Source organism: Oncorhynchus masou, chromosome 16 (genome assembly GCF_036934945.1).
Source record: "Oncorhynchus masou masou isolate Uvic2021 chromosome 16, UVic_Omas_1.1, whole genome shotgun sequence".
Classification (NCBI taxonomy): Eukaryota; Metazoa; Chordata; class Actinopteri; order Salmoniformes; family Salmonidae; genus Oncorhynchus; species Oncorhynchus masou.
Genome location: NC_088227.1, coordinates 47,630,462 through 47,702,550, shown reverse-complemented (window position 1 = coordinate 47,702,550; position 72,089 = coordinate 47,630,462). Strand labels below are relative to the sequence as shown.

At 40.8% G+C, this 72,089-nt stretch overlaps 1 protein-coding gene across 1 annotated transcript; it reads left to right on the top strand.

Moving 5' to 3' along the window:
* The first annotated feature begins 23,078 nt into the window (after positions 1–23,078).
* LOC135557331 (T-box transcription factor TBX18-like) lies at positions 23,079–68,281 on the top strand. Its single transcript, XM_064990513.1, has 8 exons — positions 23,079–23,582; positions 27,674–27,833; positions 28,464–28,565; positions 29,075–29,246; positions 32,769–32,936; positions 40,689–40,753; positions 68,130–68,221; positions 68,274–68,281. The coding sequence occupies exons 1-8, from the start codon at positions 23,354–23,356 to the stop codon at positions 68,279–68,281; spliced, it is 996 nt and encodes a 331-aa protein (XP_064846585.1). The 5' UTR covers positions 23,079–23,353.
* The last annotated feature ends 3,808 nt before the right edge of the window (positions 68,282–72,089 follow it).

Below are 72,089 nucleotides of genomic sequence, written 5' to 3'. Positions count from 1 at the left end.
CTGGGCCGTTCACACCACCGCCTGGTATAGAGGTCCTGGATGGCAGGAAGCTTGGCCCCAGTGATGTACTGGGCCGTACACACCACCACCTGGTATAGAGGTCCTGGATGGCAGGAAGCTTGGCCCCAGTGATGTACTGGGCCGTACACACCACCACCTGGTATAGAGGTCCTGGATGGCAGGCAGCTTAGCCCCAGTGATGTACTGGGCCATACGCATTACCATCTGTAGTGCCTTCCTCTGACACCACCTGGTGTAGAGGTCCTGGATGACAGGCAGCTTAGCTGATGTACTGGGACGTACGTACTACCCTTTGTAGGGCCTTCCTCTGACACCGCCTGGTGTAGAGGTCCTGGATGGCAGGCAGCTTAGCCCCAGTGATGTACTGGGCTGTACACACCATGACCTGGTATAGAGGTCCTGGATGGCAGGCAGCTTGGCCCCAGGGATGTACTGGGCCATGCGCATTACCGTCTGTAGTGCCTTCCTCTGACACCGCCTGGTGTAGAGGTCCTGGATGGCAGGCAGCTTGGCCCCAGTGATGTACTGGGCCGTACACACCACCACCTGGTATAGAGGTCCTGGATGGCAGGCAGCTTAGCCCCAGTGATGTACTGGGCCGTGCACACCACCACCTGGTATAGAGGTCCTGGATGACAGGCAGCTTGGCCTCAGGGATGTACTGGGCCGTACGTACTACCCTCTGTAGTGCCTTGTGGTCAGAGGTCGAGCAATTGCCTTACCAGGCAGTGATGCAACCAGTACTCTCGATGTCGCTCTCAAAGTTAAACTAAATATTAGCACTTTACATAGTCGAGGGTAATAACCTTCAATCTGGACAGAAAAAATCTTGAGGCTAGAAAAATGAATTGACAAATATTACGAAAACAAGCCACACCCAAACATGACGGAGAGTAAACAAAGAGAACCAATCTCAAAAAGAAAACAGGACTCCTCGACGGACACAGACGACTTATGCTTTTAACCACCGGGAATGGTAAGGGTGGAAACCAATCTGTTAAAATCAGTAAATTACAAAATGGTCTTTAATTAGTGTGGAAAGACCACCAGAGGGCAGGCTGGGCTCACGGATAGTAGCCCAACAAGGCATGGGAGACAAGGTAACCAGAGGCAATTAAGCACAGCTGACGGTATTAATGACATATTCTCCTTCCCCTATAAGAGAGAGAATGGAACCAGCAGAGAGGGGACACTATCTCTGGAAGATGGCCACTGAGAGAGAGGAGCTATCCATGAAGAACCACTAAGACGGTGACAATCTTGTGACTTTTGTTGTAGTTTAAAGATAATCCTCTTGTGTTCCTGTTTCATCTGGAGAAGATGTATGTTTTTTTCTTGGAAGATTTTCATTGATTTTGTTGGAGTGTTTGTGTTGACCAAATGCCCTCAATAGAGAACTGTGTTCAATCAAGAAAACCTACTCCTGACTCGTTTATTCCACCTTCCCGCTTTAGAGTGACGCCCAATTACTTGGTCCGCTCACAGCAGTAAATACACAAGTTCAGGGGCCTTGCTTTAACAAACTTAACCATTTTCACTGGAGTGTACAAAACGTCTTTCAAGCTGTCAGGCATTCCCTTGGCAGCAAGAGCCTCTCGGTGGATGCTGCAGTGGACCCAAGTGGCGTCGGGAGCAACTGCTTGCACACGCGTTACCACTCCACTATGTCTCCCTGTCATGACTTTTGTGCCATCAGTTCAGATACCAACACATCTTGACCACCAAAGTTCATTTGCTGTCACAAAGCTGTCCAGTACTTTAAAAATATCCTCTCATGTTGTCCTGGTTTGCAGAAGAGGATGTCTTCCTTAACTGACCCCCAATAAATGTAACGGACATATTTTTGACTCATCCAGCTGTAATGCATAGAATTCACTGGCTTATATGCGAAGTAGTAATTGTTTCAAAACATCTCCTGCCATGTCACTGATGCATTGTGAAACAGTGTTTTTTGATGACGAATTGTCTGTATAGTTTTTTGTGGCCTTTTCCCCCAGAACTGTCCCAGCCAGAACTGTCCCAGCAAGAACTGTCCCAGCCAGAACAGTCCCAGCCAGAACTGTCCCAGAATATTGTCCTTACTGGAAGATGAGGAAAAATGGGACCTTTCTAGTGAATAAGCTGATACTGGAGGAGCTTGGAGTGGATGTGTGTCCGCTGGATCAGGAGCGATGACATCAGATCGACGTGAAGCGGGAGAACACTAAATACCCTCCCGTGGTAATCTTCAAGCTGTAGACCAAAGTCAACATTCTGAAGGCACAAGAGGGAATGGAGATCAAGGTCCAGATTATTGATTAGTCCAGGATCTGTCTGATACATGGACACTGGTGTTCCCACTGAGATACATGGACACTAGTGTTCCCACTGAGATACACGGACACTGGTGTTCCCACTGAGATACACGGACACTGGTGTTCCCACTGAGATACACGGACACTGGTGTTCCCACTGAGATACACGGACACTGGTGTTCCCACTGAGATACACGGACACTGGTGTTCCCACTGAGATACACGGACACTGGTGTTCCCACTGAGATACACGGACACTGGTGTTCCCACTGAGATACACGGACACTGGTGTTCCCACTGAGATACACGGACACTGGTGTTCCCACTGAGATACACGGACACTGGTGTTCCCACTGAGATACACGGACACTGGTGTTCCCACTGAGATACACGGACACTGGTGTTCCCACTGAGATACACGGACAAAGAAAATACAAATGCATTAAACATGTGTCTAATGCCGTCCCATTTGTTCTATTCTGGACATTATAAGGAGCCGTTCTCAGCAGCCTCCACTGATGTGTGTGTATCTGAATGAGAAAGGAGGGTCAATATGAATGTGTAAGAGTGTGGGAGAGAAGCGGTGTGTGGAGCCAAGGGGTACATGTTGTGTTTGAATGAAGAAGAATGGATGAGGAAGTAAATGTATAGATGTGTCTGAGAAGAAGGGAGAAAGATAGAGGTGGGGATAAACTTGGCCTGGTGTTGTAATAGAGGGCAGGGGGGGAGGTGGGGATAAACTTGGCCTGGTGGTGTAATAGAGGGCAGGGGGGGAGGTGGGGATAAACTTGGCCTGGGGGTGTAATAGAGGGCAGGGGGGAGGTGGTGATAAGCTTGGCCTGGGGGTGTAATAGAGGGCAGGGGGGAGGTGGTGATAAGCTTGTCCTGGGGGTGTAATAGAGGGCAGGGGGGAGGTGGTGATAAGCTTGGCCTGGGGGTGTAATAGAGGGCAGGGGGGAGGTGGTGATAAGCTTGGCCTGAGGGTGTAATAGAGGGCAGGGGGGGAGGTGGTGATAAACTTGGCCTGGGGGTGTAATAGAGGGCAGGGGGGGAGGTGGGGATAAACTTGGCCTGGGGGTGTAATAGAGGGCAGGGGGAGGTGGTGATAAGCTTGTCTTTGGGGGGGGGGGGTATGCTGGTATGCTGAGTGAGGTATACTGTGATATGCTGAGTGAGGTATGCTGAGTGAGCTTTGCTGTGATATGCTGAGTGAGCTATGCTGAGTGAGGTATGCTGAGTGAGCTATGCTGAGTGAGCTATGCTGAGTGAGCTATGCTGAGTGAGCTATGCTGAGTGAGCTATGCTGAGTGAGCTATGCTGAGTGAGCTATGGTGAGTGAGCTGTGCTGAGTGAAGTATGCTGTGGTATGCTGAGTGAAGTATGCTGAGCTATGCTGAGTGAGCTGTGCTGTGATATGCTGAGTGAGGTATGCTGTGGTATGCCGAGTGAGGTATGCTGTGGTATGCTGAGTGAAGTATGCTGAGCTATGCTGAGTGAGCTATGCCCTAATATGCTGAGTGAGCTATGCTGTGATATGCTGAGTGAGGTATGCTGTGGTATGCTGGTGTGAGGTATGCTGAGTGAAGTATGCTTTGGTATGCTGAGTGAGGTATGCTGAGTGAAGTATGCTTTGGTATGCTGAGTGAGGTTTGCTGAGTGAAGTATGCTGTGGTATGCTGAGTGAGGTATGCTGAGTGAAGTATGCTGTGGTATGCTGAGTGAAGTATGCTGTGGTATGCTGAGTGAAGTATGCTGAGTGAAGTATGCTGTGGTATGCTGAGTGAGGTATGCTGAGTGAAGTATGCTGTGGTATGCTGAGTGAGGTATGCTGAGTGAAGTATGCTGTGGTATGCTGAGTGAAGTATGCTTTGGTATGCTGAGTGAGGTATGCTGAGTGAAGTATGCTGTGGTATGCTGAGTGAGGTATGCTGAGTGAAGTATGCTGTGGTATGCTGAGTGAGGTATGCTGAGTGAAGTATGCTGTGGTATGCTGAGTGAAGTATGCTGTGGTATGCTGAGTGAAGTATGCTTTGGTATGCTGAGTGAGGTATGCTGAGTGAAGTATGCTGTGGTATGCTGAGTGAGGTATGCTGAGTGAAGTATGCTGTGGTATGCTGAGTGAAGTATGCTGTGGTATGCTGAGTGAGGTATGCTGAGTGACAGTTCCCAGTTCAAAACTGCAGATAACATTAGGCCAGCTACTGTGAAAAAAAATACTACTCTTCGCCTGGTAATTACAGTGCATTCGGAAAGTATTCAGACCTCTTGACCTTTTCCACATTTTGTTACATTTCAGTCTTAATCTATAATAGATTAAATTGTTTTTTTCCCATCATCAATCTACACACAATACCCCATAATGACATCACAATACCCCATAATGACATCACAATACCCCATAATGACAAAAGCAAAAACGGATAAATATTTTCTAACTAAAACTAAACTAAAAAACATTTACAGAAGTTTTCATACCGTTTACTCAGTACTAAATTCCAAACATTTGTAAGGGATGAGACAGCCAAGCCAATGGGTTCGTAACTTCAACCCTGCAGCACACACACACATACTAACTGATTAATGGGCTGGTGAATGTATGTTGCTTTGTTTGCTCTTTTCCATATTATGTCCCTGATAAGCCACCCAGGAAAGCGCTGAAAACAGCCCATAAGTGGCTCTAACAGTCAACATTACACTACCAAAAGTTTCAAAAGAATAAGACTTTTAAAATGTGACATTGTGTACAGTGTTGTAATGATGTGCAAAGAGTTAAAGTACAAAGGAGAAATAAATAAACATAAATATGGGTCATATTTACAATGGTGTTTGTTCTTCACTGGTTGACCTTTTCTCGTGGCAACAGGTCACAAATCTTGCTGCTGTGATGGAACACTGTTGAATTTCACCCAGTAGATATGGGAGTTTATCAAAATTGGATTTGTTTTCAAATTCTTTGTGGATCTGTGTAATCTGAGGGAAATATGTGTCATTAATATGGTCATACATTGGAAAGGAGGTTAGGAAGGAGCAGCTCAGTTTCCACCTCATTTTGTGGGCAGTGAGCACATAGCCTGTCTTCTCTTGAGAGCCAGGTCTGCATATATATGGCCCACCGGCCATATCACTAAGAGCATGCCTGGGACCGATGGTCGTGTTAGATCAGTGGAGATCCAGGTGAAGAACCGGACATATATCAGGCCAGTTGCCTGACTAATTCCTCTCCCTGAGATGACAGAGGACGGGGAGCAATGAGCCTTTTGAGGAGTGTGAAATTTAACACATTTCTGGGGTGGCTGTAGAAAAGGCCCATGGAGTTGGTGGAATAATCCTTTAATTCATTGCCATTTACTCAGGGGCGCTTTAATTAGGTCAGGTGGAAATGTCCGACAGATCTCAACTCCATAAAAGGAGGAAATTGCCATCGCCTGATCTCACTGCTTTCTCTTCCTTAACTCCATCTGATCCAGAAGTTCTGAGTCCATGAATCCACCACAGACTACTCAGTAAATATACCACTTTATGGTTAAAGGAATTCCTGCCTCAGTCTCATCCATTCCTCTGTCACCTGACACGTGACCACCTGTTCACCTTCACTGTCAGCCATCCTACCTGTCCAGCTACTCACACAGATTCCACTAATCTTTCAGAATAATGTGGACTATATGGAATAATATGGATTAATGTAGACTATATGGAATAATATGGAATAATGTGGACTATATGGAATAATATGGAATAATGTGGACTAAATGGAATAATATGGAATAATGTAGACTAAATGGAATAATATGGAATAATTTAGACTATATGGAATAATATGTAATAATGTGGACTAATGTGGCCTATATGGAATAATATGGCATAATGTAGACTATATGGAATAATGTAGACTATATGGAATAATATGGAATAATGTAGATTATATGGAATAATTTGGAATAATGTAGACTATATGGAATAATGTAGACTATATGGAATAATATGACGTAATGTAGACTATATGGAATAATATGGAATAATGTGGACTAAATGGAATAATATGGAATAATGTAGACTAAATGGAATAATATGGAATAATGTGGACTATATGGAATAATATGGAATAATGTGGACTATATGGAATAATATGGAATAATGTGGACTATACAGAATAATGTGGCCTATATGGAATAATATGGAATAATGTAGACTGTGTGGGTCCTGTGTGGCTCAGTCGGTAGAGCATGGCGCTTGCAACGCCAAGCGTCGTGGGTTCGATTCCCGGTAGGGCCACCCATATGTAAAAGTAGTGGCCCCAGCCGACTTGTAAGTCGCTTTGGACAAAAGCGTCTGCTAAATGGGATATATTATTATTATATTAGACTAAAAGGAATAATATGGAATAATTTAGACTATATGGAATAATGTAGACTATATGGAATAATATGAAATAATTTGGAATAATGTAGACATATGGAATAATGTGGAATAATGTGGACTATATGAAATGAAGTAGACTATATGGAATAATATGGAATAATGTAGACTATATGGAATAATGTAGACTATATGGAATAATGTAGACTATATAGAATAATGTAGACTATATGGAATAATGTAGACGATATGGAATAATATGGCATAATGTAGACTATATGGAATAATATGGAATAATGTGGACTATATGGAATAATATGGAATAATGTGGACTATATGGAATAATATGGAATATATGGAATAATTTGGAATAATGTCGACATATGGAATAATGTAGAATAATGTGGACTATATGAAATGATGTAGACTATATGGAATAATATGGAATAATGTAGACTATATGGAATAATGTAGACTATATGGAATAATGTAGACAATATGGAATAATGTAGACTATATGGAATAATATGGAATAATGTGGACTATATGGAATAATATGGCATAATGTAGACTATATGGAATAATGTAGACTATATGGAATAATATGGAATAATGTGGACTATATGGAATAATATGGAATAATGTGGACTATATGGAATAATATGGAATAATGTAGACTAAATTGAATACTGTGGAATAATGTAGACTATATGGAATAATATAGACTATATGGAATAATGTAGACTATATGGAATAATGTGGACTATATTGAATAATGTGGACTATATGGAATAATATGGAATAATGTGGACTATGTGGAATAATGTGGACTATATGGAATAATGTAGACTATATTGAATAATATTAGAGGTAACATTAAACCACCGGTTAGAGGAACCACCGGTTAGAGGTAACATTAAACCACCGGTGAGAGGTAATATTAAAACACCGGTTAGAGGAACCACCGGTTAGAGGTAACATTAAACCACCGGTTAGAGGAACCACCGGTTAGAGGTAACATTAAACCACCGGTTAGAGGAACCACCGGTTAGAAGTAACATTAAACCACCGGTTAGAGGTAACATTAAACCACCGGTTAGCGGTAACATTATACCACCGCTTAGAGGTAACATTAAACCACCGGTTAGAGGTACCACCGGTTAGAGGTAACATTAAACCACCGGTTAGAGGAACCACCGCTTAGAGGTAACATTAGACCACCGGTTAGATTTAACATTAAACCACCGGTTAGAGGTAACATTAGACCACCGGTTAGAGGTAACATTAAACCACCGGTTAGAGGAACCACCGGTTAGAGGTAACATTAAACCACCGGTTAGAGGTAACATTAAACCACCGGTTAGAGGTCCCACCGGTTAGAGGTAACATTAGACCACCGGTTAGAGGTAACATTAAACCACCGGTTAGAGGAACCACCGGTTAGAGGTAACATTAAACCACCGGTTAGAGGTAACATGAAACCACCGGTTAGAGGTCCCACCGGTTAGAGGTAACATTAAACCACCGGTTAGAGGAACCACCGGTTAGAGGTAACATTAAACCGCCGGTTAGAGGTAACATTAAACCACCGGTTAGAGGTAACATTAAACCACCGGTTAGAGGAACCACCGGTTAGAGGTCCCACCGGTTAGAGGTAACATTAAACCACCGGTTAGAGGTCCCACCGGTTAGAGGTAACATTAAACCACCGGTTAGAGGTAACATTAGACCACCGGTTAGAGGTAACATTAACCCACCGGTTAGAGGTAACATTAAACCACCGGTTAGAGGAACCACCGGTTAGAGGTAACATTAAACCACCGGTTAGAGGAACCACCGGTTAGAGGTAACATTAAACCACCGGTTAGAGGTAACATTAAACCACCGGTTAGAGGTAACATTAACCCACCGGTTAGAGGTAACATTAAACCACCGGTTAGAGGTACCACCGGTTAGAGGTAACATTAAACCACCGGTTAGAGGTACCACCGGTTAGAGGTAACATTAAACCACCGGTTAGAGGTAACATTAAACCACCGGTTAGAGGAAACATTCAACCACCGGTTAGAGGTAACATTAAACCACCGGTTAGAGGTAACATTAAACCACCGGTTAGAGGAACCACCGGTTAGAGGTAACATTAAACCACCGGTTAGAGGAACCACCGGTTAGAGGTAACATTAAACCACCGGTTAGAGGTAACATTAAACCACCGTTTAGTGGTAACATTAAACCACCGGTTAGAGGTAACATTAACCCACCGGTTAGAGGAACCACCGGTTAGAGGTAACATTAAACCACCGGTTAGAGGTAACATTAAACCACCGGTTAGAGGTACCACCGGTTAGAGGAAAAATTAAACCACCGGTTAGAGGTAACATTAAACCACCGGTTAGAGGTAACATTAAACCACCGGTTAGAGGAACCACCGGTTAGAGATAACATTAAACCACCGGTTAGAGGTAACATTAAACCACCGGTTAGAGGAACCACCGGTTAGAGGTAACATTAAACCACCGGTTAGCGGAAACATTAAACCACCGGTTAGAGGTAACATTAAACCACCGGTTAGAGGAAACATTAAACCACCAGTTAGAGGTAACATTAAACCACCGGTTAGAGGTAACATTAAACCACCGGTTAGAGGAAACATTAAACCACCAGTTAGAGGTAACATTAAACCACCGGTTAGAGGTAACATTAAACCACCGGTTAGAGGTAACATTAGACCACCGGTTAGAGGTAACATTAACCCACCGGTTAGAGGTAACATTAAACCACCGGTTAGAGGAACCACCGGTTAGAGGTAACATTAAACCACCGGTTAGAGGAACCACCGGTTAGAGGTAACATTAAACCACCGGTTAGAGGTAACATTAAACCACCGGTTAGAGGTAACATTAACCCACCGGTTAGAGGTAACATTAAACCACCGGTTAGAGGTACCACCGGTTAGAGGTAACATTAAACCACCGGTTAGAGGTACCACCGGTTAGAGGTAACATTAAACCACCGGTTAGAGGTAACATTAAACCACCGGTTAGAGGAAACATTCAACCACCGGTTAGAGGTAACATTAAACCACCGGTTAGAGGTAACATTAAACCACCGGTTAGAGGAACCACCGGTTAGAGGTAACATTAAACCACCGGTTAGAGGAACCACCGGTTAGAGGTAACATTAAACCACCGGTTAGAGGTAACATTAAACCACCGTTTAGTGGTAACATTAAACCACCGGTTAGAGGTAACATTAACCCACGGTTAGAGGAACCACCGTTAGAGGTAACATTAAACCACCGGTTAGAGGTAACATTAAACCACCGGTTAGAGGTACCACCGGTTAGAGGAAAAATTAAACCACCGGTTAGAGGTAACATTAAACCACCGGTTAGAGGTAACATTAAACCACCGGTTAGAGGAACCACCGGTTAGAGATAACATTAAACCACCGGTTAGAGGTAACATTAAACCACCGGTTAGAGGAACCACCGGTTAGAGGTAACATTAAACCACCGGTTAGCGGAAACATTAAACCACCGGTTAGAGGTAACATTAAACCACCGGTTAGAGGAAACATTAAACCACCAGTTAGAGGTAACATTAAACCACCGGTTAGAGGTAACATTAAACCACCGGTTAGAGGAAACATTAAACCACCAGTTAGAGGTAACATTAAACCACCGGTTAGAGGAAACATTAAACCACCGGTTAGAGGTAACATTAAACCACCGGTTAGAGGTAACATTAAACCACCGGTTAGAGGTAACATTAAACCACCGGTTAGAGGTAACATTAAACCACCGGTTAGAGGTAACATTAAACCACCGGTTTGAGGTAACATTAAACCACCGGTTAGAGGTAACATTAAACCACCGGTTAGAGGAACCACCGGTTAGAGGAAACATTAAACCACCGGTTAGAGGTAACATTAAACCACCGGTTAGAGGTAACATTAAACCACCGGTTAGAGGAAACATTAAACCACCGGTTAGAGGTAACATTAAACCACCGGTTAGAGGTAACATTAAACCACCGGTTAGAGGAAACATTAAACCACCGGTTAGAGGAAACATTAAACCACCGGTTAGAGGTAACATTAAACCACCGGTTAGAGGTAACATTAAACCACCGGTTAGAGGTAACATTAAACCATCGGTTAGCGCTATCATTAACACACCGGTTAGAGGTAACATTAAACCACCGGTTAGAGGTAACATTAAACCACCTGTTTCAGGTAACATTAAACCACCGGTTTGAGGTAACATTAAACCACCGGTTAGAGGTAACATTAAACCACCGGTGTGAGGTAACATTAAACCACCGTTTAGAGGAACCACCGGTTAGAGGTAACATTAAACCACCGTTTAGAGGAACCACCTGTTTCAGGTAACATTAAACCACCGGTTAGAGGTAACATTAAACCACCGGTTAGAGGTAACATTAAACCACCGGTTAGAGGTAACATTAACCACCGGTTAGAGGTAACATTAAACCACCGTTTAGAGGTAACATTAAACCACCAGTTAGAGGTAACATTAAACCACCGGTTAGAGGAACCACCGGTTAGCGGTAACATTAAACCACCGTTTAGAGGTAACATTAAACCACCAGTTAGAGGTAACATTAAACCACCGGTTAGAGGAACCACCGGTTAGAGGTAACATTAAACCACCAGTTAGATTTAACATTAACCCACCGGTTAAAGGAAACATTAAACCACCGGTTAGAGGTAACATTAAACCACCGGTTAGAGGAACCACCGGTTAGAGGTAACATTAAACCACCGTTAGCGGTAACATTAAACCACCGGTTAGAGGTAACATTAAACCACCGGTTAGCGGAAACATTAAACCACCGGTTAGAGGTAACATTAAACCACCGGTTAGAGGTAACATTAAACCACCGGTTAGAGGTAACATTAAACCACCGGTTAGCGGAAACATTAAACCACCGGTTAGAGGTAACATTAAACCACCGGTTAGAGGTAACATTAAACCACCGGTTAGCGGTAACATTAAACCACCGGTTAGAGGTAACATTAAACCACCGGTTAAGCGGAAACATTAAACCACCGGTTAGCGCTAACATTATCCCACCGGTTAGAGGTAACATTAAACCACCGGTTAGAGGTAACATTAAACCACCGGTTAGAGGTAACATTAACCACCGGTTAGAGGTAACATTAAACCACCGGTTAGAGGTAACATTAAACCACCGTTTAGAGGTAACATTAAACCACCGGTTAGAGGTAACATTAAACCACCGGTTAGAGGAACCACCGTTAGAGGTAACATTAAACCACCGGTTAGATTTAACATTAAACCACCGGTTAGAGGTACCACCGGTTAGAGGAAACATTAAACCACCGGTTAGAGGAAACATTAAACCACCGGTTAGAGGTAACATTAAACCACCGGTTAGAGGTACCACCGGTTAGAGGTAACATTAAACCACCGGTTAGAGGAACCACCGGTTAGAGGTAACATTAAACCACCGGTTAGATTTAACATTAAACCACGGTTAGAGGTACCACCGGTTAGAGGTAACATTAAACCACCGGTTAGAGGAACCACCGGTTAGAGGTAACATTAAACCACCGGTTAGATTTAACATTAAACCACCGGTTAGAGGTACCACCGTTAGAGGTAACATTAAACCACAGGTTAGAGGAAACATTAAACCACCGGTTAGAGGTAACATTAAACCACCGGTTAGAGGAAACATTAAACCACCGGTTAGAGGTAACATTAAACCACCGGTTAAAGGAAACATTAAACCACCGGTTAGAGGTAACATTAAACCACCAGTTAGAGGTAACATTAAACCACCGGTTAGAGGAACCACCGGTTAGCGGTAACATTAAACCACCGTTTAGAGGTAACATTAAACCACCAGTTAGAGGTAACATTAAACCACCGGTTAGAGGAACCACCGGTTAGAGGTAACATTAAACCACCAGTTAGATTTAACATTAACCCACCGGTTAAAGGAAACATTAAACCACCGGTTAGAGGTAACATTAAACCACCGGTTAGAGGAACCACCCGGTTAGAGGTAACATTAAACCACCGTTAGCGGTAACATTAAACCACCGGTTAGAGGTAACATTAAACCACCGGTTAGCGGAAACATTAAACCACCGGTTAGAGGTAACATTAAACCACCGGTTAGAGGTAACATTAAACCACCGGTTAGAGGTAACATTAAACCACCGGTTAGCGGAAACATTAAACCACCGGTTAGAGGTAACATTAAACCACCGGTTAGAGGTAACATTAAACCACCGGTTAGCGGTAACATTAAACCACCGGTTAGAGGTAACATTAAACCACCGGTTAGCGGAAACATTAAACCACCGGTTAGCGCTAACATTATCCCACCGGTTAGAGGTAACATTAAACCACCGGTTAGAGGTAACATTAAACCACCGGTTAGAGGTAACATTAACCACCGGTTAGAGGTAACATTAAACCACCGGTTAGAGGTAACATTAAACCACCGTTTAGAGGTAACATTAAACCACCGGTTAGAGGTAACATTAAACCACCGGTTAGAGGAACCACCGGTTAGAGGTAACATTAAACCACCGGTTAGATTTAACATTAAACCACCGGTTAGAGGTACCACCGGTTAGAGGTAACATTAAACCACCGGTTAGAGGAAACATTAAACCACCGGTTAGAGGTAACATTAAACCACCGGTTAGAGGTACCACCGGTTAGAAGTAACATTAAACCACCGGTTAGAGGAACCACCGGTTAGAGGTAACATTAAACCACCGGTTAGATTTAACATTAAACCACCGGTTAGAGGTACCACCGGTTAGAGGTAACATTAAACCACCGGTTAGAGGAACCACCGGTTAGAGGTAACATTAAACCACCGGTTAGATTTAACATTAAACCACCGGTTAGAGGTACCACCGGTTAGAGGTAACATTAAACCACAGGTTAGAGGAAACATTAAACCACCGGTTAGAGGTAACATTAAACCACCGGTTAGAGGAAACATTAAACCACCGGTTAGAGGTAACATTAAACCACCGGTTAAAGGAAACATTAAACCACCGGTTAGAGGTAACATTAAACCACCGTTTAGAGGTAACATTAAACCACCGGTTAGAGGTAACATTAAACCACCGATTAGAGGTAACATTAAACCACCGGTTAGAGGAAACATTAAACCATCGGTTAGAGGTAACATTAAACCACCGGTTAGAGGTAACATTAAACCACCGGTTAGAGGAACCACCGGTTAGCGGTAACATTAAACCACCGGTTAGAGGTAACATTAAACCACCGCTTAGAGGTAACATTAAACCACCGGTTAGAGGAACCACCGGTTAGAGGTAACATTAAACCACCGGTTAGAGGAACCACCAGTTAGAGGTAACATTAAACCACCGGTTAGAGGTAACATTAAACCACCGGTTAAAGGTAACATTAAACCACCGGTTAGAGGTAACATTAAACCACCGGTTAGAGGTAACATTAAACCACCGGTTAGAGGAACCACCGGTTAGAGGTAACATTAAACCACCGGTTAGCGCTAACATTATCCCACCGGTTAGAGGTAACATTAAACCACCGGTTAGAGGTAACATTAAACCACCGGTTAGAGGTAACATTAACCACCGGTTAGAGGTAACATTAAACCACCGGTTAGAGGTAACATTAAACCACCGTTTAGAGGTAACATTAAACCACCGGTTAGAGGTAACATTAAACCACCGGTTAGAGGAACCACCGGTTAGAGGTAACATTAAACCACCGGTTAGATTTAACATTAAACCACCGGTTAGAGGTACCACCGGTTAGAGGAAACATTAAACCACCGGTTAGAGGAAACATTAAACCACCGGTTAGAGGTAACATTAAACCACCGGTTAGAGGTACCACCGGTTAGAGGTAACATTAAACCACCGGTTAGAGGAACCACCGGTTAGAGGTAACATTAAACCACCGGTTAGATTTAACATTAAACCACGGTTAGAGGTACCACCGGTTAGAGGTAACATTAAACCACCGGTTAGAGGAACCACCGGTTAGAGGTAACATTAAACCACCGGTTAGATTTAACATTAAACCACCGGTTAGAGGTACCACCGGTTAGAGGTAACATTAAACCACAGGTTAGAGGAAACATTAAACCACCGGTTAGAGGTAACATTAAACCACCGGTTAGAGGAAACATTAAACCACCGGTTAGAGGTAACATTAAACCACCGGTTAAAGGAAACATTAAACCACCGGTTAGAGGTAACATTAAACCACCGGTTAGAGGTAACATTAAACCACCAGTTAGAGGTAACATTAAACCACCGGTTAGAGGAACCACCGGTTAGCGGTAACATTAAACCACCGTTTAGAGGTAACATTAAACCACCAGTTAGAGGTAACATTAAACCACCGGTTAGAGGAACCACCGGTTAGAGGTAACATTAAACCACCAGTTAGATTTAACATTAACCCACCGGTTAAAGGAAACATTAAACCACCGGTTAGAGGTAACATTAAACCACGGTTAGAGGAACCACCGGTTAGAGGTAACATTAAACCACCGGTTAGCGGTAACATTAAACCACCGGTTAGAGGTAACATTAAACCACCGGTTAGCGGAAACATTAAACCACCGGTTAGAGGTAACATTAAACCACCGGTTAGAGGTAACATTAAACCACCGGTTAGAGGTAACATTAAACCACCGGTTAGCGGAAACATTAAACCACCGGTTAGAGGTAACATTAAACCACCGGTTAGAGGTAACATTAAACCACCGGTTAGCGGTAACATTAAACCACCGGTTAGCGGAAACATTAAACCACCGGTTAGCGCTAACATTATCCCACCGGTTAGAGGTAACATTAAACCACCGGTTAGAGGTAACATTAAACCACCGGTTAGAGGTAACATTAAACCACCGGTTAGAGGTAACATTAACCACCGGTTAGAGGTAACATTAAACCACCGTTTAGAGGTAACATTAAACCACCGTTTAGAGGTAACATTAAACCACCGGTTAGAGGTAACATTAAACCACCGGTTAGAGGAACCACCGGTTAGAGGTAACATTAAACCACCGGTTAGATTTAACATTAAACCACCGGTTAGAGGTACCACCGGTTAGAGGTAACATTAAACCACCGGTTAGAGGAAACATTAAACCACCGGTTAGAGGTAACATTAAACCACCGGTTAGAGGTACCACCGGTTAGAGGTAACATTAAACCACCGGTTAGAGGAACCACCGGTTAGAGGTAACATTAAACCACCGGTTAGATTTAACATTAAACCACCGGTTAGAGGTACCACCGGTTAGAGGTAACATTAAACCACCGGTTAGAGGAACCACCGGTTAGAGGTAACATTAAACCACCGGTTAGATTTAACATTAAACCACCGGTTAGAGGTACCACCGGTTAGAGGTAACATTAAACCACAGGTTAGAGGAAACATTAAACCACCGGTTAGAGGTAACATTAAACCACCGGTTAGAGGAAACATTAAACCACCGGTTAGAGGTAACATTAAACCACCGGTTAAAGGAAACATTAAACCACCGGTTAGAGGTAACATTAAACCACCGGTTAGAGGTAACATTAAACCACCGGTTAGAGGTAACATTAAACCACCGATTAGAGGTAACATTAAACCACCGGTTAGAGGAAACATTAAACCATCGGTTAGAGGTAACATTAAACCACCGGTTAGAGGTAACATTAAACCACCGGTTAGAGGAACCACGGTTAGAGGTAACATTAAACCACCGGTTAGAGGTAACATTAAACCACCGGTTAGAGGTAACATTAAACCACCGGTTAGAGGAACCACCGGTTAGAGGTAACATTAAACCACCGGTTAGAGGAACCACCAGTTAGAGGTAACATTAAACCACCGGTTAGAGGTAACATTAAACCACCGGTTAAAGGTAACATTAAACCACCGGTTAGAGGTAACATTAAACCACCGGTTAGAGGTAACATTAAACCACCGGTTAGAGGAACCACCGGTTAGAGGTAACATTAAACCACCGGTTAGAGGTAACATTAAACCACCGGTTAGAGGTAACATTAAACCACCGGTTAGAGGTAACATTAAACCACCGGTTAGAGGAACCACCGGTTAAAGGTAACAATAAACCACCGGTTAGAGGTAACATTAAACCAACGGTTAGAGGTAACATTAAACCACCTGTTTCAGGTAACATTAAACCACCGGTTAGAGGTAACATTAAACCACCGGTTAGAGGAACCACCGGTTAAAGGTAACATTAAACCACTGGTTAGAGGTAACATTAAACCACCGGTTAGAGGAACCACCGGTTAGAGGTAACATTAAACCACCGGTTAGAGGTAACATTAAACCACCTGTTTCAGGTAACATTAAACCACCGGTTAAAGGTAACATTAAAGCACCGGTTAGAGGTAACATTAAACCACCGGTTAGAGGTAACATTAAACCACCGGTTAGAGGAACCACCGGTTAAAGGAAACATTAAACCACCGTTTAGAGGTAACATTAAACCACCGGTTAGAGGTAACATTAAACCACCGGTTAGAGGAACCACCGGTTAGAGGTAACATTAAACCACCGGTTAGATTTAACATTAAACCACCGGTTAGAGGTACCACCGGTTAGAGGTAACATTAAACCACCGGTTAGAGGAAACATTAAACCACCGGTTAGAGGTAACATTAAACCACCGGTTAGAGGTACCACCGGTTAGAAGTAACATTAAACCACCGGTTAGAGGAACCACCGGTTAGAGGTAACATTAAACCACCGGTTAGATTTAACATTAAACCACCGGTTAGAGGTACCACCGGTTAGAGGTAACATTAAACCACCGGTTAGAGGAACCACCGGTTAGAGGTAACATTAAACCACCGGTTAGATTTAACATTAAACCACCGGTTAGAGGTACCACCGGTTAGAGGTAACATTAAACCACAGGTTAGAGGAAACATTAAACCACCGGTTAGAGGTAACATTAAACCACCGGTTAGAGGAAACATTAAACCACCGGTTAGAGGTAACATTAAACCACCGGTTAAAGGAAACATTAAACCACCGGTTAGAGGTAACATTAAACCACCGTTTAGAGGTAACATTAAACCACCGGTTAGAGGTAACATTAAACCACCGATTAGAGGTAACATTAAACCACCGGTTAGAGGAAACATTAAACCATCGGTTAGAGGTAACATTAAACCACCGGTTAGAGGTAACATTAAACCACCGGTTAGAGGAACCACCGGTTAGCGGTAACATTAAACCACCGGTTAGAGGTAACATTAAACCACCGCTTAGAGGTAACATTAAACCACCGGTTAGAGGAACCACCGGTTAGAGGTAACATTAAACCACCGGTTAGAGGAACCACCAGTTAGAGGTAACATTAAACCACCGGTTAGAGGTAACATTAAACCACCGGTTAAAGGTAACATTAAACCACCGGTTAGAGGTAACATTAAACCACCGGTTAGAGGTAACATTAAACCACCGGTTAGAGGAACCACCGGTTAGAGGTAACATTAAACCACCGGTTAGCGCTAACATTATCCCACCGGTTAGAGGTAACATTAAACCACCGGTTAGAGGTAACATTAAACCACCGGTTAGAGGTAACATTAACCACCGGTTAGAGGTAACATTAAACCACCGGTTAGAGGTAACATTAAACCACCGTTTAGAGGTAACATTAAACCACCGGTTAGAGGTAACATTAAACCACCGGTTAGAGGAACCACCGGTTAGAGGTAACATTAAACCACCGGTTAGATTTAACATTAAACCACCGGTTAGAGGTACCACCGGTTAGAGGAAACATTAAACCACCGGTTAGAGGAAACATTAAACCACCGGTTAGAGGTAACATTAAACCACCGGTTAGAGGTACCACCGGTTAGAGGTAACATTAAACCACCGGTTAGAGGAACCACCGGTTAGAGGTAACATTAAACCACCGGTTAGATTTAACATTAAACCACCGGTTAGAGGTACCACCGGTTAGAGGTAACATTAAACCACCGGTTAGAGGAACCACCGGTTAGAGGTAACATTAAACCACCGGTTAGATTTAACATTAAACCACCGGTTAGAGGTACCACCGGTTAGAGGTAACATTAAACCACAGGTTAGAGGAAACATTAAACCACCGGTTAGAGGTAACATTAAACCACCGGTTAGAGGAAACATTAAACCACCGGTTAGAGGTAACATTAAACCACCGGTTAAAGGAAACATTAAACCACCGGTTAGAGGTAACATTAAACCACCGGTTAGAGGTAACATTAAACCACCAGTTAGAGGTAACATTAAACCACCGGTTAGAGGAACCACCGGTTAGCGGTAACATTAAACCACCGTTTAGAGGTAACATTAAACCACCAGTTAGAGGTAACATTAAACCACCGGTTAGAGGAACCACCGGTTAGAGGTAACATTAAACCACCAGTTAGATTTAACATTAACCCACCGGTTAAAGGAAACATTAAACCACCGGTTAGAGGTAACATTAAACCACCGGTTAGAGGAACCACCGGTTAGAGGTAACATTAAACCACCGGTTAGCGGTAACATTAAACCACCGGTTAGAGGTAACATTAAACCACCGGTTAGCGGAAACATTAAACCACCGGTTAGAGGTAACATTAAACCACCGGTTAGAGGTAACATTAAACCACCGGTTAGAGGTAACATTAAACCACCGGTTAGCGGAAACATTAAACCACCGGTTAGAGGTAACATTAAACCACCGGTTAGAGGTAACATTAAACCACCGGTTAGCGGTAACATTAAACCACCGGTTAGCGGAAACATTAAACCACCGGTTAGCGCTAACATTATCCCACCGGTTAGAGGTAACATTAAACCACCGGTTAGAGGTAACATTAAACCACCGGTTAGAGGTAACATTAAACCACCGGTTAGAGGTAACATTAACCACCGGTTAGAGGTAACATTAAACCACCGTTTAGAGGTAACATTAAACCACCGTTTAGAGGTAACATTAAACCACCGGTTAGAGGTAACATTAAACCACCGGTTAGAGGAACCACCGGTTAGAGGTAACATTAAACCACCGGTTAGATTTAACATTAAACCACCGGTTAGAGGTACCACCGGTTAGAGGTAACATTAAACCACCGGTTAGAGGAAACATTAAACCACCGGTTAGAGGTAACATTAAACCACCGGTTAGAGGTACCACCGGTTAGAGGTAACATTAAACCACCGGTTAGAGGAACCACCGGTTAGAGGTAACATTAAACCACCGGTTAGATTTAACATTAAACCACCGGTTAGAGGTACCACCGGTTAGAGGTAACATTAAACCACCGGTTAGAGGAACCACCGGTTAGAGGTAACATTAAACCACCGGTTAGATTTAACATTAAACCACCGGTTAGAGGTACCACCGGTTAGAGGTAACATTAAACCACAGGTTAGAGGAAACATTAAACCACCGGTTAGAGGTAACATTAAACCACCGGTTAGAGGAAACATTAAACCACCGGTTAGAGGTAACATTAAACCACCGGTTAAAGGAAACATTAAACCACCGGTTAGAGGTAACATTAAACCACCGGTTAGAGGTAACATTAAACCACCGGTTAGAGGTAACATTAAACCACCGATTAGAGGTAACATTAAACCACCGGTTAGAGGAAACATTAAACCATCGGTTAGAGGTAACATTAAACCACCGGTTAGAGGTAACATTAAACCACCGGTTAGAGGAACCACCGGTTAGAGGTAACATTAAACCACCGGTTAGAGGTAACATTAAACCACCGGTTAGAGGTAACATTAAACCACCGGTTAGAGGAACCACCGGTTAGAGGTAACATTAAACCACCGGTTAGAGGAACCACCAGTTAGAGGTAACATTAAACCACCGGTTAGAGGTAACATTAAACCACCGGTTAAAGGTAACATTAAACCACCGGTTAGAGGTAACATTAAACCACCGGTTAGAGGTAACATTAAACCACCGGTTAGAGGTAACATTAAACCACCGGTTAGAGGTAACATTAAACCACCGGTTAGAGGAACCACCGGTTAAAGGTAACAATAAACCACCGGTTAGAGGTAACATTAAACCAACGGTTAGAGGTAACATTAAACCACCTGTTTCAGGTAACATTAAACCACCGGTTAGAGGTAACATTAAACCACCGGTTAGAGGAACCACCGGTTAAAGGTAACATTAAACCACTGGTTAGAGGTAACATTAAACCACCGGTTAGAGGAACCACCGGTTAGAGGTAACATTAAACCACCGGTTAGAGGTAACATTAAACCACCTGTTTCAGGTAACATTAAACCACCGGTTAAAGGTAACATTAAAGCACCGGTTAGAGGTAACATTAAACCACCGGTTAGAGGTAACATTAAACCACCGGTTAGAGGAACCACCGGTTAAAGGAAACATTAAACCACCGTTTAGAGGTAACATTAAACCACCGGTTAGAGGTAACATTAAACCACCGGTTAGAGGAACCACCGGTTAGAGGAACCACCGGTTAGAGGTAACATTAAACCACCGGTTAGAGGTAACATTAAACCACCAGTTAGAGGTAACATTAAACCACCGGTTAGAGGAACCACCGGTTAGAGGAACCACCGGTTAGAGGTAAGATTAAACCACCGGTTAGAGGTAACATTAAACCACCGGTTAGAGGAACCACCGGTTAGAGGAACCACCTGTTAGAGGTAACATTAAACCACCGGTTAGAGGAAACATTAAACCACCAGTTAGAGGTAACATTAAACCACCGGTTAGAGGTAACATTAAACCACCGGTTAGAGGTAACATTAAACCACCGGTTAGAGGAACCACCGGTTAGAGGTAACATTAAACCACCGGTTAGAGGTAACATTAAACCACCGGTTAGAGGAACCACCGGTTAGAGGTAACATTAAACCACCGGTTAGAGGTAACATTAAACCACCGGTTAGAGGTAACATTAAACCACCGGTTAGAGGAAACATTAAACCACCAGTTAGAGGTAACATTAAACCATCGGTTAGAGGTAACATTAAACCACCGGTTAGAGGTAACATTAAACCACCGGTTAGAGGAACCACCGGTTAGAGGTAACATTAAACCACCGGTTAGAGGTAACATTAAACCACCGGTTAGAGGTAACATTAAACCACTGGTTAGAGGAAACATTAAACCACCAGTTAGAGGTAACATTAAACCACCGGTTAGCGGAAACATTAAACCACCGGTTAGCGCTAACATTATCCCACCGGTTAGAGGTAACATTAAACCACCGGTTAGAGGTAACATTAATCCACCGGTTACAGGTAACATTAAACCACCGGTTAGCGCTAACATTATCCCACCGGTTAGAGGTAACATTAAACCACCGGTTAGAGGTAACATTAAACCACCAGTTAGAGGTAACATTAAACCACCGGTTAGAGGAACCACCGGTTAGAGGTAACATTAAACCACCGGTTAGAGGTAACATTAAACCACCGGTTAGAGGTAACATTAAACCACCGGTTAGAGGAAACATTAAACCACCAGTTAGAGGTAACATTAAACCACCGGTTAGAGGTAACATTAAACCACCGGTTAGAGGTAACATTAACCACCGGTTAGAGGTAACATTAAACCACCGGTTAGAGGAACCACCGGTTACAGGTAACATTAAACCACCGGTTAGAGGTAACATTAAACCACCGGTTAGAGGTAACATTAAACCACCAGTTAGAGGTAACATTAAACCACCGGTTAGAGGAACCACCGGTTAGAGGTAACATTAAACCACCGGTTAGAGGTAACATTAAACCACCCGTTAGAGGTAACATTAAACCACCGGTTAGAGGTAACATTAAACCACCGTTTAGAGGTAACATTAAACCACCGGTTAGAGGTAACATTAGACCACCGGTTAGAGGTAACATTAAACCACCGGTTAGAGGAACCACCGGTTAGAGGTAACATTAAACCACCGGTTAGAGGTAACATTAAACCACCGGTTAGAGGAACCACCGGTTAGAGGTAACATTAAACCACCGGTTAGAGGTAACATTAAACCACCGGTTAGAGGTAACATTAAACCACCGGTTAGAGGTAACATTAAACCACCGGTTAGAGGTAACATTAAACCACCGGTTAGAGGAACCACCGGTTAGAGGTAACATTAAACCACCGGTTAGAGGTAACATTAAACCACTAGTTAGAGGTAACATTAAACCACCGGTAAGTGGTAACATTAAACCACTGATGGACAAATATGCAGAGCATTTCGGGCATTGGTGTGAGAATGGCGCTCTTCAACGACTTCGATGAGATCAAGGCTCCTATTGGCCAGGAGGCAGATAGATTGACAGCTGGCTGCCCAGCCCTGCAACACCCCTTAGATTACACTGTCCAAAACCGGCTCAAGCGCTTGGCTCACACACATCACGGAGGTTCTATTTCACTTGCAGAGAGAGAGAGAGAGAGAGAGAGAGAGGGGACACAAGGACGGTTCTGTGCGGTGCTCCAATGTCAGTCCTGAACGGGCCATAGCTGAACGAGAGGAGCGTCATAAAGACCCACAGCTCCGGTACCAGGCTACCGCGGAAGCCCTTCGGATTAACTTTTCACTTGACTTCACTTCTCTTTAGAGCGACAGCTTTCTTCCTCTCGTGCGTCTCTCTACGGTTAGTCGGTGGAATGGCAGAGAAGCGACGCTCTTCGTGCAATCTGAGCGTCAAGGCGCACGCGTTCTCGGTGGAATCTCTCATCCGGGCAGAGAAGACACGGAAGCTCGGGGACGCCGACACCGGGGTGTGCTGTCTTGATGAGTGGACCGAGGTGTTGGAACTTCCCGCTAACGGAGGGGAGAGAGAGAAGAAGGTGTACGACCGGGGCAGCGAGATAGAGTGTGCTCGTGACGGCTCGCGTAAGTAAAGACCGTTCCGGTTGCAGTGGACTGATGGCACCGTATAAAAGTTAAAATACCCTCACCGCCACTCCGAGGCTCTATCATATCAGCTCCAAACACTCCAAAAACATCTACAACACGTAGCCTAAACTCTCTCCCACTATAGTCTAGTTACGCGAACTAACTAGTTACGCAAGATAAACCAAATGTAGCTGCATGCAGATAGTAAACTCTGACGAAAGAAGAATTACTAGGCTACAACTATTCTAACAGTGACTTTCACTCAGAAGGAATAGAACTGCAGATTTATTCAGACCCCTTATTCTCAAATGGATTAAACAAAATAAAATGTATCTCATCAATCTACATAAAATACCCCATAATGACAAAGCCGAAACAGGCTTTTAGAAAATTTTACTGATTTATACTATATAAATAAAAACAGAAATACCTTATTTAGTATTCAGACCTTTTGCTATGAAACTCGAAATTGAGCTCATGTGTATCCTGTTTCCATTGATCATCCTTGAGATATTTCTACAACTTGATTGGAGTAAATTCAATTAATTGGACATGACTTGGAAAGACTCACACCTGTCTATGTAAGGTCCCACAGTTGACAGTGCAGTCAGAGTAAAAACCAAGTCATGAGGTCGAAGGAATTGTACGTAGAGCTGCGAGACAGGATGGTGTCGAGGCACAGATCTGGGGAAGGGTACCAAAACATTTCTGCATCATTGAAGGTCCCCAAGAACACAGTGGCCTCTATCATTATTAAATGGAAGAATTTTGGAACCACGGAGAATCTTCCAGAAGGACAACCATCTCTGCAGCACTCAACCAAACAGACATTTATGGTAGTGGCCAGACGGAATCCACTCCTCAGTAAAAGACACATGACAGTCCGCTTGGAGTTTGCCAAAAGGCACGTAAAGGACTCAGACCATGAGAATCAAGATTCTCTGGTCTGATGAAACCAAGATGGAACTCTTTAGCCTGAATGCCAAGCGTCACGTGTGGAGGAAACCTGGCACCATCCCTACGGTGAAGCATGTTGGTGGCAGCATAATAATAATATATCCCATTTAGCAGACGCTTTTGTCCAAAGCGACTTACAAGTCGGCTGGGGCCACTACTTTTACATATGGGTGGCCCCAGCGGGAATCGAACCCACGACGCTTGGCGTTGCAAGCGCCATGCTCTACCGACTGAGCCACACAGGATTCGAGGTCTGGACTTGAACCCGATCTAACATCTCTGGAGAGACCTGAAAATAGCTGTGCAGCAACGCTCCCCATCCAACCTGACAGAGCTTGAGAGGATCTGCAGAGAAGAATGCGAGAAACTCCCCAAATACAGGTGTGCCAAGCTTGGAGAGTCATACCCAAGAAGACTTGATTCTGTAATCACTGTCTAAGGTGCTTCAACAAAGTAAAGGGTCTGAATACTTATCTAAATACGTTTCAATTTTTCATATTTAATCAATTTGCAAACAATTCTATAAACCTGTTTTTGCTTTGTCATTATGGGGTATTGTGTGTAGATTGACGAGGGGAAAAAACTATTTAATCAATTTTATAATAAGGCTGAAACGTAATAAAATGTGGAAAAAATCAAGGGGTCTGAATACTTTCTGAATGCACCGCAGATATATTAGTAGTAGTATTGTTGACCTGTATTAATGGTTGTTGTTGTTATATTAGTAGTAGTAGTATTGTTGACCTGTATTAATGGTTGTTGTTGTTATATTAGTAGTAGTAGTATTGTTGACCTGTATTAATGGTTGTTGTTGTTATATTATTAGTAGTATTATTGTTGACCTGTATTAATGGTTGTTGTTGTTATATTATTAGTAGTATGTATTGTTGACCTGTATTAATGGTTGTTGTTGTTATATTAGTAGTAGTAGTATTGTTGACCTGTATTAATGGTTGTTGTTGTTATATTATTAGTAGTATTATTGTTGACCTGTATTAATGGTTGTTGTTGTTATATTATTAGTAGTATGTATTGTTGACCTGTATTAATGGTTGTTGTTGTTATATTATTAGTAGTATGTATTGTTGATCTGTATTTATGTATTAATGGTTGTTGTTGTTATATTTGTAGTAGTAGTATTGTTGATCTGTATTTATGTATTAATGGTTGTTGTTGTTATATTAGTAGTATTATTGTTGACCTGTATTAATGGTTGTTGTTGTTATATTAGTAGTAGTAGTATTGTTGACCTGTATTAATGGTTGTTGTTGTTATATTATTAGTAGTATTATTGTTGACCTGTATTAATGGTTGTTGTTGTTATATTATTGGTAGTAGTATTGTTGATCTGTATTTATGTATTAATGGTTGTTGTTGTTATATTAGTAGTATTATTGTTGACCTGTATTTATGTACTAATGGCTGTTGTTGTTATATTATTAGTAGTAGTATTGTTGACCTGTATTAATGGTTGTTGTTGTTATATTAGTAGTATTATTGTTGACCTGTATTAATGGTTGTTGTTGTTAAATTATTAGTAGTATTATTGTTGACCTGTATTTATGTATTAATGGTTAATGTTGTTATATTAGTAGTATTATTGTTGACCTGTATTAATGGTTGTTGTTGTTAAATTATTAGTAGAATTGGTGACCTGTATTAATGGTTGTTGTTGTTAAATTATTAGTAGAATTGGTGACCTGTATTAATGGTTAATGGCTGTTGTTGAATGTGGTTGCTATATTTCTGGAACTGAATCCATAGTTTCGCTTTCTGAATGACCTCAACAATAAGCTCCGAGGTTTTCGGAACCTAATTCTTGACAATATCTAAATTAAGGCCGGCATGAATGAATTTAGCTATGTATTAAATTCAATAAAAGACTAATCTTCAACAGCCAAGTGCACAGCTATAATAATAGCCTAATAACGATACATAGGCTTAATGACTGACGTATACACTTGAACAGGTCTACAATTAGATATTTACAAAAGATAAACATTTAGCAAAGGGTTTGGAACTATTTAACCTATAGGCCTAGTTCAGAAACTCACAACTTTTGAAACATTAGCCTAAATAAATCACATGTTACATCTGTAAAATAATGATTCAAACATGAATGATGTGGTGATTATAGTCCCCGCTCTACTGTAGATATGTGATATATTATCCGGTTATCGGTCTGGTAGATAGAAACAGCTATGCCATTGAGTAATAGGCGGCTTTATGAGTCGCGTTACAATCATAAACATTCCAATTAGCGGCAGGAAAATGGCCCCCGAACGGAGCCGTTATATGAACGGGGTTTATACATGCATTAAAAACACACAAACACTGCACTGTTAAATTGTAAAATAAAATAAAAAAATATCATCCTGGTTATACGTCTGAAAGAGGGTTGTGGCTCCAGTATCGCGAGTTGTTTTTATTGGTGATTATTTAGGCATCACCGTGATACAGTAAAACCAACATGGTCGTAAATTAATAAATGCGACAGTAACGCTAATAACATGTCACTGAGTGGAGTTGTTTAAGCCTGTCCTATAGAGTTGTTTAAACCTGTCCTATTGAGTTGTTGTTTCCTGTCCTATAGAGTTGTTCATTCCTGTCCTATTGAGTTGTTTAAACCTGTCCTACTGAGTTGTTGTTTCATGTCCTATAGAGTTGTTCATTCCTGTCCTATTGAGTTGTTTAAACCTGTCCTATTGAGTTGTTCATTCCTGTCCTATTGAGTTGTTTAAACCTGTCCCATAGAGTTGTTCATTCCTGTCCTATTGTGGCCTGAATACCTATTCTGACAGCAACACAAACGTACCAGCCTGCTCTGGTCAGGTCTGGTCTGAGGAGCGGAACAGACACGGCCCGTTTGGCGGTTAGCTGTTTAGCGAGCCATGATTATTATAACACACACACACACACACACACACACACACACACATACACACATACACACATACATACATACATACATACATACATCCACGCACGCGCACACATACATGCACCCACGCACGCACGCGCACATACACACACCCCCTAACTGTTCCTTTAGGCCTGTAGTCACTAGACTATGAGTAGCCTATTGTACCAGTAGTATTATTACATTACAACATTAAACTGTCTTTCCGTAGCGGAGAGTTGTGACGTGGTGTTGGAGGCCCAGGCCCAGCGCACGCCGCCGGTAACAGTAACGGTTCCCGGAGAGGAAATGAGCGTGGACTTGCAGGGCTCCGACCTGTGGAAACGGTTTCACGAGATTGGCACGGAGATGATCATTACGAAGGCCGGCAGGTGGGAGAACACATTAACGTCATCACACACATTACATGACATTACGTCTCATTGACAGATGAAATAAAGAAGAAAGGAAAAAGAAGAGAATCGAACAAATAACAAGTCTTCGTGTTGAAATTGAAAGGATGTGCAGATGTTTTAGATAACCGAATTCTATCATAGCAGAACGTTTATGTATAATATTATAATAATAAAGTTATGTTTTTTTATCGGACTGATTCATTTATAAGAAGCTCAAAGTTTAAGAAAAGGAAATATCGTAAACATTATTTGGTAGCAATGTTGTAAAAAAAAATGTGTAGCTTCGACTAATAATAATAATAATAACAATGTTTTAAATATTTGTTTATTCTAATCTCATTTAAAGCATCATTTAGAAACTCCTGTCGGAGCCTATCGGTAATGAAATGTTTTTTATATTCTGACAGGCTCCGTTTCAGAATCATATATTAGTCTAATGGGCGGATATATCAATCTGTGAGAAATGTGTAGGATCATTTCGTGTTATGTGAAATCCTAATGTCAGCCACTGTAAATATGACTACCTGACTATGATGCATACAGATATGAAGCATTTATGTAACTCTATTTAATGTCGGACATCGACTTTCTGTTTTCCCGGTGCAGGCGGATGTTCCCCGCTATGCGCGTGAAGATCTCGGGTCTGGACCCCCACCAGCAGTATTACGTCGCCATGGACATTATCCCCATGGACAACAAAAGATACAGGTGGGGAATAATACCAAATAATTTACTAATCATTTATTATAGTATATATCAATTATAGGCCTACTGTGGCTACAGGCTATTCCTGTAGTTTTGGTCAAATTTGAAATAGGCTATATAGACTAACAGTGCTAGGGGTGGTTAAGATTGGAGACATTTCAATGGTTCTCTGTAACACATGGACAAAACAAGGTGTGTCGTATTGTGGGTATAGTATATGGAGGTAACATGGTAGACTATATTTAATATAGCAGAAAGGATTAAGGATTTGATAAAATCGTTTTCTTCGGTGGCTGGAGCAGGACAAATGGTGTTGGTCTGTCTGTTGATCAGTCAGAGTCAGAGATGGTTGTATCCCCGTGCCGTTTGGGAAGATAAACTCCTTTTGCACAGCTGACCTCCTAACCTCCCAGGCCTGAAGGTCTACCAACAAATGTTACAATAACAGGAACAACAAAAACCCCGTTTTGAAGTTATTCTCTCTCCCCCCCTCTCTGTCTATGTGTGTGCAGGTACGTGTACCACAGCTCCAAGTGGATGGTCGCGGGAAACGCGGATTCCCCGGTTCCACCACGTGTATACATCCACCCGGACTCGCTGGCTTCTGGTGAGACTTGGATGCGTCAGGTGATCAGCTTCGACAAACTCAAACTGACCAATAATGAGCTGGATGACCAGGGGCATGTAGGTTACCTAGACAACACTACTCACTGTATATATATTATACATACTGAATATTGTATATATTATGTCACCAACACTAAACACTATTATCTCTGTATTATTAGGCATAATTCTATAGATTGGTGGATGGATATATTTAAGTTCACTGATTGATGATCCTATATTATTTGTTATTCTACTGTGAAATACAGTGTCTTTAAACCTGTCAAATAAAATGAAGTAAAATAAAGTGTGTTTAAACCAGAGAAACCTGAGACTTCAATCTAATAACAGTAAGAACTTCTGCTTAAAATGTCATATTTGATCATATTTTTATTTTTATTATTATCATCTTTACTGTATAATATATGTTATGATTGATCAAAGGACAGAGGTCAGCGGTCTCTGGTATATATTCTGAGTAAAGAGATGCTGCTTATTGGCCTGGTTCCTCTCTAGTTTTCTTCCTTTCTAGAGAGTTTTTCCTAACCACTGTGTTTGGGGTTTTAGGCTGGGTTTCTGTACAGCACTTTGAGATATCAGCTGATGTATGAAGGGCTATATAAATATATTTGATTTATTATATTACTATATTATATTATTATACATTATCATATCTGGGTTGATTTCAGAGGAAATAAATAGATCACATTTTCCCCAGAAGTTTCATCCTCCAATTAGTATGATATGTATGGTAATTAGTATGATATGTATGGTAATTAGTATGATATGTAGGACAGTTAGTATGATATGTATGGTAATTAGTATGATATGTATGGTAATTAGTATGATATGTATGGTAATTAGTATGATATGTATGGTAATCAGTATGATATGTATGGTAATTAGTATGATATGTATGGTAATCAGTATGATATGTAGGACAGTTAGTATGATATGTATGGTAATTAGTATGATATGTATGGTAATTAGTATGATATGTATGGTAATTAGTATGATATGTAGGACAGTTAGTATGATATGTATGGTAATTAGTATGATATGTATGGTAATTAGTATGATATGTATGGTAATTAGTATGATATGTAGGACAGTTAGTATGTAATGTAGGACAGTTAGTATGATATGTATGGTAATTAGTATGATATGTATGGTAATTAGTATGATATGTATGGTAATTAGTATGATATGTATGGTAATCAGTATGATATGTATGGTAATTAGTATGATATGTATGGTAATTAGTATGATATGTATGGTAATTAGTATGATATGTATGGTAATTAGTATGATATGTATGGTAATTAGTATGATATGTATGGTAATTAGTATGATATGTATGGTAATTAGTATGATATGTAGGACAGTTAGTATGATATGTAGGACAGTTAGTATGATATGTATGGTAATTAGTACGATATGTATGGCAATTAGTATGATATGTATGGTAATTAGTATGATATGTAGGACAGTTAGTATGATATGTATGGTAATTAGTACGATATGTATGGCAATTAGTATGATATGTATGGTAATTAGTATGATATGTATGGTAATTAGTATGATATGTAGGACAGTTAGTATGATATGTATGGTAATTAGTATGATATGTAGGACAGTTAGTATGATATGTATGGTAATTAGTACAATATGTATGGTAATTAGTACAATATGTATGGTAATTAGTATGATATGTAGGACAGTTAGTATGATATGTATGGTAATTAGTACGATATGTATGGCAATTAGTATGATATGTATGGTAATTAGTATGATATGTAGGACAGTTAGTATGATATGTATGGTAATTAGTACGATATGTATGGCAATTAGTATGATATGTATGGTAATTAGTATGATATGTATGGTAATTAGTATGATATGTAGGACAGTTAGTATGATATGTATGGTAATTAGTATGATATGTAGGACAGTTAGTATGATATGTAGGACAGTTAGTATGATATGTAGGACAGTTAGTATGATATGTAGGACAGTTAGTATGATATGTAGGACAGTTAGTATGATATGTAGGACAGTTAGTATGATATGTATGGTAATTAGTATGATATGTAGGACAGTTAGTATGATATGTAGGACAGTTAGTATGATATGTAGGACAGTTAGTATGATATGTAGGACAGTTAGTATGATATGTATGGTAATTAGTACGATATGTATGGCAATTAGTATGATATGTATGGTAATTAGTATGATATGTAGGACAGTTAGTATGATATGTATGGTAATTAGTACGATATGTATGGCAATTAGTATGATATGTATGGTTATTAGTATGATATGTATGGTAATTAGTATGATATGTAGGACAGTTAGTATGATATGTATGGTAATTAGTATGATATGTAGGACAGTTAGTATGATATGTATGGTAATTAGTACAATATGTATGGTAATTAGTACAATATGTATGGTAATTAGTATGATATGTAGGACAGTTAGTATGATATGTATGGTAATTAGTACGATATGTATGGCAATTAGTATGATATGTATGGTAATTAGTATGATATGTAGGACAGTTAGTATGATATGTATGGTAATTAGTACGATATGTATGGCAATTAGTATGATATGTATGGTAATTAGTATGATATGTATGGTAATTAGTATGATATGTAGGACAGTTAGTATGATATGTATGGTAATTAGTATGATATGTAGGACAGTTAGTATGATATGTAGGACAGTTAGTATGATATGTAGGACAGTTAGTATGATATGTAGGACAGTTAGTATGATATGTAGGACAGTTAGTATGATATGTAGGACAGTTAGTATGATATGTATGGTGTGTATTCATCTGTGGATGTCCATCCTCCAATTCGTATAATACGTTACAAATTGCAATTCGTACATTATGTTACGAATTTTCTAAACGTATGATATTAAGTTACGAATTCCAATTTGTTGTGGGTAACGTTAGCTAAGTGGCTAATGCTAAGGTTAGCTCGTGGCTAACATTAACTAGGGGTTAGGGTTAGGAGTTATGTTAAAGGGTTAAGGGTTAGGGGAAGGCTTAGCCAACATGCTAAGTAATTACAAAGTAGCTAAAAGTAGCTAGTAAGTAGTTGCAAAGTTGCTAATTAGCTAAAATGCTTTCATTGTCCTTTGGGTTGCTAGACTTTGGCTTTAAATGCCCACCCATCCACCCCGACCACCCACCCTACTTTCATTTTTGCCTTAAATAAGTAACCTTCTCTTTTATGCAAACGTAACATATCATACTAATTTGAGTGTAACGGATTTACATTTATTATGTTACGTCTTGTCTATGAGACCAGGCTGGAAGATTAGTTTAGTTAAATTTTAATGTTTTCAGAATCATTGTTATATGTTAATCAGACTTAAACCCTCAGGCAGGACAAAATGTTTTTGGCCGTTCAAAGACAACAGTATGTGTATGTGTGTCTGTGTGTGTGTGTGTTTAAGAATGCATTTGTGCTTTACGGCGTGGGAATATGGCAGGTAATTCCATTGCTGTGTAATTGTGTGCGCCCGCGTGTGTATTCTGCCGCAGTCTAATTGGGCCCTAACCGGGCTGTGTGTGTGTGTGTTCAGATCATTCTCCACTCCATGCATAAGTACCAGCCACGTGTGCATGTGATTCAGAAGGAGCGTGGCGAGGAGCTGTCTCATGTTAGAACCGTTCCCCAGGGAGACGGAACCAGAACACTCAGCTTCCCAGAGACTGTCTTCACCACTGTCACCGCATACCAGAACCAACAGGTAACATTCATATAACGTTTAAACAACATTCACACAACTGTATCAGGACCTACAGACAGCCATACATACACGAGCCACTATACCACGTCACTGGCTACGAGAACCAACAGCAAACGTTTCCATATAACTTATAGAACATGCACGCAACATTTACACAACATTCACACAACCAAACCAGAACCAACAGGTAACATCCACACAACATTTACAAAACATTCAAACAACATTCAGAAAATATAGACAAACTAACCGTAAACAAACGTTTTCTCACCATCCAGCTCAGAACACAGTAAAGGCTGGAGAGCTCTAACTGTAGAGAGTATTAGAGTTAAAGGGAAGGAAACGAGAGTTCTGACTGTAGAGTATTAGAGTTAAAGGGAAGGAAACGAGAGTTCTGACTGTAGAGTATTAGAGTTAAAGGGAAGGAAATGAGAGCTCTGACTGTAGAGTATTAGAGTTAAAGGGAATGAAACGAGAGTTCTGACTGTAGAGTATTAGAGTTAAAGGGAAGGAAACGAGAGTTCTGACTGTAGAGTATTAGAGTTAAAGGGAATGAAACGAGAGTTCTTACTGTAGAGTATTAGAGTTAAAGGGAATGAAACGAGAGTTCTGACTGTAGAGAGTATTAGAGTTATAGGGAATGAAACGAGAGTTCTGACTGTAGAGTATTAGAGTTAAAGGGAAGGAAACGAGAGCTCTGAAACAACACAATGTGGCCAAAGTGACTTAGCTGTAGTCACCATCTGGTTACCTGTAACTTCAAACATACTTATGTTTTTGGGTTATTACATATTTATTAACTTATTTCCAGATAACGTGTAAACTGCCCACAATGCACTATTTCTCAACCTCATATGGAGGTTCTACTCTGTGCTACAGAGTTTGTAGTTCGTATGCTGCTCAAGCTGGCTAACGTTAGCCACTAGCCATGATACCATGTAACTACACTTCAGATCAAGGGTTGGCGGTGGTGAGCTTCAAACCACCAATCACAGGAAGTGTGATGTAATCAAGAAACAGATGGGGCATGTGCAGCATGCTCTTCCTGGAGTTTGTGGCTGTGTTATGTAGTGGGAACCTGTTAGCACGGCAGGCTGTGGTGCTCTATTTTTGTAGGTTTAGACACTCGTCTGCTCTCCTATCTGTTTATCAACGTTTAGCCACGTTCTCTGTGAAGTAAGCTAAGGCAGTTTTGTAACATTTTCCACCTTGTCTTAGTGCTAGCGCAGATAAAGAAGAGGAGTTGAGGAGATGATACTTGAGAAAGAGCCTGGTCTCTACTGTTTTTTGCTGGTCTCTAGTTAACATTATCGGATTCTACTGGACTATTCTGGAGTTAACTCGACTCTAACGCTATCTACTGGTCTTCACTTGTTTCTACGAGTCTTTACTATTCTCTACTGATCTCTGCTGGTATCTACTGGTCTCTATTGATCTCCAATGGTATCTACTGGTCTCTACTGATCTATACTGGTCTCTACTGATCTCCAATGGTATCTCCTGGTCTCTAGTATTCTTTACTGTTCTCCAATGGTATCTACTGGTCTCTGCTGATCACTACTGGTATCTACTGGTCTCTACTGATCTCCAATTTTATCTACTGGTCTCTACTGATTTTTAATGGTATCTACTGGTCTCTACTTTTCTGTACTGATCTCTGCTGGTATCTACTGGTCTCTACTGATCTCCAATGGTATCTACTGGTCTTTACTGATCTCTACTGGTATCTACTGGTCTCTACTGAGCTCCAATTGTATCTACTGGTCTCTACTGATCTCTAATGGTATCTACTGGTCTCTACTATTCTCTACTGATCTCCAATGGTATCTACTGGTCTCTACTGATCTCTAATGGTATCTACTGGTCTCTGCGGATATCCACTTGTATCTACTGGTCTCTACTGATCTTTAATGGTATCTACTGTCCTTTACTGATCTCTAATGGCATTTACTGGTCTCTACTGATCTTTAATGGTATCTACTGGTCTCTACTGATCTCTAATGGTATTTACTGGTCTCTACTGATATCTAATGGTATCTACTGGTCTCTACTGATCTCTAATAGTATCCCCTGGTCTCTACTGACCTCTAATGGTATCTACTGGTCTCTACTGATCTCTAATGGTATCTACTGGTCTCTGCTGATCTCTAATGGTATCTAATTGGTGCTACTATTTTCTACTGATCTCTAATGGTATCTACTGGTATCTACTGATTTATAATAGTATCTACTGGTCTCTACTGACCTCTAATAGTATATACTGGTCTCTACTATTCTCTACTTGGCTCTACTATTCTCTACTGATCTCCAATGGTATCTACTGGTCTCTACTGATCTCTAATGGTATCTACTGGTCTCTACTGACCTCTAATAGTATCTACTGTTCTCTACTATTCTCTAATGATATCTACTGGTCTCTACTATTCTCTACTTGGCTCTACTATACTCTACTGATCTCCAATGGTATCGACTGGACTCAAATTGTCTCTAATGGTATCTTCTGGTCTCTACTGATCTCTAATAGTATCTACTAGTCTCTACTATTCTCTACTGATCTCTAATGGTATCTACTGGTCTCTGCTGATCTCTAATGGTATCTACTTGGCTCTACTATTCTCTACTGATCTCCAATGGTATCTACTGGTCTCAAATGATCTCTAGTGGTATCTACGGGTCTCTACTGATCTCTAATAGTATCCACTGGTCTCTACTGATCTCTAATGGTATCTACTGGTCTCTACTGATCTCTAATGGTATCTACTGGTCTCTACTGATCTCTAATAGTATCCACTGGTCTCTACTGATCTCTAATGGTATCTACTGGTCTCTGCTGATCTCTAATGGTATCTACTTGGCTCTACTATTCTCTACTGATCTCTAATGGTATCTACTGGTCTCTACTGATTTATAATGGTATATACTGGTCTCTACTGGTCTCTATTATGCCCAACTGATCTGTAATGGTATCTACTGGTCTATGCTATTCTCCACTGATCTCTAATGGTATCTACTGGACTCTATGCTTCTCTACTGATCTCTGTTTATACCTACTGGTTTCTACTTATCTCTAATGGTATCTACTGGTCTCTACAATTCTCTACTGATCTCTAATGGTATCTACTGGTCTCTACTGATATCTAATGGTATCTACTTGTCTCCACATATCTTTAATGGCATCTACTGATCTCTAATGGTATCTACTGGTCTCTACTATTCTCTACTGATCTCTAATTGTCTCTACTATTCTCTACTGACCTCTAATGGTATCTACTGGCCTCTACCATTCTCTGCTGGCCTCCAATGGTATCTACTGGTCTCCACTACTCTCTACTGATCTCTAATGGTATCTACTGGTCTCTACTATTCTATACTGATCTGTAATGTTCTCTACTGATCTCCAATTGCATCTACTGGTCTCTAATGATCTGTAATGGTCTCTACTGGTCTCTACTGCTCTGTAATGGTCTCTACTGATCCGTAATGATATATTTTGGTCTCTACTTGTCTCTACTGGTGGTTCTGTCTTTACTGAACGATGTTTAATGTTTGAGGAGAGTGTAGAGCGGCGATACCTATAAACTGGACACGGGTAATACACACAAAGACACACACACTAAAACACATGCACACACCCACATGCGCACACCAACAAGCGCGCACACACACACACACACACGCACACACACACGCACACACGCACGCACACGCACGCGCGTGCACACACACACACACACACACACGCACACACACATATACACACACACACACACTCAGACCATAACTTCCTGGCTAATTGCTGTATCAAATTCTTGTTGTGAAATAAAAACAACATCAACAGCAACACCGACAACATCATCTATATAATAACACCACCAATATCATATACATAATAATATCAACAACATCAACAACATCATCTATATAATAACACCAACAACATCATCTAGATAATAACACCAACAACATCAACAACACCATATACATAATTACACCAACAACATCATTGTCTATATAATAACACCAACAAAAACATCTATATAATAACACCAACATCATCTATATAATAACACAAACAACGTAATCTATGTAATAACACAAACAACATCAACAACATAGTCTAGATAATTACACCAACAACATCATCTAGATAATAACACTAACAACACCATCTATATAATAACACAAACAACATCAACAACATCATCTATATAATTACACCAACAACATCATCTAGATAATAACACCAACAACATCGTCTACATAATTACACCAACAACATCATCATCTATATAATAACACCATCAACATAATATATATAATAACACCAACATCATCTATAAAATAACACCAACAACATCATCTATATAATAACACCAACAACACCATCTATATAATAACACCAACAACACCATCTATATAATAACACCAACAACACCATCTATATAATAACACCAACAACACCATCTATATAATAACATCAACAACATCAACAACATAATAACACAAACATCATCCATATAATAACACCAACAACACCAAAATCATCATCTATATAATAACACCAACAACATCATATATATAATAACACCATCAACATCATCTATATAATAACACCATCAACATCATCTACACAATAACACCAACAACACCAACAACATCATCTAGATAATAACACCAACAACATCATCTACATGATAACACCAACAACACCATCTATATAATAACATAAACAACATCAACAACATCATCTATATAATAACACCAACAACATTACAGTGCCTTGCGAAAGTATTCGGCCCCCTTGAACTTTGCGACCTTTTGCCACATTTCAGGCTTCAAACATAAAGATATAAAACTGTATTTTTTTGTGAAGAATCAACAACAAGTGGGACACAATCATGAAGTGGAACGACATTTATTGGATATTTCAAACTTTGTTAACAAATCAAAAACTGAAAAATTGGGTGTGCAAAATTATTCAGCCCCTTTACTTTCAGTGCAGCAAAACTATCTCCAGAAGTTCAGTGAGGATCTCTGAATGATCCAATGTTGACCCAAATGACTAATGATGATAAATACAATCCACCTGTGTGTAATCAAGTCTCCGTATAAATGCACCTGCACTGTGATAGTCTCAGAGGTCCGCTAAAAGCGCAGAGAGCATCATGAAGAACAAGGAACACACCAGGCAGGTCCGAGATACTGTTGTGAAGAAGTTTAAAGCTGGGAGACACACCAAACATGTGGAAGAAGGTGCTCTGGTCAGATGAAACCAAAATTGAACTTTTTGGCAACAATGCAAAACGTTATGTTTGGCGTAAAAGCAACACAGCTCATCACCCTGAACACACCATACCCACTGTCAAACATGGTGGTGGCAGCATCATGGTTTGGGCCTGCTTTTCTTCAGCAGGGACAGGGAAGATGGTTAAAATTGATGGGAAGATGGATGGAGCCAAATACAGGACCATTCTGGAAGAAAACCTGATGGAGTCTGCAAAAGACCTGAGACTGGGACGGAGATTTGTCTTCCAACAAGACAATGATCCAAAACATAAAGCATTATCTACAATGGAATGGTTTAAAAAAATAAACATATCCAGGTGTTAGAATGGCCAAGTCAAAGTCCAGACCTGAATCCAATCGAGAATCTGTGGAAAGAACTGAAAACTGCTGTTCACAAATGCTCTCCATCCAACCTCACTGAGCTCGAGCTGTTTTGCAAGGAGGAATGGGAAAAAATTTCAGTCTCTCGATGTGCAAAACTGATAGAGACATACCCCAAGCGACTTACAGCTGTAATCGCAGCAAAAGGTGGCGCTACAAATTATTAACTTAAGGGGGCTGAATAATTTTGCACGCCCAATTTTTCAGTTTTTGATTTGTTAAAAAAGTTTGAAATATCCAATAAATGTCGTTCCAGTTCATGATTGTGTCCCACTTGTTGTTGATTCTTCACAAAAAAATACAGTTTTATATTTTTGTGTTTGAAGCCTGAAATGTGGCAAAAGGTCGCAAAGTTCAAGGGGGCCGAATACTTTCGCAATGCACTGTATCTATATAATAACACCAACAACACCATCTAAATAATAACACCAACAACACCATCTACATAATAACACCAACAACACCATCTATATAATAACACCAACAACACCATCTAAATAATAACACCAACAACACCATCTAAATAATAACACCAACAACACCATCTAAATAATAACACCAACAGCACCATCTACATAATAACACCAACAACACCATCTACATAATAACACCAACAACACCATCTAAATAATAACACCAACAACACCATCTAAATAATAACACCAACAACACCATCTAAATAATAACACCAACAACACCATCTAAATAATAACACCAACAACACCATCTAAATAATAACACCACCAACACCATCTATATAATAACACCAACAACACCAACAACAGCATCTACATAATAACACCAACAACAGCATCTACATAATAACACCAACAACACCATCTATATAATAACACCAACACCATCTATATAATAACACCAACAACACCATCTAAATAATAACACCAACAACACCATCTAAATAATAACACCAACACCATCTATATAATAACACCAACAACATCAACAACAGCATCTACATAATAACACCAACAACACCATCTACATAATAACACCAACAACACCATCTATATAATAACACCAACAACATCATCTATATAATAACACCAACACCATCTATATAATAACACCAACAACACCATCTATATAATAACACCAACACCATCTATATAATAACACCAACACCATCTATATAATAACACTAACACCATCTATATAATAACACCAACAACACCATCAATATAATCACACCAACAACATAATCTATATAATATCACCAACAACACCATCTATATAATAACACTAACATCATCTATATAATAACACCAACACCATCTACATAATAACACCAACAACACCATCTATATAATAACACCAACAACACCATCTATATAATAACACCAACATCATCTATATAATAACACCAACAACAGCATCTATATAATAACACCAACAACACCAACAACATCATCTATATAATAACACCAACAACACCAACAACACCATTTATATAATAACACCAACAACAGCATCTATGTCATAACACCAACAACATAATCTATATAATATCACCAACAACACCATCTATATAATAACACTAACATCATCTATATAATAACACCAACACCATCTACATAATAACACCAACAACACCATCTATATAATAACACCAACAACACCATCTATATAATAACACCAACATCATCTATATAATAACACCAACAACATCATCTATATAATAACACCAACAACACCAACAACATCATCTATATAATAACACCAACAACACCAACAACACCATTTATATAATAACACCAACAACACCATCTATATAATAACACCAACAACACCAACAACACCATCTATATAATAACACCAACAACACCAACAACACCATTTATATAATAACACCAACAACACCAACAACACCATCTATACAATAACACCATCAACATTAGTTTTTTACATACAATTGATCAGGAGATGTAAAGATCAATCCCAAAACTATCCTTTTTGGAAATTAACTTTTATTTATAAAAACCTGATGTTTGAGAAAATCTGCCGGTATTTTATGGTTATTGCTTTGTTGTTTTTAGATGTTACGGTTTATAGTTGTGTTGTGTCCAGATCACCAAGCTGAAGATTGACAGGAATCCATTTGCCAAAGGCTTCAGAGACTCCGGACGAAACCGGTGAGTTGCACTGGGCTGTGTGTGATTGTGTGTGTGATTGTATCTGTGTGTGATTGGATGTGTGTGTGATTGTGTGTGTGTGATTGTATCTGTGTGTGATTGGATGTGTGTGTGATTGTGGGTGTGGCTGTAGGTGTATATTTGTATTTATTATGGAAGCCAAGGCAGCAGCTACTCTTCCTGGGGTTTATTATGGATCCCCATTAGTTCCTGCCAAGGCAGCAGCTACTCTTCCTGGGGTTCATTATGGATCCCCATTAGTTCCTGCCAAGGCAGCAGCTACTCTTCCTGGGGTTTATTATGGATCCCCATTAGTTCCTGCCAAGGCAGCAGCTACTCTTCCTGGGGTTTATTATGGATCCCCATTAGTTCCTGCCAAGGCAGCAGCTACTCTTCCTGGGGTTTATTATGGATCCCCATTAGTTCCTGCCAAGGCAGCAGCTTCTCTTCCTGTTGTTTATTATGGTTCCCCACTAGTTCCTGCCAAGGCAGCAGCGACTCTTCCTGGGGTTTATTGTGGATCCCCACTAGTTCCTGCCAAGGCAGCAGCTACTCTTCCTGGGGTTTATTATGGATCCCCATTAGTTCCTGCCAAGGCAGCAGCTACTCTTCCTGGGGTTTATTATGGATCCCCATTAGTTCCTGCCAAGGCAGCAGCTACTCTTCCTGGTGTTTATTATGGATCCCCATTAGTTCCTGCCAAGGCAGCAGCTACTCTTCCTGGGGTTTATTATGGATCCCCATTAGTTCCTGCCAAGGCAGCAGCTACTCTTCCTGGGGTCTAGCAAAATTAAGGCAGTTATTTACAATTGAAAGCATTACATGATATTTCACAACACATTGTGTGTGCCCTCAAGCCACTACTCTACAACACAATATCTATGTATACTGGTGTATATTATCTGTGTCTGCTTGTGTGTCTCCATATGTGTCATTTCATAGTTTTCATGTCTTCACTATTATTCTATATTGTTTTAACATTAGACAATGCACTTGTACCCAAATCACATTTCCATCATTTCTATCCCTTGTACAATCAAAAGTGTGATCATTTAAGAAATCTTTCAGCAAACAATGATACAAAAACTAAATGTATTGATCAGATTAAATTACAACATACAGTATATCATACTTTACTTTTTTAATTTCTTTGGTGCAGTTTATGGCTTTGGTGCAGTTTATGGCTTTGGTGCAGTTTATGGCTTTGGTGCAGTTTATGGCCTTGGTGCAGTTTATGGCTTTGGTGCAGTTTATGGCTTTGGTGCAGTTTATGGCTTTGGTGCAGTTTATGGCTTTGGTGCAGTTTATGGCTTTGGTGCAGTTTATGGCTTTGGTGCAGTTTATGGCCTTGGTGCAGTTTATGGCTTTGGTGCAGTTTATGGCTTTGGTGCAGTTTATGGCTTTGGTGCAGTTTATGGCTTTGGTGCAGTTTATGGCTTTGGTGCAATTAATGGCTTTGGTGCAGTTTATGGCTTTGGTGCAGTTTATGGCTTTGGTGCAATTAATGGCTTTGGTGCAGTTTATGGCTTTGGTGCAGTTTATGGCTTTGGTGCAGTTTATGGCCTTGGTGCAGTTTATGGCCTTGTTTATGGCCAGTACAACAGATCATCAAAAAGCACACAAAACAGCTCTCAGTTGATGATCACTTAAATGTCTGGTCAAACCTATAGATTTTACATGGAAACTGGTTTGTCTACTACAGATGTGGAAAACTATATAATGTATGGCTGTAAAGTAGAAACATTAAAAGATGATTTGTCCTACTATGATGATGACTGTTGTTACTTATTACTCCACAATAACAAGAATGGTCAAGAAACCAGTCTATGTTACAACAGGTGCAGAGAAATGCTTGTGTTTCTTGCTCCTTCAGGGCTGTCACGAGTCCGACCGAGGGTGGTTCCCTTTCCCGGGCGGGTGGCGCTCGGCGGTCGTCGTCACCGGCCTATTAGCTGCCACTGATTGTCTTTCCTCCCCCTCCTTGTATGTTTAGTGGTAGCACCTGTTTATGTTTAATTAGTTTGTCTTTATTAGACAGCCGGCCCGCCTGGTTGTTGTGCGGGATCATTTCAGTGTAACCTTCGGCTCTGTTGTAGAGGTACGTGTTAGTACTTGGTCGTGTATTTTCCGTTGCACATTTTGATTCCCTGTGTTTGGGAACGTAACTATTGTGAGCACCCTGTGGTGCGTTGGTGCTATTAAAGACGCACAGCATTGAACTCTCTGTCTCCTGCATTTGACTCCACACCCACGACACCCGGAGCATTACAAGGGCAGTAATACAATATCACTATGCAGGCCAGTAATACAATATCACTCTGCAGGGCAGTAATACAATATCACTCTGCAGGGCAGTAATACAATATCACTATGCAGGGCAGTAATACAATATCACTCTGCAGGGCAGTAATACAATATCACTATGCAGGGCAGTAATACAATATCACTCTTCAGGGCAGTAATACAATATCACTCTTCAGGGCAGTAATACAATATCACTATGCAGGGCAGTAATACAATATCACTATGCAGGGCAGTAATACAATATCACTCTGTAGGATAGTAATACAATATCACTCTGTAGGATAGTAATACAATATCACTATGCAGGGCAGTAATACAATATCACTCTGCATGGAGGTGATACAATATCACTATGCAGGGCAGTAATACAATATCACTATGCAGGGCAGTAATACAATATCACTATGCAGGGCAGTAATACAATATCACTCTGCAGGGCAGTAATACAATATCACTATGCAGGGCAGTAATACAATATCACTCTGTAGGATAGTAATACAATATCACTATGCAGGGCAGTAATACAATATCACTATGCAGGGCAGTAATACAATATCACTCTGCAGGGCAGTAATACAATATCACTATGCAGGGCAGTAATACAATATCACTATGCAGGGCAGTAATACAATATCACTATGCAGGGCAGTAATACAATATCACTATGCAGGGCAGTAATACAATATCACTATGCAGGGCAGTAATACAATATCACTCTGCAGGGCAGTAATACAATATCACTCTGCATGGAGGTGATACAATATCACTATGAAGGGCAGCAATACAATATCACTCTGCAGGGCAGTAATACAATATCACTCTGCAGGGCAGTAATACAATATCACTATGCAGGGCAGTAATACAATATCACTATGCAGGGCAGTAATACAATATCACTCTGCAGGGCAGTAATACAATATCACTCTGTTGGGCAGTAATACAATATCACTATGCAGGGCAGTAATACAATATCACTCTGTTGGGCAGTAATACAATATCACTCTGTTGGGCAGTAATACAATATCACTATGCAGGGCAGTAATACAATATCACTATGCAGGGCAGTAATACAATATCACTCTGTTGGGCAGTAATACAATATCACTCTGTTGGGCAGTAATACAATATCACTCTGCAGGGCAGTAATACAATATCACTCTGTTGGGCAGTAATACAATATCACTATGCAGGGCAGTAATACAATATCACTCTGTTGGGCAGTAATACAATATCACTCTGTTGGGCAGTAATACAATATCACTCTGCAGGGCAGTAATACAATATCACTCTGTTGGGCAGTAATACAATATCACTCTGTTGGGCAGTAATACAATATCACTCTGTTGGGCAGTAATACAATATCACTATGCAGGGCAGTAATACAATATCACTCTGTTGGGCAGTAATACAATATCACTCTGTTGGGCAGTAATACAATATCACTCTGTTGGGCAGTAATACAATATCACTCTGTTGGGCAGTAATACAATATCACTCTGTTGGGCAGTAATACAATATCACTCTGTTGGGCAGTAATACAATATCACTCTGTTGGGCAGTAATACAATATCACTCTGTTGGGCAGTAATACAATATCACTCTGTTGGGCAGTAATACAATATCACTATGCAGGGCAGTAATACAATATCACTATGCAGGGCAGTAATACAATATCACTCTGTTGGGCAGTAATACAATATCACTATGCAGGGCAGTAATACAATATCACTCTGTTGGGCAGTAATACAATATCACTATGCAGGGCAGTAATACAATATCACTATGCAGGGCAGTAATACAATATCACTATGCAGGGCAGTAATACAATATCACTATGCAGGGCAGTAATACAATATCACTATGCAGGGCAGTAATACAATATCACTATGCAGGGCAGTAATACAATATCACTCTGTTGGGCAGTAATACAATATCACTATGCAGGGCAGTAATACAATATCACTCTGTTGGGCAGTAATACAATATCACTCTTCAGGGCAGTAATACAATATCACTCTGTAAGATAGTAATACAATATCACTATGCAGGGCAGTAATACAATATCACTCTGTTGGGCAGTAATACAATATCACTCTGCAGGGCAGTAATACAATATCACTATGCAGGGCAGTAATACAATATCACTCTGTTGGGCAGTAATACAATATCACTCTGTTGGGCAGTAATACAATATCACTCTGTTGGGCAGTAATACAATATCACTCTGTTGGGCAGTAATACAATATCACTATGCAGGGCAGTAATACAATATCACTCTGTTGGGCAGTAATACAATATCACTATGCAGGGCAGTAATACAATATCACTCTGTTGGGCAGTAATACAATATCACTATGCAGGGCAGTAATACAATATCACTATGCAGGGCAGTAATACAATATCACTCTGTTGGGCAGTAATACAATATCACTCTGTTGGGCAGTAATACAATATCACTATGCAGGGCAGTAATACAATATCACTATGCAGGGCAGTAATACAATATCACTCTGTTGGGCAGTAATACAATATCACTATGCAGGGCAGTAATACAATATCACTATGCAGGGCAGTAATACAATATCACTCTGTTGGGCAGTAATACAATATCACTCTGTTGGGCAGTAATACAATATCACTATGCAGGGCAGTAATACAATATCACTATGCAGGGCAGTAATACAATATCACTCTGTTGGGCAGTAATACAATATCACTCTGTTGGGCAGTAATACAATATCACTCTGTTGGGCAGTAATACAATATCACTCTGTTGGGCAGTAATACAATATCACTCTGTTGGGCAGTAATACAATATCACTCTGTTGGGCAGTAATACAATATCACTCTGTTGGGCAGTAATACAATATCACTCTGTTGGGCAGTAATACAATATCACTCTGTTGGGCAGTAATACAATATCACTCTGTTGGGCAGTAATACAATATCACTCTGTTGGGCAGTAATACAATATCACTCTGTTGGGCAGTAATACAATATCACTCTGTTGGGCAGTAATACAATATCACTCTGTTGGGCAGTAATACAATATCACTCTGTTGGGCAGTAATACAATATCACTCTGTTGGGCAGTAATACAATATCACTCTGCAGGGCAGTAATACAATATCACTATGCAGGGCAGTAATACAATATCACTATGCAGGGCAGTAATACAATATCACTCTGCAGGGCAGTAATACAATATCACTATGCAGGGCAGTAATACAATATCACTATGCAGGGCAGTAATACAATATCACTCTGTTGGGCAGTAATACAATATCACTCTGTTGGGCAGTAATACAATATCACTCTGTTGGGCAGTAATACAATATCACTATGCAGGGCAGTAATACAATATCACTATGCAGGGCAGTAATACAATATCACTCTGCAGGGCAGTAATACAATATCACTCTGTTGGGCAGTAATACAATATCACTCTGTTGGGCAGTAATACAATATCACTCTGTTGGGCAGTAATACAATATCACTCTGTTGGGCAGTAATACAATATCACTCTGTTGGGCAGTAATACAATATCACTCTGTTGGGCAGTAATACAATATCACTCTGTTGGGCAGTAATACAATATCACTCTGTTGGGCAGTAATACAATATCACTCTGTTGGGCAGTAATACAATATCACTCTGTTGGGCAGTAATACAATATCACTCTGTTGGGCAGTAATACAATATCACTCTGCAGGGCAGTAATACAATATCACTATGCAGGGCAGTAATACAATATCACTATGCAGGGCAGTAATACAATATCACTCTGCAGGGCAGTAATACAATATCACTATGCAGGGCAGTAATACAATATCACTATGCAGGGCAGTAATACAATATCACTCTGTTGGGCAGTAATACAATATCACTCTGTTGGGCAGTAATACAATATCACTCTGTTGGGCAGTAATACAATATCACTCTGTTGGGCAGTAATACAATATCACTCTGTTGGGCAGTAATACAATATCACTCTGTTGGGCAGTAATACAATATCACTCTGTTGGGCAGTAATACAATATCACTCTGTTGGGCAGTAATACAATATCACTCTGTTGGGCAGTAATACAATATCACTCTGTTGGGCAGTAATACAATATCACTCTGTTGGGCAGTAATACAATATCACTCTGCAGGGCAGTAATACAATATCACTATGCAGGGCAGTAATACAATATCACTCTGTTGGGCAGTAATACAATATCACTCTGTTGGTTAGTAATACAATATCACTATGCAGGGCAGTAATACAATATCACTCTGTTGGGCAGTAATACAATATCACTCTGTTGGGCAGTAATACAATATCACTCTGTTGGGCAGTAATACAATATCACTCTGCAGGGCAGTAATACAATATCACTCTGTTGGGCAGTAATACAATATCACTATGCAGGGCAGTAATACAATATCACTATGCAGGGCAGTAATACAATATCACTATGCAGGGCAGTAATACAATATCACTATGCAGGGCTGTAATACAATATCACTCTGTTGGGCAGTAATACAATATCACTATGCAGGGCAGTAATACAATATCACTCTGTTGGGCAGTAATACAATATCACTCTGTTGGTTAGTAATACAATATCACTATGCAGGGCAGTAATACAATATCACTCTGTTGGGCAGTAATACAATATCACTCTGTTGGGCAGTAATACAATATCACTCTGTTGGGCAGTAATACAATATCACTCTGCAGGGCAGTAATACAATATCACTCTGTTGGGCAGTAATACAATATCACTATGCAGGGCAGTAATACAATATCACTATGCAGGGCAGTAATACAATATCACTATGCAGGGCAGTAATACAATATCACTCTGTTGGGCAGTAATACAATATCACTATGCAGGGCTGTAATACAATATCACTCTGTTGGGCAGTAATACAATATCACTATGCAGGGCAGTAATACAATATCACTCTGTTGGGCAGTAATACAATATCACTATGCAGGGCAGTAATACAATATCACTCTGTTGGGCAGTAATACAATATCACTCTGTTGGGCAGTAATACAATATCACTCTGTTGGGCAGTAATACAATATCACTATGCAGGGCAGTAATACAATATCACTCTGCAGGGCAGTAATACAATATCACTCTGCAGGGCAGTAATAAAATATCACTCTGTTGGGCAGTAATACAATATCACTATGCAGGGCAGTAATACAATATCACTCTGCAGGGCAGTAATACAATATCACTCTGTTGGGCAGTAATACAATATCACTCTGCAGGGCAGTAATACAATATCACTCTGCAGGGCAGTAATACAATATCACTCTGCAGGGCAGTAATACAATATCACTCTGTTGGGCAGTAATACAATATCACTATGCAGGGCAGTAATACAATATCACTCTGTTGGGCAGTAATACAATATCACTATGCAGGGCAGTAATACAATATCACTCTGTTGGGCAGTAATACAATATCACTCTGCAGGGCAGTAATACAATATCACTATGCAGGGCAGTAATACAATATCACTCTGTTGGGCAGTAATACAATATCACTATGCAGGGCAGTAATACAATATCACTATGCAGGGCAGTAATACAATATCACTCTGTTGGGCAGTAATACAATATCACTATGCAGGGCAGTAATACAATATCACTATGCAGGGCAGTAATACAATATCACTCTGTTGGGCAGTAATACAATATCACTATGCAGGGCAGTAATACAATATCACTATGCAGGGCAGTAATACAATATCAGTAATACAATATCACTCTGTTGGGCAGTAATACAATATCACTCTGTTGGGCATCAATACAATATCACTCTGTTGGGCAGTAATACAATATCACTCTGTTGGGCAGTAATACAATATCACTCTGTTGGGCAGTAATACAATATCACTCTGTTGGGCAGTAATACAATATCACTCTGCAGGGCAGTAATACAATATCACTATGCAGGGCAGTAATACAATATCACTCTGCAGGGCAGTAATACAATATCACTCTGCAGGGCAGTAATACAATATCACTATGCAGGGCAGTAATACAATATCACTATGCAGGGCAGTAATACAATATCACTATGCAGGGCAGTAATACAATATCACTATGCAGGGCAGTAATACAATATCACTATGCAGGGCAGTAATACAATATCACTATGCAGGGCAGTAATACAATATCACTATGCAGGGCAGTAATACAATATCACTATGCAGGGCAGTAATACAATATCACTATGCAGGGCAGTAATACAATATCACTCTGTTGGGCAGTAATACAATATCACTCTGTTGGGCAGTAATACAATATCACTATGCAGGGCAGTAATACAATATCACTCTGTTGGGCAGTAATACAATATCACTCTGTTGGGCAGTAATACAATATCACTCTGTTGGGCAGTAATACAATATCACTATGCAGGGCAGTAATACAATATCACTCTGTTGGGCAGTAATACAATATCACTATGCAGGGCAGTAATACAATATCACTCTGTTGGGCAGTAATACAATATCACTCTGTTGGGCAGTAATACAATATCACTCTGTTGGGCAGTAATACAATATCACTCTGTTGGGCAGTAATACAATATCACTATGCAGGGCAGTAATACAATATCACTCTGTTGGGCAGTAATACAATATCACTCTGTTGGGCAGTAATACAATATCACTCTGTTGGGCAGTAATACAATATCACTATGCAGGGCAGTAATACAATATCACTATGCAGGGCAGTAATACAATATCACTCTGCAGGGCAGTAATACAATATCACTCTGCAGGGCAGTAATACAATATCACTATGCAGGGCAGTAATACAATATCACTCTGTAGGATAGTAATACAATATCACTCTGCAGGGCAGTAATACAATATCACTCTGTTGGGCAGTAATACAATATCACTATGCAGGGCAGTAATACAATATCACTCTGTAGGATAGTAATACAATATCACTATGCAGGGCAGTAATACAATATCACTCTGTTGGGCAGTAATACAATATCACTCTGTTGGGCAGTAATACAATATCACTCTGTAGGATAGTAATACAATATCACTCTGTTGGGCAGTAATACAATATCACTATGCAGGGCAGTAATACAATATCACTATGCAGGGCAGTAATACAATATCACTCTGTTGGGCAGTAATACAATATCACTATGCAGGGCAGTAATACAATATCACTATGCAGGGCAGTAATACAATATCACTCTGCAGGGCAGTAATACAATATCACTATGCAGGGCAGTAATACAATATCACTCTGCAGGGCAGTAATACAATATCACTATGCAGGGCAGTAATACAATATCACTCTGCAGGGCAGTAATACAATATCACTATGCAGGGCTGTAATACAATATCACTCTGCAGGGCAGTAATACAATATCACTATGCAGGGCAGTAATACAATATCACTCTGTTGGGCAGTAATACAATATCACTATGCAGGGCAGTAATACAATATCACTCTGCAGGGCAGTAATACAATATCACTATGCAGGGCAGTAATACAATATCACTATGCAGGGCAGTAATACAATATCACTCTGTTGGGCAGTAATACAATATCACTATGCAGGGCAGTAATACAATATCACTATGCAGGGCAGTAATACAATATCACTATGCAGGGCAGTAATACAATATCACTATGCAGGGCTGTAATACAATATCACTATGCAGGGCAGTAATACAATATCACTATGCAGTAATACAATATCACTATGCAGGGCAGTAATACAATATCACTCTGTTGGGCAGTAATACAATATCACTATGCAGGGCAGTAATACAATATCACTATGCAGGGCAGTAATACAATATCACTATGCAGGGCAGTAATACAATATCACTCTGTTGGGCAGTAATACAATATCACTCTGTTGGGCAGTAATACAATATCACTATGCAGGGCTGTAATACAATATCACTCTGTTGGGCAGTAATACAATATCACTCTGTTGGGCAGTAATACAATATCACTATGCAGGGCAGTAATACAATATCACTCTGCAGGGCAGTAATACAATATCACTATGCAGGGCAGTAATACAATATCACTATGCAGGGCTGTAATACAATATCACTCTGCAGGGCAGTAATACAATATCACTCTGTTGGGCAGTAATACAATATCACTCTGTTGGGCAGTAATACAATATCACTATGCAGGGCAGTAATACAATATCACTCTGTTGGGCAGTATACAATACAATATCACTATGCAGGGCAGTAATACAATATCACTCTGTTGGGCAGTAATACAATATCACTATGCAGGGCAGTAATACAATATCACTCTGTTGGGCAGTAATACAATATCACTATGCAGGGCAGTAATACAATATCACTATGCAGGGCAGTAATACAATATCACTCTGTTGGGCAGTAATACAATATCACTCTGTTGGGCAGTAATACAATATCACTCTGTTGGGCAGTAATACAATATCACTCTGTTGGGCAGTAATACAATATCACTATGCAGGGCAGTAATACAATATCACTCTGCAGGGCAGTAATACAATATCACTCTGTTGGGCAGTAATACAATATCACTCTGCAGGGCAGTAATACAATATCACTATGCAGGGCAGTAATACAATATCACTATGCAGGGCAGTAATACAATATCACTCTGTTGGGCAGTAATACAATATCACTCTGCAGGGCAGTAATACAATATCACTATGCAGGGCAGTAATACAATATCACTCTGTTGGGCAGTAATACAATATCACTATGCAGGGCTGTAATACAATATCACTCTGCAGGGCAGTAATACAATATCACTCTGTTGGGCAGTAATACAATATCACTCTGCAGGGCAGTAATACAATATCACTCTGCAGGGCAGTAATACAATATCACTCTGTTGGGCAGTAATACAATATCACTCTGTTGGGCAGTAATACAATATCACTATGCAGGGCTGTAATACAATATCACTCTGCAGGGCAGTAATACAATATCACTCTGTTGGGCAGTAATACAATATCACTCTGCAGGGCAGTAATACAATATCACTATGCAGGGCAGTAATACAATATCACTATGCAGGGCAGTAATACAATATCACTCTGTTGGGCAGTAATACAATATCACTCTGTTGGGCAGTAATACAATATCACTATGCAGGGCAGTAATACAATATCACTCTGCAGGGCAGTAATACAATATCACTCTGTTGGGCAGTAATACAATATCACTCTGCAGGGCAGTAATACAATATCACTATGCAGGGCAGTAATACAATATCACTATGCAGGGCAGTAATACAATATCACTCTGTTGGGCAGTAATACAATATCACTCTGCAGGGCAGTAATACAATATCACTATGCAGGGCAGTAATACAATATCACTCTGTTGGGCAGTAATACAATATCACTCTGCAGGGCAGTAATACAATATCACTATGCAGGGCTGTAATACAATATCACTCTGCAGGGCAGTAATACAATATCACTCTGTTGGGCAGTAATACAATATCACTCTGCAGGGCAGTAATACAATATCACTCTGCAGGGCAGTAATACAATATCACTATGCAGGGCAGTAATACAATATCACTCTGTTGGGCAGTAATACAATATCACTATGCAGGGCAGTAATACAATATCACTCTGCAGGGCAGTAATACAATATCACTATGCAGGGCAGTAATACAATATCACTCTGCAGGGCAGTAATACAATATCACTCTGCAGGGCAGTAATACAATATCACTATGCAGGGCAGTAATACAATATCACTATGCAGGGCAGTAATACAATATCACTCTGCAGGGCAGTAATACAATATCACTATGCAGGGCAGTAATACAATATCACTCTGCAGGGCAGTAATACAATATCACTATGCAGGGCAGTAATACAATATCACTCTGCAGGGCAGTAATACAATATCACTCTGCAGGGCAGTAATACAATATCACTCTGCAGGGCAGTAATACAATATCACTATGCAGGGCAGTAATACAATATCACTCTGCAGGGCAGTAATACAATATCACTATGCAGGGCAGTAATACAATATCACTATGCAGGGCAGTAATACAATATCACTCTGCAGGGCAGTAATACAATATCACTCTGCAGGGCAGTAATACAATATCACTATGCAGGGCAGTAATACAATATCACTATGCAGGGCAGTAATACAATATCACTCTGCAGGGCTGTAATACAATATCACTCTGTTGGGCAGTAATACAATATCACTCTGTTGGGCAGTAATACAATATCACTATGCAGGGCAGTAATACAATATCACTCTGTTGGGCAGTAATACAATATCACTATGCAGGGCAGTAATACAATATCACTCTGCAGGGCAGTAATACAATATCACTCTGCAGGGCAGTAATACAATATCACTATGCAGGGCAGTAATACAATATCACTCTGCAGGGCAGTAATACAATATCAATATCACTCTGCAGGGCAGTAATACAATATCACTCTGCAGGGCAGTAATACAATATCACTCTGCAGGGCAGTAATACAATATCACTCTGCAGGGCAGTAATACAATATCACTCTGCAGGGCAGTAATACAATATCACTCTGCAGGGCAGTAATACAATATCACTATGCAGGGCAGTAATACAATATCACTATGCAGGGCAGTAATACAATATCACTATGCAGGGCAGTAATACAATATCACTATGCAGGGCAGTAATACAATATCACTCTGTTGGGCAGTAATACAATATCACTATGCAGGGCAGTAATACAATATCACTCTGTTGGGCAGTAATACAATATCACTCTGCAGGGCAGTAATACAATATCACTATGCAGGGCAGTAATACAATATCACTCTGTTGGGCAGTAATACAATATCACTATGCAGGGCAGTAATACAATATCACTATGCAGGGCAGTAATACAATATCACTATGCAGGGCAGTAATACAATATCACTATGCAGGGCAGTAATACAATATCACTATGCAGGGCAGTAATACAATATCACTATGCAGGGCAGTAATACAATATCACTATGCAGGGCAGTAATACAATATCACTCTGTTGGGCAGTAATACAATATCACTCTGTTGGGCAGTAATACAATATCACTCTGTTGGGCAGTAATACAATATCACTCTGCAGGGCAGTAATACAATATCACTATGCAGGGCTGTAATACAATATCACTATGCAGGGCAGTAATACAATATCACTATGCAGGGCAGTAATACAATATCAATGCATCACTCTGTTGGGCAGTAATACAATATCACTATGCAGGGCAGTAATACAATATCACTATGCAGGGCAGTAATACAATATCACTCTGTTGGGCAGTAATACAATATCACTCTGTTGGGCAGTAATACAATATCACTATGCAGGGCAGTAATACAATATCACTATGCAGGGCAGTAATACAATATCACTATGCAGGGCAGTAATACAATATCACTCTGTTGGGCAGTAATACAATATCACTATGCAGGGCAGTAATACAATATCACTATGCAGGGCTGTAATACAATATCACTATGCAGGGCAGCAATACAATATCACTCTGTTGGGCAGTAATACAATATCACTCTGTTGGGCAGTAATACAATATCACTCTGCAGGGCTGTAATACAATATCACTCTGTTGGGCAGTAATACAATATCACTCTGTTGGGCAGTAATACAATATCACTATGCAGGGCAGTAATACAATATCACTCTGTTGGGCAGTAATACAATATCACTCTGCAGGGCAGTAATACAATATCACTATGCAGGGCAGTAATACAATATCACTATGCAGTAATACAATATCACTCTGGGGCAGTAATACAATATCACTCTGTTGGGCAGTAATACAATATCACTATGCAGGGCAGTAATACAATATCACTCTGCAGGGCAGTAATACAATATCACTATGCAGGGCAGTAATACAATATCACTATGCAGGGCAGTAATACAATATCACTATGCAGGGCAGTAATACAATATCACTATGCAGGGCTGTAATACAATATCACTCTGTTGGGCAGTAATACAATATCACTCTGTTGGGCAGTAATACAATATCACTCTGCAGGGCAGTAATACAATATCACTATGCAGGGCAGTAATACAATATCACTCTGTTGGGCAGTAATACAATATCACTATGCAGGGCAGTAATACAATATCACTATGCAGGGCAGTAATACAATATCACTATGCAGGGCAGTAATACAATATCACTATGCAGGGCAGTAATACAATATCACTATGCAGGGCAGTAATACAATATCACTCTGTTGGGCAGTAATACAATATCACTATGCAGGGCAGTAATACAATATCACTCTGTTGGGCAGTAATACAATATCACTCTGCAGGGCAGTAATACAATATCACTATGCAGGGCAGTAATACAATATCACTATGCAGGGCAGTAATACAATATCACTCTGTTGGGCAGTAATACAATATCACTATGCAGGGCAGTAATACAATATCACTCTGCAGGGCAGTAATACAATATCACTATGCAGGGCTGTAATACAATATCACTATGCAGGGCAGTAATACAATATCACTATGCAGGGCAGTAATACAATATCACTCTGTTGGGCAGTAATACAATATCACTCTGTTGGGCAGTAATACAATATCACTCTGCAGGGCAGTAATACAATATCACTATGCAGGGCAGTAATACAATATCACTATGCAGGGCAGTAATACAATATCACTATGCAGGGCAGTAATACAATATCACTCTGTTGGGCAGTAATACAATATCACTCTGTTGGGCAATATCACTCTGTTGGGCAGTAATACAATATCACTATGCAGGGCAGTAATACAATATCACTCTGCAGGGCAGTAATACAATATCACTCTGTTGGGCAGTAATACAATATCACTCTGTTGGGCAGTAATACAATATCACTATGCAGGGCAGTAATACAATATCACTCTGTTGGGCAGTAATACAATATCACTCTGTTGGGCAGTAATACAATATCACTCTGCAGGGCAGTAATACAATATCACTCTGCAGGGCAGTAATACAATATCACTATGCAGGGCTGTAATACAATATCACTATGCAGGGCAGTAATACAATATCACTATGCAGGGCAGTAATACAATATCACTCTGTTGGGCAGTAATACAATATCACTCTGTTGGGCAGTAATACAATATCACTATGCAGGGCAGTAATACAATATCACTATGCAGGGCAGTAATACAATATCACTATGCAGGGCAGTAATACAATATCACTATGCAGGGCAGTAATACAATATCACTATGCAGGGCAGTAATACAATATCACTCTGTTGGGCAGTAATACAATATCACTCTGCAGGGCAGTAATACAATATCACTATCACTAATACAATATCACTATGCAGGGCAGTAATACAATATCACTATGCAGGGCAGTAATACAATATCACTATGCAGGGCAGTAATACAATATCACTATGCAGGGCAGTAATACAATATCACTATGCAGGGCAGTAATACAATATCACTATGCAGGGCAGTAATACAATATCACTATGCAGGGCAGTAATACAATATCACTATGCAGGGCTGTAATACAATATCACTATGCAGGGCAGTAATACAATATCACTATGCAGGGCAGTAATACAATATCACTCTGCAGGGCAGTAATACAATATCACTATGCAGGGCAGTAATACAATATCACTCTGCAGGGCAGTAATACAATATCACTCTGTTGGGCAGTAATACAATATCACTATGCAGGGCTGTAATACAATATCACTCTGCAGGGCAGTAATACAATATCACTATGCAGGGCTGTAATACAATATCACTATGCAGGGCAGTAATACAATATCACTATGCAGGGCAGTAATACAATATCACTATGCAGGGCAGTAATACAATATCACTATGCAGGGCAGTAATACAATATCACTATGCAGGGCAGTAATACAATATCACTATGCAGGGCAGTAATACAATATCACTCTGTTGGGCTGTAATACAATATCACTATGCAGGGCTGTAATACAATATCACTCTGTTGGGCAGTAATACAATATCACTATGCAGGGCAGTAATACAATATCACTCTGTTGGGCAGTAATACAATATCACTATGCAGGGCAGTAATACAATATCACTCTGTTGGGCAGTAATACAATATCACTCTGTTGGGCAGTAATACAATATCACTCTGTTGGGCAGTAATACAATATCACTCTGTTGGGCAGTAATACAATATCACTATGCAGGGCAGTAATACAATATCACTCTGTTGGGCAGTAATACAATATCACTCTGTTGGGCAGTAATACAATATCACTATGCAGGGCAGTAATACAATATCACTCTGTTGGGCAGTAATACAATATCACTCTGTTGGGCAGTAATACAATATCACTATGCAGGGCAGTAATACAATATCACTCTGTTGGGCAGTAATACAATATCACTCTGTTGGGCAGTAATACAATATCACTCTGTTGGGCAGTAATACAATATCACTCTGTTGGGCAGTAATACAATATCACTATGCAGGGCAGTAATACAATATCACTCTGCAGGGCAGTAATACAATATCACTATGCAGGGCAGTAATACAATATCACTATGCAGGGCAGTAATACAATATCACTCTGCAGGGCAGTAATACAATATCACTATGCAGGGCAGTAATACAATATCACTCTGTAGGATAGTAATACAATATCACTATGCAGGGCAGTAATACAATATCACTATGCAGGGCAGTAATACAATATCACTATGCAGGGCAGTAATACAATATCACTATGCAGGGCAGTAATACAATATCACTATGCAGGGCAGTAATACAATATCACTATGCAGGGCAGTAATACAATATCACTATGCAGGGCAGTAATACAATATCACTATGCAGGGCAGTAATACAATATCACTATGCAGGGCAGTAATACAATATCACTATGCAGGGCAGTAATACAATATCACTATGCAGGGCAGTAATACAATATCACTCTGTTGGGCTGTAATACAATATCACTCTGCAGGGCAGTAATACAATATCACTCTGCAGGGCAGTAATACAATATCACTATGCAGGGCAGTAATACAATATCACTATGCAGGGCAGTAATACAATATCACTCTGTTGGGCAGTAATACAATATCACTATGCAGGGCAGTAATACAATATCACTATGCAGGGCAGTAATACAATATCACTCTGCAGGGCAGTAATACAATATCACTATGCAGGGCAGTAATACAATATCACTCTGTTGGGCAGTAATACAATATCACTATGCAGGGCTGTAATACAATATCACTATGCAGGGCAGTAATACAATATCACTATGCAGGGCAGTAATACAATATCACTATGCAGGGCAGTAATACAATATCACTATGCAGGGCAGTAATACAATATCACTCTGCAGGGCAGTAATACAATATCACTCTGCAGGGCAGTAATACAATATCACTATGCAGGGCTGTAATACAATATCACTATGCAGGGCAGTAATACAATATCACTATGCAGGGCAGTAATACAATATCACTCTGTTGGGCAGTAATACAATATCACTATGCAGGGCAGTAATACAATATCACTATGCAGGGCAGTAATACAATATCACTCTGTTGGGCAGTAATACAATATCACTATGCAGGGCAGTAATACAATATCACTATGCAGGGCAGTAATACAATATCACTCTGTTGGGCAGTAATACAATATCACTATGCAGGGCAGTAATACAATATCACTATGCAGGGCAGTAATACAATATCACTATGCAGGGCAGTAATACAATATCACTATGCAGGGCAGTAATACAATATCACTCTGCAGGGCTGTAATACAATATCACTCTGTTGGGCAGTAATACAATATCACTCTGTTGGGCAGTAATACAATATCACTATGCAGGGCAGTAATACAATATCACTATGCAGGGCAGTAATACAATATCACTCTGTTGGGCAGTAATACAATATCACTATGCAGGGCTGTAATACAATATCACTATGCAGGGCAGTAATACAATATCACTCTGTTGGGCAGTAATACAATATCACTATGCAGGGCAGTAATACAATATCACTATGCAGGGCAGTAATACAATATCACTATGCAGGGCAGTAATACAATATCACTATGCAGGGCTGTAATACAATATCACTATGCAGGGCAGTAATACAATATCACTATGCAGGGCAGTAATACAATATCACTCTGTTGGGCAGTAATACAATATCACTCTGTTGGGCAGTAATACAATATCACTCTGCAGGGCAGTAATACAATATCACTCTGTTGGGCAGTAATACAATATCACTATGCAGGGCAGTAATACAATATCACTCTGTTGGGCAGTAATACAATATCACTCTGCAGGGCAGTAATACAATATCACTATGCAGGGCAGTAATACAATATCACTATGCAGGGCAGTAATACAATATCACTCTGCAGGGCAGTAATACAATATCACTATGCAGGGCAGTAATACAATATCACTCTGTTGGGCAGTAATACAATATCACTATGCAGGGCAGTAATACAATATCACTCTGTTGGGCAGTAATACAATATCACTATGCAGGGCTGTAATACAATATCACTATGCAGGGCAGTAATACAATATCACTCTGCAGGGCAGTAATACAATATCACTATGCAGGGCAGTAATACAATATCACTATGCAGGGCAGTAATACAATATCACTCTGCAGGGCAGTAATACAATATCACTCTGCAGGGCTGTAATACAATATCACTCTGTTGGGCAGTAATACAATATCACTCTGTTGGGCAGTAATACAATATCACTCTGCAGGGCAGTAATACAATATCACTATGCAGGGCAGTAATACAATATCACTCTGTTGGGCAGTAATACAATATCACTATGCAGGGCAGTAATACAATATCACTATGCAGGGCAGTAATACAATATCACTATGCAGGGCAGTAATACAATATCACTCTGTTGGGCAGTAATACAATATCACTATGCAGGGCAGTAATACAATATCACTATGCAGGGCAGTAATACAATATCACTATGCAGGGCTGTAATACAATATCACTATGCAGGGCAGTAATACAATATCACTATGCAGGGCAGTAATACAATATCACTATGCAGGGCAGTAATACAATATCACTATGCAGGGCAGTAATACAATATCACTATGCAGGGCAGTAATACAATATCACTCTGTTGGGCAGTAATACAATATCACTATGCAGGGCAGTAATACAATATCACTATGCAGGGCAGTAATACAATATCACTATGCAGGGCAGTAATACAATATCACTATGCAGGGCAGTAATACAATATCACTATGCAGGGCAGTAATACAATATCACTCTGCAGGGCAGTAATACAATATCACTCTGTTGGGCAGTAATACAATATCACTATGCAGGGCAGTAATACAATATCACTATGCAGGGCAGTAATACAATATCACTATGCAGGGCAGTAATACAATATCACTCTGTTGGGCAGTAATACAATATCACTATGCAGGGCAGTAATACAATATCACTCTGTTGGGCAGTAATACAATATCACTATGCAGGGCAGTAATACAATATCACTATGCAGGGCAGTAATACAATATCACTATGCAGGGCAGTAATACAATATCACTCTGTTGGGCAGTAATACAATATCACTATGCAGGGCAGTAATACAATATCACTATGCAGGGCAGTAATACAATATCACTATGCAGGGCAGTAATACAATATCACTCTGTTGGGCAGTAATACAATATCACTCTGTTGGGCAGTAATACAATATCACTATGCAGGGCAGTAATACAATATCACTATGCAGGGCAGTAATACAATATCACTCTGTTGGGCAGTAATACAATATCACTATGCAGGGCAGTAATACAATATCACTATGCAGGGCAGTAATACAATATCACTCTGCAGGGCAGTAATACAATATCACTATGCAGGGCAGTAATACAATATCACTATGCAGGGCAGTAATACAATATCACTCTGCAGGGCAGTAATACAATATCACTCTGTTGGGCAGTAATACAATATCACTATGCAGGGCAGTAATACAATATCACTCTGCAGGGCAGTAATACAATATCACTCTGTTGGTTAGTAATACAATATCACTATGCAGGGCAGTAATACAATATCACTCTGTTGGGCAGTAATACAATATCACTATGCAGGGCAGTAATACAATATCACTCTGCAGGGCAGTAATACAATATCACTCTGTTGGTTAGTAATACAATATCACTATGCAGGGCAGTAATACAATATCACTCTGCAGGGCAGTAATACAATATCACTATGCAGGGCAGTAATACAATATCACTATGCAGGGCAGTAATACAATATCACTCTGTTGGTTAGTAATACAATATCACTATGCAGGGCAGTAATACAATATCACTCTGCAGGGCAGTAATACAATATCACTATGCAGGGCAGTAATACAATATCACTATGCAGGGCAGTAATACAATATCACTATGCAGGGCAGTAATACAATATCACTATGCAGGGCAGTAATACAATATCACTATGCAGGGCAGTAATACAATATCACTCTGCAGGGCAGTAATACAATATCACTATGCAGGGCAGTAATACAATATCACTCTGCAGGGCAGTAATACAATATCACTATGCAGGGCAGTAATACAATATCACTCTTCAGGGCAGTAATACAATATCACTCTTCAGGGCAGTAATACAATATCACTATGCAGGGCAGTAATACAATATCACTATGCAGGGCAGTAATACAATATCACTCTGTTGGTTAGTAATACAATATCACTCTGTTGGGCAGTAATACAATATCACTCTGCAGGGCAGTAATACAATATCACTCTGCAGGGCAGTAATAAAATATCACTCTGTTGGGCAGTAATACAATATCACTATGCAGGGCAGTAATACAATATCACTCTGTAAGATAGTAATACAATATCACTCTGTTGGGCAGTAATACAATATCACTATGCAGGGCAGTAATACAATATCACTATGCAGGGCAGTAATACAATATCACTCTGTTGGGCAGTAATACAATATCACTCTGTTGGGCAGTAATACAATATCACTATGCAGGGCAGTAATACAATATCACTATGCAGGGCAGTAATACAATATCACTATGCAGGGCAGTAATACAATATCACTATGCAGGGCAGTAATACAATATCACTCTGTTGGGCAGTAATACAATATCACTATGCAGGGCAGTAATACAATATCACTCTGTTGGGCAGTAATACAATATCACTCTTCAGGGCAGTAATACAATATCACTCTGTAAGATAGTAATACAATATCACTATGCAGGGCAGTAATACAATATCACTCTGTTGGGCAGTAATACAATATCACTCTGCAGGGCAGTAATACAATATCACTATGCAGGGCAGTAATACAATATCACTCTGTTGGGCAGTAATACAATATCACTCTGTTGGGCAGTAATACAATATCACTCTGTAAGATAGTAATACAATATCACTATGCAGGGCAGTAATACAATATCACTCTGTAGGATAGTAATACAATATCACTATGCAGGGCAGTAATACAATATCACTCTGCAGGGCAGTAATACAATATCACTATGCAGGGCATTAATACAATATCACTATGCAGGGCAGTAATACAGTATCACTATGCAGGGCAGTAATACAATATCACTCTGTTGGGCAGTAATACAATATCACTATGCAGGGCAGTAATACAATATCACTATGCAGGGCAGTAATACAATATCACTATGCAGGGCAGTAATACAATATCACTCTGTTGGGCAGTAATACAATATCACTATGCAGGGCAGTAATACAATATCACTCTGTTGGGCAGTAATACAATATCACTCTTCAGGGCAGTAATACAATATCACTCTGTAAGATAGTAATACAATATCACTATGCAGGGCAGTAATACAATATCACTCTGTTGGGCAGTAATACAATATCACTCTGCAGGGCAGTAATACAATATCACTATGCAGGGCAGTAATACAATATCACTCTGTTGGGCAGTAATACAATATCACTCTGTTGGGCAGTAATACAATATCACTCTGTAAGATAGTAATACAATATCACTATGCAAGGCAGTAATACAATATCACTCTGTAGGATAGTAATACAATATCACTATGCAGGGCAGTAATACAATATCACTCTGCAGGGCAGTAATACAATATCACTATGCAGGGCAGTAATACAATATCACTATGCAGGGCAGTAATACAGTATCACTATGCAGGGCAGTAATACAATATCACTCTGTTGGGCAGTAATACAATATCACTATGCAGGGCAGTAATACAATATCACTCTGCAGGGCAGTAATACAATATCACTCTGCAGGGCAGTAATACAATATCACTCTGCAGGGCAGTAATACAATATCACTATGAAGGGCAGTAATACAATATCACTATGAAGGGCAGTAATACAGTATCACTCAAATCATCCAGAACATTCAAAACAGTAAAGAAATGCCAGTAAAGATGCATCCAGAATGAAGTTGCCTTTATGATGGGAGGGGGGGGGTACTGTAATACCGTATAGTACTGTAATACCATATAGTACTGTAATACCATATAGTACTGTAATACCGTATAGTACTGTAATACCATATTGTACTGGAATACTGTATAGTATTCTAATACTGTATAGTAATGTAAGACCGTAAAATACTGTAATACCGTATAGTACTGTAATACTGTATAGTACTGTAAGACCTTATAATACTGTAATACTGTATAGTACTGTAATATCGTATAGTACTGTAATACTGTATAGTACTGTAAGACCTTATAATACTGTAATACTGTAATACAGTGCATACTGAAAGTATTCAAACCTCTTGACTTTTTCCACATTTGTGACCGACGGCCTTGATTCAGTCTTATGTAGCAACATTTGAGTGTGTTTTTGACATTGGATAAAGTAGAGACTCAGAGCTACAACATGTTATATCATACACTGCATTTGAGGAACAATGGGAAAGTTACTCTGCTTTGAAAGTTGATCAATTTGTAACCCCATTTTTTAGTAAATGGCCCCTGAATATTTTGGTACCTTCTGAGAGCTCTTCTTTGTCTACACCTATTCAGCCTCGTCCACACCCTCTTAAGCCTTAGCCCCACCCTTCTCTTTAAGGATTCTCTTGTGAGGTCATCTCTTTAACTTCTTCAATATAGGGGGCACTCTTTTAATTTTTGGATAAAAAAACATTCCCGTTTTAAACAAGAGATTTTGTCACGAAAAGATGCTTGACTATGCATATAATTGACAGCTTTGGAAAGAAAACACCCTGAGGTTTCCAAAACTGCAAAGATATTGTCTGTGAGTGTCCCAGAACTAATGCTACAGGCGAAACCAAGATGAAATTTCATACAGGAAATGCCCCAGATTTTGAATGCGCTGTGTTCCAATGTCTCCTTATATTGCTGTGAATGCGCCAGGAATGAGCCTACACTTTCTGTCGTTTCCCCAAGGTGTCTGCAGCATTGTGACGCATTTGTAGGCATATCATTGGAAGATTGACCATAAGAGACTACATTTACCAGGTGTCCGCTTGGGGTCCTCCGTCGAAATTATTGCGCAATCTCCAGCTGCGTCCACTTTTCCATTAGGTTCAGAGGAGAAAGGCAACTGCCACGAATGATTTATCATCGTATAGATATGTGAAAAACACCTTGAGGATCGATTCTAAACAACGTTTGCCATGTTTCTGTCGATATTATGGAGTTAATTTGGAAAAAAGTTTGGCGTTGTAATGACTGAATTTTCATTTATTTTTCTTAGCCAAACGTGATGAACAATACGGAGCGATTTCTCCTACACAAATAATCTTTTTGGAAAAACTGAACATTTGCTATCTAACTGAGCCGAGTGGGTGGGTTATCTTGGGGGGTAGCAGGGTGAGTTATCTTGGGGGGTAGCAGGGTGAGTTATCTTGGGGGGTAACAGGGTGAGGTATCTTGGGGGGTAGCAGGGTGAGTTATCTTGTGGGGTAGCAGGGTGAGGTATGGTGGGGAGTGTAGCAGGGTGAGGTATGGTGTGGGGGTAGCAGGGTGAGTTATCTTGGGGGTTAGCAGGGTGAGGTATGGTGGGGAGTGTAGCAGGGTGAGGTATGGTGGGGGGTAGCAGGGTGAGGTATGGTGGGGGGTAGCAGGGTGAGGTATGGTGGGGGAGTAGCAGGGTGAGGTATGGTGTGGGGTAGCAGGGTGAGGTATGGTGTGGGGTAGAAGGGTGAGGTATGGTGGGGGGTAGCAGGGTGAGGTATGGTGGGGGTAGCAGGGTGAGTTATCTTGGGGTGTAGCAGGGTGAGTTATCTTGGGGGTAGCAGGGTGAGGTATGGGGGGTAACAGGGTGAGGTATGGTGGGGTAGCAGGGTGAGGTATCTTGGGGGGTAGCAGGTTGAGGTATGGTGGGGGCTAGCAGGGTGAGGTATGGTGGGGGGTAGCAGGGTGAGTTATCTTGGGGTGTAGCAGGGTGAGTTATCTTGGGGGGTAGCAGGGTGAGGTATGGGGGGTAACAGGGTGAGGTATGGTGGGGTCGCAGGTTGAGGTATCTTGGGGGTAGCAGGTTGAGGTATGGTGGGGGCTAGCAGGGTGAGGTATGGGGGATAACAGGGTGAGGTATGGTGGGGGTAGCAGGGTGAGGTATGGTGGGGGGTAGCAGGGTGAGGTACGGTGGGGGTAGCAGGGTGAGGTACGGTGGGGGGTAGCAGGGTGAGGTATGGTGGGGGGTAGCAGGGTGAGTTATGGTGGGGGGTAGCAGGGTGAGGTATGGTGGGGGGTAGCAGGGTGAGGTATGGTGGGGAGGTAGCAGGGTGAGGTATCTTGGGGGTAGCAGGGTGAGTTATCTTGGGGTGTAGCAGGGTGAGTTATCTTGGGGGTAGCAGGGTGAGGTATGGGGGGTAACAGGGTGAGGTATGGTGGGGGTAGCAGGGTGAGTTATCTTGGGGGGTAGCAGGGTGAGGTATGGTGGGGGGTAGAGGGGTGAGTTACTTGGGGTATAGTGGGGGGTAGCAGGGTGAGGTATAGTGGGGGTTAGCAGGGTGAGGTATGGTGGGGGTAGCAGGGTGAGGTATGGTGGGGGTAGCAGGGTGAGGTATGGTGGGGGTAGCAGGGTGAGGTGTGGTGGGGGTAACAGTGTGAGGTATGGTGGGAGGTCGCAGGATGAGGTATGGTGGGGGTAACAGGGTGAGGTATGGTGGGGGGTCGCAGGATGAGGTATCTTGGGGGGTAGCAGGGTGAGGTATCTTGGGGGTAGTTGGGTGAGTTATCTTGGGGGTAGCAGGGTGAGTTATCTTGGGCGGAAGCAGGGTGAGTTATCTTGGGGGGTAGCAAGGTGAGTTATCTTGGGGGTTAGCAGGGTGAGTTATCTTGGGGGTAGCAGAGTGAGGTATGGTGGGAGGTAGCAGGGTGAGGTATAGTGGGGGGGTAGCAGGGTGAGTTATATTGGGGGGTAGCAGGGTGAGGTATGGTGGGTTAGCAGGGTGAGTTATCTTGGGGGAAGCAGGGTGAGGTATCATTGGGAGTAGCAGGGTGAGTTATCTTGGGGGGTAGCAGGTTGAGGTATCATTGGGAGTAGCAGGGTGAGTTATATTGGGGGGTAGCAGGGTGAGGTATAGTGGGGGGTAGCAGGGTGAGTTATCTTGGGGGGTAGCAGGGTGAGGTATCATTGGGAGTAGCAGGGTGAGTTATCTTGGGGGGTAGCAGGGTGAGGTATCATTGGGAGTAGCAGGGTGAGTTATATTGGGGGTAGCAGGGTGAGGTATAGTGGGGGGTAGCAGGGTGAGTTATCTTGGGGGTAGCAGGGTGAGGTATCTTGGGGGTAGCAGGGTGAGTTATCTTGGGGGGTTGCAGGGTGAGGTACAGTGGGGGGTAGCAGGGTGAGGTATGGTGGGATAGCAGGGTGAGTTATCTTGGGGGGTAGCAGGGTGAGGTATAGAGGGGGGGTAGCAGGGTGAGGTATGGTGGGATAGCAGGGTGAGTTATCTTGGGGGGTAGCAGGGTGAGGTATAGAGGGGGGGTAGCAGGGTGAGGTATGGTGGGATAGCAGGGTGAGTTATCTTGGGGGGTATTAGGGTGAGTTGTCTTGGTGGGTGGCAGGGTGAGGTATGGTGGGGTAGCAGGGTGCGGTATGATGGGGTAGCAGGGTGAGGTATGGTGGGGTACGAGGGTGAGGTATCTTGGAGGGTAGCAGGGTGAGTTATCTTGGGGGGTAGCATTGTGAGTTATCTTGGGGGGTAGCAGGGTGAGTTATCTTGGGGGTAGCAGGGTGAGTTGTCTTGGGGGTGGCAGGGTGAGGTATGGTGGGGTAGCAGGGTGCGGTATGATGGGGTAGCAGGGTGAGGTATGGTGGGGTACGAGGGTGAGGTATCTTGGGGGGTAGCAGGGTGAGTTATCTTGGGGGGTAGCATTGTGAGTTATCTTGGGGGGTAGCAGGGTGAGGTATCTTGGGGGGGTAGCAGGGTGAGGTATCTTGGGGGGGGTAGCAGGGTGAGTTATCTTGGGGGGTAGCAGGGTGAGGTATGGTGGGGTAGCAGGGTGAGTTATCTTGGGGGGTAGCATAACTCACCCTGTTTCTGTGCACAGAGTGATGTTTCTACAGAAATCGGTGTAGAAGAACTTTACTGGCTCTGACCTCAACTCAACAAGAAAGGCCTCATCGCCCGACATCACTAAAACTCTTATGGCTGAATAATAAACAGCAATGTTCTAACAACTAGTGGAGAGCCTTCCCAGAAGAGTGGAGGTTGTTATCATAGCAAAGGGTGGTCCTTCTCCATTTTAATGAGCATAATTCTGGAATGAGATGTTGGACAAGCAGGTGTCCACATACTTTTGGCCATATGGTGAATATGACTCTATGAATGTGTTTGTGGATAATCTAACTGTGTGTGTGTGTGTGTGTGTGTGTGTGTGTGTGTGTTTGTGCGTGTTTGTGTGTGTGTGTGTGTGTGTGTGTGTGTGTGTGTGTGTGTGTGTGTGTGTGTGTGTGTGTGTGTGTGTGTGTGTGTGTGTGTGTGTTTGCAGGATGGGCCTGGAGGCTCTGGTAGAGTCATATGGGTTCTGGCGTCCTTCTCTCAGAAGCCTGATGTTTGAAGACATCCCTGGAATGAAACAAGGTGACAAAGTTTCTGTTAGAAGTAGAAGTTTGTTATGTTATTGTTACAACAGCTTTCTGAGTTAATGTTAATGTCTATAATGATACTGGTGTATCTAACCCCTGTCTGTCTATAATGATACTGGTGTCTCTAACCCCTGTCTGTCTATAATGATACTGGTGTCTCTAACCCCTGTCTGTCTATAATGATACTTGTGTCTCTAACCCCCTGTCTGTCTATAATGATACTGGTGTCTCTAACCCCTGTCTGTCTATAATGATACTGGTGTCTCTAACCCCTGTCTGTCTATAATGATACTTGTGTCTCTAACCCCCTGTCTGTCTATAATGATACTGGTGTCTCTAACCCCCTGTCTGTCTGTAATGATACTGGTGTCTCTAACCCCTGTCTGTCTATAATGATACTGGTGTCTCTAACCCCTGTCTGTCTATAATGATACTGGTGTCTCTAACCCCTGTCTGTCTATAATGATACTGGTGTCTCTAACCCCTGTCTGTCTATAATGATACTGGTGTCTCTAACCCCTGTCTGTCTATAATGATACTGGTGTCTCTAACCCCTGTCTGTCTATAATGATACTGGTGTCTCTAACCCCTGTCTGTCTATAATGATACTGGTGTCTCTAACCCCTGTCTGTCTATAATGATACTGGTGTCTCTAACCCCTGTCTGTCTATAATGATACTGGTGTCTCTAACCCCTGTCTGTCTATAATGATACTGATACTGGTGTCTCTAACCCCTGTCTGTCTATAATGATACTGGTGTCTCTAACCCCTGTCTGTCTATAATGATACTGGTGTCTCTAACCCCTGTCTGTCTATAATGGTACTGGTGTCTCTAACCCCTGTCTGTCTATAATGATACTGGTGTCTCTAACCCCTGTCTGTCTATAATGGTACTGGTGTCTCTAACCCCAGTCTGTCTATAATGATACTGGTGTCTCTAACCCCTGTCTGTCTATAATGATACTGGTGTCTCTAACCCCTGTCTGTCTATAATGATACTGATACTGGTGTCTCTAACCCCCTGTCTGTCTATAATGATACTGGTGTCTCTAACCCCTGTCTGTCTATAATGGTACTGGTGTCTCTAACCCCTGTCTGTCTATAATGATACTGGTGTCTCTAACCCTTGTCTGTCTATAATGATACTGGTGTCTCTAACCCCGGTCTGTCTATAATGATACTGATACTGGTGTCTCTAACCCCCTGTCTGTCTATAATGATACTGGTGTCTCTAACCCCTGTCTGTCTATAATGATACTGGTGTCTCTAACCCCTGTCTGTCTATAATGATACTGGTGTCTCAAACCCCCTGTCTGTCTATAATGATACTGGTGTCTCTAACCCCCTGTCTGTCTATAATGATACTGGTGTCTCTAACCCCCTGTCTGTCTATAATGATACTGGTGACTCTAACCCCCTGTCTGTCTATAATGATACTGGTGTCTCTAACCCCTGTCTGTCTATAATGATACTGGTGTCTCTAACCCCTGTCTGTCTATAATGATACTGGTGTCTCTAACCCCCTGTCTGTCTATAATGATACTGGTGTCTCTAACCCCTGTCTGTCTATAATGATACTGGTGTCTCTAACCACCTGTCTGTCTATAATGCTACTGGTGTCTCTAACCCCATGTCTGTCTATAATGATACTGGTGTCTCTAACTCTTGTATGTCTATAATGATACTGGTGTCTCTAACCCCTGTCTGTCTATAATGATACTGGTGTCTCTAACCCCTGTCTGTCTATAATGATACTGGTGTCTCTAACCACCTGTCTGTCTATAATGCTACTGGTGTCTCTAACCCCCTGTCTGTCTATAATGATACTGGTGTCTCTAACCCCTGTCTGTCTATAATGATACTGGTGTCTCTAACCCCCTGTCTGTCTATAATGATACTGGTGTCTCTAACCCCCTGTCTGTCTATAATGATACTGGTGTCTCTAACTCTTGTATGTCTATAATGATACTGGTGTCTCTAACCCCTGTCTGTCTATAATGATACTGGTGTCTCTAACCCCTGTCTGTCTATAATGATACTGATACTGGTGTCTCTAACCCCCTGTCAGTCTATAATGATACTGGTGTCTCTAACCCCCTGTCTGTCTATAATGATACTGGTGTCTCTAACCCCTGTCTGTCTATAATGATACTGGTGTCTCTAACCCCTGTCTGTCTATAATGATACTGGTGTCTCTAACCCCTGTCGGTCTATAATGATACTGGTGTCTCTAACCCCCTGTCTGTCTATAATGATTCTGGTGTCTCTAACCCCTTGTCTGTCTATAATGATACTGGTGTCTCTAACCCCCTGTCTGTCTATAATGATACTGGTGTCTCTAACTCTTGTATGTCTATAATGATACTGGTGTCTCTAACCCCTGTCTGTCTATAATGATACTGGTGTCTCTAACCCCTGTCTGTCTATAATGATACTGATACTGGTGTCTCTAGCCCCCTGTCAGTCTATAATGATACTGGTGTCTCTAACCCCCTGTCTGTCTATAATGATACTGGTGTCTCTAACCCCTGTCTGTCTATAATGATACTGGTGTCTCTAACCCCTGTCTGTCTATAATGATACTGGTGTCTCTAACACCTGTCGGTCTATAATGATACTGATACTGGTGTCTCTAACCCCCTGTCTGTCTATAATGATTCTGGTGTCTCTAACCCCTTGTCTGTCTATAATGATACTGGTGTCTGTAACCCTTGTCTGTCTATAATTATACTGGTTGTCTCTAACCCCATGTCTGTCTATAATGATACTGGCGTCTCTAACCCCTGTCTGTCTGTAATGATACTGGTGTCTCTAACCCCTGTCTGTCTATAATGATACTTGTGTCTCTAACCCCCTGTCTGTCTGTAATGATACTGGTGTCTCTAACCCCTGTCTGTCTATAATGATACTGGTGTCTCTAACCCCTGTCTGTCTATAATGATACTGGTGTCTCTAACCCCTGTCTGTCTATAATGATACTGGTGTCTCTAACCCCTGTCTGTCTATAATGATACTGGTGTCTCTAACCCCTGTCTGTCTATAATGATACTGGTGTCTCTAACCCCTGTCTGTCTATAATGATACTGGTGTCTCTAACCCCTGTCTGTCTATAATGATACTGATACTGGTGTCTCTAACCCCTGTCTGTCTATAATGGTACTGGTGTCTCTAAACCCTGTCTGTCTATAATGATACTGGTGTCTCTAACCCCTGTCTCTCTATAATGATACTGGTGTCTCTAACCCCTGTCTGTCTATAATGATACTGATACTGGTGTCTCTAACCCCCTGTCTGTCTATAATGATACTGGTATCTCTAACCCCTGTCTGTCTATAATGATACTGGTGTCTCAAACCCCCTGTCTGTCTATAATGATACTGGTGTCTCTAACCCCCTGTCTGTCTATAATGATACTGGTGTCTCTAACCCCTGTCTGTCTATAATGATACTGGTGTCTCAAACCCCCTGTCTGTCTATAATGATACTGGTGTCTCTAACCCCCTGTCTGTCTATAATGATCCTGGTGTCTCTAACCCCTGTCTGTCTATAATGATACTGGTGTCTCTAACCACCTGTCTGTCTATAATGATACTGATGTCTCTAACCCCCTGTCTGTCTATAATGATACTGGTGTCTCTAACCCCTGTCTGTCTATAATGATACTGGTGTCTCTAACTCTTGTATGTCTATAATGATACTGGTGTCTCTAACCCCTGTCTGTTTATAATGATACTGGTGTCTCTAACCCCCTGTCTGTCTATAATGATACTGGTGTCTCTAACCCCTGTCTGTCTATAATGATACTGGTGTCTCTAACCCCTGTCTGTCTATAATGATACTGGTGTCTCTAACCCCCTGTCTG

Coding starts and splice junctions, on each gene's coding strand:
- LOC135557331 (XM_064990513.1), top strand. CDS start 23,354: ATGGCAGAGAAGCGACGCTCTTCGTGCAATCTGAGCGTCAAGGCGCAC. Junction 28,566..29,074: donor ATGGACAACAAAAGATACAG/GTGGGGAATAAT, acceptor ATGTGTGTGCAG/GTACGTGTACCACAGCTCCA. Junction 32,937..40,688: donor CCGCATACCAGAACCAACAG/GTAACATTCATA, acceptor TGTTGTGTCCAG/ATCACCAAGCTGAAGATTGA.